General features: G+C 43.3%; 2 protein-coding genes across 7 annotated transcripts; both read right to left on the reverse strand.

Moving 5' to 3' along the window:
* Nucleotides 1-8,401: 8,401 nt before the first annotated feature.
* AMMECR1L (AMMECR1 like) lies at nucleotides 8,402-25,230 on the reverse strand. 2 transcript variants are annotated; one of them, XM_045030455.1, is made up of 8 exons: nucleotides 24,957-25,230; nucleotides 23,188-23,294; nucleotides 19,680-20,124; nucleotides 15,083-15,193; nucleotides 14,372-14,486; nucleotides 13,516-13,606; nucleotides 12,402-12,498; nucleotides 8,402-10,325 (listed from the first exon to the last, which is right to left on the reverse strand). In XM_045030455.1, exons 3-8 carry the CDS (start codon nucleotides 20,084-20,086, stop codon nucleotides 10,214-10,216), a joined length of 933 nt encoding a protein of 310 aa, XP_044886390.1. In that variant the 5' UTR covers nucleotides 20,087-20,124; nucleotides 23,188-23,294; nucleotides 24,957-25,230; the 3' UTR covers nucleotides 8,402-10,213. The 2 variants fall into 2 exon arrangements, with proteins under 2 accessions (XP_044886390.1, XP_044886391.1); XM_045030456.1 differs by lacking the exon at nucleotides 23,188-23,294.
* A 9,674-nt stretch (nucleotides 25,231-34,904) lies between these two features.
* Nucleotides 34,905-66,082, reverse strand: SAP130 (Sin3A associated protein 130). Of its 5 annotated transcripts, none has more exons than XM_045029730.1 (21): nucleotides 65,933-66,082; nucleotides 64,775-64,892; nucleotides 62,640-62,878; nucleotides 61,480-61,635; nucleotides 59,657-59,768; nucleotides 54,470-54,594; nucleotides 53,223-53,347; nucleotides 52,233-52,383; nucleotides 51,717-51,807; nucleotides 51,338-51,442; nucleotides 49,632-49,773; nucleotides 49,237-49,358; nucleotides 47,408-47,710; nucleotides 46,125-46,299; nucleotides 42,041-42,145; nucleotides 40,134-40,495; nucleotides 39,083-39,331; nucleotides 38,618-38,743; nucleotides 36,949-37,052; nucleotides 36,042-36,155; nucleotides 34,905-35,841 (listed from the first exon to the last, which is right to left on the reverse strand). In XM_045029730.1, exons 2-21 carry the CDS (start codon nucleotides 64,884-64,886, stop codon nucleotides 35,683-35,685), a joined length of 3,177 nt encoding a protein of 1,058 aa, XP_044885665.1. In that variant the 5' UTR covers nucleotides 64,887-64,892; nucleotides 65,933-66,082; the 3' UTR covers nucleotides 34,905-35,682. The 5 variants fall into 5 exon arrangements, with proteins under 5 accessions (XP_044885665.1, XP_044885662.1, XP_044885664.1 ...); XM_045029727.1 differs by having other exon boundaries at nucleotides 46,125-46,302; XM_045029729.1 differs by lacking the exon at nucleotides 65,933-66,082 and adding an exon at nucleotides 65,314-65,447 and having other exon boundaries at nucleotides 46,125-46,302.
* Between the last annotated feature and the right edge of the window lie 3,775 nt (nucleotides 66,083-69,857).

Below are 69,857 nucleotides of genomic sequence, written 5' to 3' on the forward strand. Positions count from 1 at the left end.
TGGGGGGACACACAATTGACTGTATCAAATCGCTTCCTAAAAATCGACTTCTATAAATTCAACCTAATTTTGTAGTGTAGACATACCCTTAGATTTAACCTTCTTCTCCAGCATGGTATTAATTTCTTCATATTTAAACCCATAATCTCATCCAGTGCCATTTCCCTCAATAGCTGCAATGTTCACACTAAGGGATGTGCACTTTTCTTGCTCCAGATGAGCAGCAAGTCACAGCACCAGTATGTTGGGTGGCTTTTGAGACTTTATCCACTCAGTAGCCTCTGAGACCTTATTCACTTGGTTCCCAAAAATTCAGCTCAGCTTCAAACTTGTCCCTGAGGTTTCTTTATTGGAATACAGTTAAACTACACTTAAGTTGATTAGGCTCAAGGGTAGAGGGTGGTATAAGGCAAACCACATATCCAAAGGCATCCCCCCTTTGCCGCACAACAGCCAGACCTGACGTTTGTGACGGACATGTCAGACCTTGGATTGGGTGCTCATCTAGGGGACCTCAGGGCTTGTGGTCAGGAGCAGAGCAGTCGCTCCATATCAATGTGATGGAGCTCAGGGAGGTTCATTTAGCCACTTTGAGTGGTCACAGCATGACAGTTCTGATGGACAACATGACCGCCATATTTTATATAAACAAGCAGGTCGGAGCCCGTTCCTCACCCCTCTGCCATGAGGCTCTCCTCCTCTGGAACTTTTGCATAGCCCACGCCATTCACCTCAAGGCGTCATATCTCCTGGGGGTGCGGAAAGAACTGGCAGACCATCTCAGCAGGTCATACTGCATGCATGAGTGGACTCTCAGAGTGGATGTCATGTTTTCACTCTTCCGCAAGTGGGGGTTTCCCTGGGTAGACCTGTTTGCCACCAGGGGCAACGCCCAATGCCCACAGTTCTGCTCGTTACAGGGCCCCAGCCTGGGCTCAATAGCAGATGCATTTGCAATCCCGTGGGGAGGGGAATTGAAATATGCCTTTCCCCCGCTTCCTCTGGTGCACAAGGTCCTGCTCAAGGTGTGCAGGGACAGGGCGGCGGTCATCCTCATTGCCTCAGCGTGGCCCCGCCAGCACTGGTTCACCATACTCCTGGAGCTGTCCGTGGAAGCCCCAGTAACTCTGCCCCTACACTGGGTCCTCATCACGCAGGATGGAGGGCGACCACCCCAACCTGCAATCACTACTTCTGACAGCATGGAAGTTCTGTGGCTGAATACTTTGGAGGGACGCACTGGGTGGGGTGGGGTTGAGGGGAAGAGGGAAGAACAAGGCCACACTACACTTCAAAACTTATTGAATGCCAGCCTTCTGTTGCTTGGGCAGTCCTCTGGGGTGGAGTGGTTGGGTGCCTGGAGCCCCCACCCCCTTGTTCTTGGGCGTCTGGGTGAGGAGGCTATGGAACTTGGGGAGGAGGGGGGGCAGTTACACAGGGGCAGAAGCGGCAGTCTGTGCTCCTGCTGCCTTTCCTGCAGCTCCACCGGATATGTTTGATCTCCCAGTAGCCTCAGCATTGCATCCTGCCTCCTCTCATCTTGCTACCGCACCTCTCTTCTCATTTGTCCCTCCTGTCCTCATGTTCATTTTCTGCTTTCCTGGACTCTGACATCGTTTGCCTCCACGCATTCTGCTGAGCTCTTTCAGTGTGGAAGGACTGCATGAGCTCAGAGAACATTTAATTGCAAGTGCATTTTTTTCACCTTCTTATCTGCGCTAGCCTCTGGGACAGAGATGATAGGGGGAGAGTTGAAACATTTGCAGCTGTGGGAGGGAAAAAAAAGGAGGCCTGGTCTACATTAAGGGGGGGAAATCGATCTAAGATACGCAACTTCAGCTATGAGAATAGCATAGCTGAAGTCGATGCATCTTAGATCGACTTAGAATCACTTACTTTGTGTTCTCATGGCGTGGGATCAACGGCTGCCACTCCCCCGTCAACTTTGCTTCCGCCTCTCACCGAGCTGGAGTTCAGCAGTCGATGGGAGAGCAATCAGGGTTTGATTTATCAAGTCTACACAACACGTGATAAATTGATCCCCAATAGATCGATCGCTACCTGCCGATCCAGCAGATAGTGTAGATGTACCCGGAGAGTAGTATTTAAAAAGACACATTTTAGAGAACAATGGGTAGACTCTTTCACAGTGAACCAAGCTGTTAACATTACATAGGACATGTGCTTTCGGTACAAGGTCACATTTGACGCTTATATTGAAGGCCTGCCAGTTTGGTGTGAGAGATCACACACGCAAGGCTGGGCAACAGAATTCGGCTTGCAGGCAGCCATGGTAAGCCAGTCTTTCAACTTCTTCAACCTTCATAACATGTGGGAATGGTTTCAAACAGGAGCACCCTCCTTTCCCATACCAAGCACCCATTGGGTTGGCCATTTAAAAGGAGGGGCTATACTGGCTGCGAATGCATCCCAAGTCTTCAGGGCAAATTAATCATTAAACACTCTTGCTTTTAAACCACGCATTATATTTACAAAGGTACACTCACCAGAGGTGCCTTCTGGGGCTTCATGGTCTGTGAGCCTGTCTTAGGAGGGTATTGGCTCCAGGGTGACAAACAGTTCCTGGCTGTCGGGGAGAATGGTTTCTCCGCTTGCGTGCTGTGCGCTATCCTCATCCATCTCCATGTCCTCATCCCCAAAATCCTCATCCCTGTTGCATGAGACTCCCCCCTTGCAGGTGTCCACAGACAGGGGTGCGGTAGTGGTAGGGCCCTTCCCTAGAATTGCATGCAGCTCATCATAGAAGCAGCATGTCTGGGGCTCTGATCTGGAGCTGCCGTTTGCCTCTTTGTTTTTTTGGTAGTCTTGCCTGACCTCCTTAATTTTCACATGGCATTGCTGCGGGTCCCTGTTGTAGCCTCTATCCATCATGCCCTTGGAGATTTTTTTCAAATATTTTGGCATTTCGTCTTTTGGAACGGAGTTCTGATAGCACAGAGTTCTGATAGCACGGATTCGTCTCCCCAAACAGCGATCAGATCCAGTACCTCCCGTTCGGTCCATGCTGGAGCTCTTTTGCAATTCTGGGACTGCATGGTCACTGTGCTGATGAGCTCGCCATGTTGGCCAAACAGGAAATGAAATTCAAAAGTTCCCGGGGCTTTTGCTGTGTACCTAGCTAGTGCATCTGAGTTGAAAGTGCTGTCCAGAGCGATCACAATGGAGCACTTTGGGATAGCTCCTGGAGGCTAATACCATCGAATTGTGTCCACACTACCCCAAATTTGACCCGGTGATGTCAATTTCAGTGCTAATTACCTCGTCGGGGAGGAGTACATAAATCAATTTTAAGAGCCCTTTAAGTCGACAAAAATGGCTTTGTGTGGACGGGTGCAGGGTTAAATCGATCTAACGCTGCTAAATTCGACCTAAACTCGTAGTGTAGACCAGGGCTAAGAGTGGAGAGAAGTATTCGGGGGAGACTGGGATCGGATGAAAAAGGAACTCCAGAGAGTGGGACTAGACAGGCAAAAAAGAATGCTTGGCAGAGCACAGCAGAGGGCTATTGAATGCTTCTGACATTTAAAAAAAAAAATGTAGGACCCATTGACAGCCATGAAAAAAAATAGTATCTATGTTTTTTTACCCTATGCAAAGAAAGCTCAAATCAAGGCACTAGATTCACAAGAATTATTTCTGGTGGCTAAAACTTTACAAACAAAATGTGCCACCTTAATAAAAGTAAAAATCATAAAAAGCAGATAAAAGTTGTAGAAAAAAGCTAAATGAAAAAAAAATTCCTAAAAGGTCAGAAAGAAAACAATGTCTGTTATCTATTTGCATAAATCCAAAGGAAAAAGCAACCATCCTTCATGGACTGTATTTAATGTAGGACGGCTTTTCAGGTAAAGTGTACTGAGTTAAAAAGTAAGTGCAAAAACCATAAATAAGCTTAATGCCACCAAAAGGATTTGCCTAAGAAATGTGTCACTTTAAAACAAAAAGTTAAAAAAAGCATTTGCACAAATGAACACTGCAGAGTTTGGAGGTAAACAGTTGGGGGTTGTGGAAATGTTAAAGTTAAAGCGTTCAAGAAGAGAAGAGGAATGCGTGGTTTAATAATGGAACCCACTTATGGCAGTATAATAATAAAACCCATCATAAAACAAATTATGCAAAGGGAAGGTCTGGTGGTGACAAATTCCACCACTATGTGCTTCATCCCCCAAGAAGCCATTAGACCTTTTGAGAAAAATGGCCTTTCCTGAGAAATGTGTCTGTAAATAATCGATTGTGCTCTAAATACAAAACACACAATTCCAATTTATAATATTATATAGTTAATATAACAAATTAAAAGTTAAATTGTAAAAAGTGTGCATTCCTATGGAACATGCAGTATGTACAGTTTAAAAAGGTAACAAAAAGGTAAATAAAACATGATACTTAATTAAAATTCAATAGACTACAAAGAAAAACCACGATAAGTTCTTTTTCAAATAGCTGTGTGCTTTAAAAGCAAAAACCAACCCAGCACAAATAAATCAATCAGTAAATATAAAAAGTAAAGCTATTAATCCTTTTAAAAATCATATTAAAAATGCCATCCAAATTCTGTTTTAACCAGTTATTAATTGTGAATAATAAAGCTACTTTAAATGGTTCAGTGGCCATTCAAAAAAAATCTGACAAAACTGCTAATCATTAAAATCCTATCCAAAAGTTGTTTAATTGTAGTGTAAAATAAATAATTGTTTTGTTTTCTTAGTAACAGTAAAATTTTGTAAATAAAAAAATTAAAATGTCCTAAACTAAAAACAAGTCCAAATAATTTAGGGTTAAAATGTATTAAAAACATTGTACACAAATGTTCAATTGATTGTGTCAGTATTAGGAAATTTTACCAGTCTGCAGTTACTTTAAAAATTGTGTCCACTAAAATTTGGTAAAATATAGTCAAAAACTGCTTTTAAAAAGAAAAAAAACTTTCTAAACAAAAATGCTACTTTAAAATGCACAAAACTGCCAAGGTGAGGGGCAACTACATTGAAAAAAGTGTATAGAATTAGCACAAAAAAATGGAACAGTTTAAAATTAGTATGTTACTCTAAAACCAAGCTGATATAAAAATGCTGTTAAAACATACCCAAGCATTTCAGTAAAAAATAGGAGCAAAAGTACAGCATCCATTAAATTAAGTAAAACCAAAACATAATTAATAAAACTTTAACTGTATATAATATACATAGTTGTAATTGCTTTTTAAAGGTACTGTATAGCATTAAGTCAGTGTGGTCTAATAATATCATGTATCATTTACATATGATACATGCCGTACAATGTAAAAGCAGCCTTAAGTGATATGAAGCAAGAAAACGTGCCCTCTTATCACCACAGAAAAGATCGCATCTGGAGATGACAGGTTTATTTCACAATATCCAGCAGCAATGAAGGAAAATGGAGAGAAATGCTTCATGCATGCCACTTATCACACTTAGGTGAAAAGCTGGAGAAAGTGATTCTTGCATCAACTTGATACTTGACATGGAACAAAGGATCCAATAAGGATGCATAGCACATAAAATACAAGATGAATAAGTCAACCTATTCCAACTCCTTTGTAAACAGGAAGGATATTGAGCTCATCTTAATGTATTCTTAGCTTATTTTTTCTTTATACTATTTAAGTTTGCCTCAGAAGGTGACTTTTCACAAACACACATAATAATATAACAAAAGCCTCATGAATGCCATAATTTTATAGCGACAGAATTTATCCTTAGAGGCAGCTGAAAATTTTGGCCACAGAAATTTCACCCCCTGGAAATTCACCCTCTAACTTTTCTGTCTTTAGCACTTAGTAAGAACATTTTGCTAAAACAATATTTTCCCTGGTTGCATTTTCCTCCTCCACAAGGAGGAGTCCAGTTTTCAGTGTACGTGCTCCTGTCAAGTGCCAACCTTGAGTCTTGAAGAGCAGGAGCTTCTTGGACAGTTTTCTTTGATTAGGACAAAACAGCTTGGAGGTCCTTCTTCTTCCCTCAAAGGAGGAAATCACTAACCATTCAATAACCATTCCCACCTAGACCTCTCCCCTTTCACCTACTCTCACTCTTCTTACACTTCTTCTCACTGCTGCCCCCAGCACATAGAAAATAGAAAAACATAATTAATACCATTATATAGTCACTGGATCCTGTCTTAAGCAACCACTTGAGTGGCTATTTAACAGAAAAGGTCTAATAAAGGTAGAGAATAATTATTTTCAGTCTCAATGGGGATTTTTTAGGGTCATTTGAAGACAGGAAGTTGCAAAATAGAAGTAGTCTCTAGTTTAACTAATTCCATTTTTAAAACACTTGCAGTAGTTTGAGATGCATACAGATTTAGAATTTCCATCATGCCAAAAAATTCAGCTCGTGTACTGCAGAAGTCATGAGGCCTTTGCACAGAATACACAGGGATTTAAGAATAAACCTTTGTACTCTAAGAGATATCTACTTAAATATAATTCCATAAATTATTTTTGCTGCCAATGACAGGAGTATGGCCTTTTCTCTGCAATTTAGTTATATGTCATTCTTAATGTGATAAACATTCATGTGATTTTTTTAAAAACTTCCTCACACATCTCATGTTGCTTTCTTCCTTCACAGCTGGCTGTTTGATAATCTGTCTCCTCTCAGACAGCTTATTACCCTCCTCCAAAAACCAGACTGGAAATTCAAGTTCATTAGCAGACCTTGTATTCATACAACATGTTCAGCTTTCAAGGTGAGATATCATCTTATTCTACCTCAAGATTCAGAGAGAGAGAGAGAGAGAGAGAGAGAGATATGAGACAGAACAAAAGCATCTTTATCCATTATGATTTATTCTCTACAATACTTCATTAGAGGATAGAGTTCAATGATTTACACTCAGAAGTTATATAGCTAGGAGGCAACCAAGTGTAATACAAATAATTGGTCTGACATCTCTGCATCGAATGTCAAAAGAAGTCTCCTTGCTTTAAGGAAATAAAATTAAATTAACCAAAAAAATGAAACATGTAGGTTCCAGAATACAAACAGAAAACAGCACTAAGTCTGTGAAGATTGCAGATGTTAACGTATTACGAAAAACAGGTAATCCTGTCCCAAAGTTAAAATGAACTTCCAGGATTTCTTAGACTTTTTTGTTCTTATAAACTGTAGCTATATGTGATATTTTGACCATAAAACTTTTCAGACTGAAATGGCCTCTAGAGAGATTGGATGTTTAACATTATGAAAAAGAAAAGTTTAGGAACCTCACAGTGGAAACATTCCAACACTGACATCTCCAGTGATCAAAGACATTCTCCTGTAGTTACTGTAAAACAAGACAATGCATAATTGCTGCACGGTAACTTCCCAGCGATGGTTATCATGAGAATAAACCCTTCTGGACCAAAAGGCATTTAGCTAAGGATGAGCAAAATCCAAACCAGCTGACTATTGCTGGGACCCTTCAAAGAGCAGATTTTACCTGCTATCCAGCTGAGTGCTACAGCAACTGACCCCTGCAGAGACAATCTTTAATCCTAGTGGTCAACATTTATTTTGGTTGCCCACTTCTTGTTAGGCAACTGAAAGGCCGTATATTTCATTTCAGACTTGTCTCATCCTTATGCATACCTGCCATCTAAAGATCCAGAAATGGGTTTATTTCCTGAGAACCACTGTCCCTGCCAGAGATTTTTCTGAGATGATGCGATTACTGGCATGCTTTTCAATTGATTTCTAACTGGACCCAACTTGGGACTGATTCTGAGGGTGCCCAGTTCTCAGACAGCAGACTGGTATTTCTTGAGTCTGCTTGCTCTTCCACTCAAAGCACCAAGACAAGAACACAGTCCATCTTTAACAGAGGCATTTTAATTTATAGACTGGGTGGGGGGGATGGAAGTGCGAGGGGTAAGGCTTCCCCACTCCCGAGCCATTCAGACCACTTCCATCTAATGCAACTAGGTCACTCAGTCCTAAAGTTCTGATCTTAAAATGTCAGCTAACCCACTCCCTCCTCTATTAAAATTCAATCCAATCCAGAGAACACAATACACTTGTTAAAGACACAGATCAGGGCAAACATTTTAAAAAGAAACTATAGAGTCGTGTAGCCTGGCACTATACGCCTGCATGACCTGTCTCGCTAGTGTGCCCAAGGTTGAACAGCCTGGCACTATATACGTGCATGATCAGTCTCACTGAGCATGCTCAAGGGTGAAGTTTTAGCACCAATTGTTTTGCTTTTTTAAATCTTTAAAAATCAAATTCTAACATAAACCACTTGAATAATGAGTGTAGCCCTATGTATCAGTACTGATTGATGGTGGAGGTGAATTGTATGTCCAGACCGGACCCTGCCCCCTCCCCCATCAGTTCACGGCACCTAGGAGAGTAATTACAAATCACTCTAGTTTGTAACAAGACTGATTTATTCTCAGCAGCAGGAAATCGTGAAACAATCCCTTCATCTTCAAACTTGTTTCATCTACATCACAAGGGAAATGTGGCAGTTCATAAGAATGACCCAGTACAGAAGCAAGGCTGGGACAATATTGCACAGATATCCAAAATAGGATCCCCTCCTTTTCCTCACATCTACATTTCCCCAACAGCAGCACAACATGACACTGACAAGCAAAACTGCAGGGTTTTGTTCACTTCTTCAGAGGAATTAGAAGGAACAGCATGCACAGTTTTGAGGTTTCTTACAGACCCACTTCCCACATAAGGAGAGAACTTGTGTAAATTTCAGTCTGATATTCCCAGCCAGTTTAAAAAGCCAGCATTACCACACATATTTTAGAGGATATATGCAATCAAATATCCATTAGTCCATTATGCTCTTAATCTGCATTTTCTTTGACCATCCTTGCCTATTACCAAGATATTTGTAAGAAGCTTGTATAATCGTTTTACAGTCCCTGATGATTAATTTAGAGGTGCCATAATCCAGTATTCAGGACATCATTCAGTGACTTGGGTAGGAGGAGTATGCATACTGGAAAAGAAGATGCTTCCATTTAATGGCAAATATCTTGTGTAATCAGCAGTGATGGGTGAGGAAATATAAAATGCACAGGAATTTAATAGGGTTTGGGTAAAACTGATATTTAAAAAAAATTGCTTGGTGTGGCAATGACTAAATTGTGTTAGACAATGACTTACAAGCTAACCTACATAGCTTTACTCTGTAGACCTGCCTTGAACTGGAACATCAACAACTCCCATATCAGATCAATAGTCACCCTAGAGAAAGTGGCCGTCCTGTTGAAAGGAATGTCTCCGAGAGTGCTTGCTTGACTTAAACAACTTTCAGGCACTAGATTAATTTGTATAACTGCAATCAATGCCCTGCAAGAGCCCCCTCCATTCCCCAATCCATCGTAGGTTCTACCACCAGTGTCTAAGGCAGTAAGTAAGCCTAGTTGTAACTGAGAAGAGATCTTCCAGGCAGACTCAAGAACCTCACCATTTCTGTTCAATAGCAGGCTACATCATAAAACACTGTTTAAACCAGAAAACTGAATATTAACCAGAAGAAGAGGGCTGGAGAATTCAACTGACAGTGGAATCTGAGAATTAAAGCCTTCTGGGGTTTGTTTAAGCAATGCTTTCATTTGTAATACCATCCAAAGGGTGTTCACATCTTTAAATGGTTTCCATCCAGGAGGAAGGGGTGCTATCCAGATGTTCAACCCTCCCCTTAACATGATGTCCACCTGTGATGTTTGGGGACTGTAATCAGCTCTTGATACACAACGAATACCAGAGATTAAAAAAAGAATTTAAAATAACCTAAAAATGTTTTGTTGGACTCCGTTGCCCAGACTGCCAGAGGAACGCTCCTACTTGATCTGGGGGGCTTTCATAATTAACAATTCAAGTTTCCAGAACGTAGGACATACAAGGACAGAGCAATCTGAAGTGGCACTTTCACTCCCAGAGGTCTTCTGCACCTCACTGCAATTCCTAGTCATGGAGCCCCAATCCAACTAAACCCCCATTTTGAGGGAAGGCTGAGATAAGGCTTGGGCCCCTGAAGTTCTGTCACACTCACATCATTCCCCCCAGGTCAGCTGGAAGGCAGACTTGGCAACGGAAGCTAGCATCATAAAATGGTGCAGTAATAGAAGTAACTGGACCAAGAAGAGGAGGCATCTGCCCCAATGATGTCGTAGCCATTGGTGGCAACTGGGGGGCGGGACTGGTCATGCAGCCGTGTGTCAGGAGTAATGATTGTAGAGAGGTGGGGCATGAAGAGTGCCATTCTGGAAACAATGCTGACGGGAAGCCATATATTCTGCATAACTGATTGTCACCTTTTCACTGCGGTACCTGGGAGGAAACAGGAAATAACAGAAAGTAACTACAGTACAATATTCATCAGCAAAAATATCAAGTGTGTACTTATTATCTTAATTTATGTAGCATCACAACGGTTGAGCAACCTCACACAGAGCAAGGTGGGCTCCGTGCCTGAAAAAATGTAAGTTGTGAAATTAGCGTGAAAGACTGAAGAAGTGCTTTGTGTCTCTATCCATCCATCCTATAAGCAATGCCTAACATTTTTCAAAGTTGAGTGCCTAAAATCAGGTTTCTAAACAAATATTTAGACATATGATCAACATGACCAGATTTCCAACAGTGAGACCTCTCAGATGTCAATGAGTACTCAGCACCTTTGAGAATCAGGCTACTTTGATGCAGGTGCCTAAATATGAATTTAGGTACCTAACTTAAGGCATCCAAGCGTGTAAGTTTTGGCTCATGATTCAAGAGAGGACACAAGTGACCTGTGCTAGGTTAGCACCAATGACTGACAAAAGATATTTGTTGCCTATAAACAGAATACTGTTTATATCAGACCATGCAAGTCCTTCTAGATAGCTCACTTTTCCACACACATTAGGTGTTTTAGCATCACATATTTCAACATCAGAGCCTGACTTGAGACAATTGTAGTTACAGCATTTCAGGAAGTGGTAGTCTGACATTGGCAACAAGCTGCCAGTTTGCATTCGTTATGCATGTCCGCTTTGAGAAAAGCCATAAGCAGAGGAGTTAAACTTTTAGGGAAACAGTAGAATGTTATTCACCCCCGGTGTGAATTTAATTTTTAATATACTTGAAACATTTATGAAATGACTAATAAAGCTTCAAAGTAAAGGAGGGTTTCCTGAAGAGTGTACATCGCTACTTTATGTTCCACCATCAGAATCCAAAAAATCTGAGGGTCCATTTTGGGAAACTTGTGAATTTCTACAACAGATAAGGGTTTGCTTCCATGCACAGCATTTTACATATGTACACAACAGCTGAAGGCAAGTCCATATTATCCCTGGTTTTAATTAATCTTCATTCCATCCTTTCCTCTGTTACTATCCCACATTTCCACTTCCTTGCTCTAGGGATGAGGGCTGACAAGAAGCAGAATGTCCCCATTTTTACCCAAAACACCCATATCCTGCAGACACTGCTTCCTCCTAGCAGACACAAAGGGAATAGAACCAACAGTGCAGCTGGGAGCATGGACAGGTGGGAAAGTCTGAAAACAAGCCTACTTTAAGGCTGCTTCCACTTTAAAAGAGCTTTACCTTCCTTACAGATATACCACCCTATTGAGTAATATATGGACAAAAAAACCTTCAAAACCAGACTCCAATGAGAAACTGCTGAATTGGAATTAATTTGAAAACTAGACACGATTAAATTAGGCTTGAATAAAGACTGGGAGTGAATGGGTCATTACACAAAGTAGAACTATTCCCCCCTGTTACTCAAACCTTCTTGTCAATTGTTGGAAATGGGCCATCCTGTTTATCACTACAAAAGTTTTTTTCCCTCCTGCTGACAATAGCCCACCTTAACTGATTACTCTCGTTATAGTTGGTATGGCAACACCCATTTTTTCATGTTCTGTGTGCGCGCATATATATATATATATATATAATCTTCCTACTGTATTTTCCACTGCATGCATCCAATGAAGTGGGTTTTAGCCCACAAACGCTTATGCTTAAATACATTTGTTAGTCTCTAAAGTGCCACAAGTATTCCTCATTCTTTTTGCATCTACCTTATGTTAGCTTAGTGAGTTCTACTTCTTTTAATCTTTCAGCTTGATAAATGTCAAGTAAATTTAGAGGCGGTAAAATTTCATTTGGAATTTGCTCACTTGGAGGTGCCCAGCTTCATTACTTCTGCATGAACTGAACATGTTATATACTGTGTTGCAATATAAGCTCTCTACCTCATGTATAACATTTACAATGCTGGCCTTCAACCTACACCTCTCATCTGAATGTGATGTGTCAATATTGGTATCAAAGGCAAGCAGAAAATGGATTAAGTGTTTTTGAAACCAATAATATACTATCTGATTAAGTTAAAACTACAAAGCTGTCAGCTTACCTGGTGAGTTTAATTGTTTTCCTAAAGTCATTGGTAATAGGAGCCTTAAATCCACCTTTCCTGAGCAAGGAGTCTATGGTCTGGATCTGATCCCAGTCTGTTGAGAAGCACAGCAAGGGGGATTATTATTTTAGTAAACAGCCACATTGTAAAGAAAAGGGAGACACAAACAGGGCAGTAGAAAACCAGAAAAAACAGTGCTGACAAAAAACGGAACATACAGCAGGTTACAGACTGAGCCTTATAAACACACTGAGTGAGTTGGACATGCATGGTCTCATCCTTGCACACTTATCTACACACACTCCAACCCTTCTAAAATCCTAGGGGAACTGTAACTCCTGTAATATAGCAGCTTAGTGTTCTTCTGGGAAGGTCTCCGCCCTGCTACTGCTGCATGGACCGCTGACCCATTTCTCCATGTACCACTCAAGTTTAGTTGTCTAAATCTTAAAATAATACCTAGCTCTTATAGAGTTGAATTTGGATCAGCCTGATGGTCTAGTGACAACACAGTGCACTGCTGTGTGAGAGATCAGAATTAATATTGCTACCTTGGTCTTTTGCCCCAGGGCCAGCAGGATGTGACAACTCAACTCTGCAATGTGGAGGAAAGGAGGCGATATTTTGTGCAGTTACAATGGTGGCCATTGCTAGTTGAGTGGGAATTGTGCTCAAAGGGTGCCTGGCTCCTGCCCTCATCTAGAGAAAGCTACATTAGCAAGAATGAAGAGAAAAGTGTCTCTCCTGTTGGAGTGCTGGTGCTGCGTGGCCTGCAGGTATCCTTGGTGGTAGGAGAAACATGAAAGAGGAAACATGCAACGCTGAAAAAAGCTGAAAGGTCCAAACTTCAAGATCCTCCACTGCTTAAGTCCGGGATCCTTTTCACCCTAAAGGACTCAATTGTATGTACACATGGGAGGGGAAGAAGGGCCAGATGAAAGCCAGATAGCAGTTGTGTAGAGTGTCTGTTAGCCAAATGATGTTTGGTGTTTGTGGCTCTAGTGGAAGGCCTTTCACAGCTATTGCAATCTAGACCCACAATCCTTAACTTTAAATATGCCAGTTCTGTGACAAGATGAACTGCCATATATGGCAGCCATCTGAAACCCACCTTGTTCCTTAGCAACCTCAGGTAAGTACGTGGCTGTACGTTTGACACCTTTCTCATTGATGAACTCTATTCTGATCCCATGGATCCCAACCTACAAATGGAAATGAAAAGCCAAGTCAGAGGTATTTGCTGGGATTGAATCCCTGACTGACTCATCTTCATCAAAGCACAATGCATCACTGCACCAGTCTGGCCACATTCCTGCCATGGTAAAGGACCTTCTCTCTCTCCCAGGCCAGCCTAACCAAAGGCTTCCCCAGATGGGAAAATGGCCCCCTGCCTCTTCTTCCAGGCCAACACAACCAGTCTTCCTGCCTCCTCTCCTGGGCCAAACTAGGCCACAGACTTCTAACAGGGCAAAGAGCTTCCCATCTCCTCTCCTGGGCCAGCCAGGCCATGAGTTCCTGTAGAGGAAGAGTCACACCAGCAGACTACACCCACAAGCCATAAACTTTGGCAAGCCCCTCTTATTTCGCCTTATAAAATGAATGCATTTCCATGTACTGTCTCCCTAGCATTCTGACGCCGATTGGCTCCTTAGGACCTAAACTATATCCTCCTCTAATCCCTAATGTCCTCACATTCCACCAAATTGTCTCTAGATTCCCAAAAAAACAGCCACATCCTCACCTCCCTTAACCCCCCAATCAGAACCCTTCCCAACCACAACAGGACTATTCATCCATCACTTAACTGGCCTCTTTCCTGTCTCCTCTTGTTTTCCATCCCCAGTTCCTCTGAGCCCAGTTATAACATCCATACACCCTTGTAATGAAGGAGACACATTACCATGTACTAACCCGAACCCGAATGGAACGAGAGAGTGATGCAGAGTTCCAAATGCACCTGTTCTCACCTCCCAGTCCAGGTAGTCACTGGCATCCTCAAAGTTAGTGAGGAGGGAGACAGAGCAGAAAAGTTTAGGCAGCTCCTCACGGGTCAGGGGGGGAAATCGGCTGTCCTTAAGTGCACTACAGAGGGACAGAAACACATGGCCTAAAACCAGACACTGCATCAACATTTCAGACACACACAGAGTCATTACATTTAAAACCTGCCTTAGATTACAGAAAACAGTTTCTCCAGTCACAAGAGGTGGAAGACATTGTAAGTAATCCTACCCTGTTATCGTCATATTATGTATCCAGAGACCTCAACATAGTTCACTAGAAGAAACAACAGAGCCTCTCTGGATTTGTAAAGAAATTGTCGCTTTGGCAAGAGAAGTGAAACTGAATTATCCACCAAAACGTGCAGGCTGCGGGCACATTCAGCATGTAAATAAGTTTGAAATTACCTTTAAAAAAATTAAGAGGTCAAGCAAAATCCAGATGTCACAGATAACAGAAGACTCAGCTGTTGCAGAGATGGTCCATAAGGTCCCTGGTATGTCACGTTTTTTCAACTATCGTGCAGTTCTGAACGTTTCTTTTATTATGAAATGTATAAAATTATACAGATTTATAAATCTAATAAAATTTCTCTGATGCGTTGAGTCCTCTTTAAAAACAGAGGTCTTTAGCACATTAGGTTGGTCTCAGAATTACTTCATTTTCAGTGTCATTACCTGGTTAATGTGTATTCCCTGAGTCCTGAATGAAGATTCATGGCTGAGAAGGTTCCAATGCAGCCACGAAGCCGCTTGTCTCGCCCCGTCTTCCACGTCACAAAAAGCGGACTGAAAAGGCAAAACAAACACACACTATCCTCAAAGAATCCCAGCCTTGGGGGAGACCAGCAAAGTGTGAAAAAGCAAGTGAGTGCTTACGCTGATAAGCACCAGTGTGCCATCAGTTACCCAGTAATTTTTTATTAAAGGCATTTCCTCCCTCTTTTCTCATGACAGATCAGTATCTGTCACCTTTTCCCATGAGCAGCAGAGTTGCTTAACTCCACAGGCTGCCTTTCTGTGCAAGTCTCTGAATTGTTGGTATTGTCCACTAGTTTAGACACAAATCCACAACAAATTAACATAGGTGAAACAAACACCTATACATTTATAACTTTAAAACTGAAGGATGCCAAAGCGCTGCACAAAAAGCACACACTTAGGGTTGTGAAAAAAGCTTTTCTTCAGGAAAAAAACAAACCTAGATTTTTCTGGGTTATGTCCAAGTTCTGACGTCTGGGTCAATTTCCCAGGGCTAGGAAAGTTTTTATTCATTATTCCTTTTGCCTTTGTTTCATTTGATTTATATTTATGGAGATTCTCTACTGCTGAACAGACATTCCTGACTAAACAAAAACAAAATACTACATCATCCCACCCTCTTACACAGTTTTATTGCAATTTTTCACACCTTTCTCCCCCAAGAATTTACATTAACATATTTGCAGTTTTTTTGTTGTTTTTTTTGGAGGGGGGGTTGATATGAGAAACAGTAGGCTCTAATTTCAATCTGTGAATTAAATTAACTCCTAACTTTTTTAGAACAGGAAAGTGATGGGATTGTCAAGGTTTTCATTATACCTTTCTTGTTTCTCAGTAGGCCCAGATGGGAAGCCTGCAGGGGGGAGAGGAACAGGAATGGGTGGAGTCATTGGTGGCTGGAGAGGAGGTTGTGATTAGTGGGTGGAATAGTCTCATTAGCTGTTGGGAGAAGGGAGAGAGTTTTGTGAAGGGCTGAGAGGAGGTATAAGGTCATGAACTGTTAGGAGGTTTGCTAGAATCTATAAACTTCTGATGTACAGGTGTTTAGAACACTATTTAAAATCCAATGAGGAAAGTGACACCCAATAACATCCCTGAGCAACAATGGAATTGCCATATTGGATCAAAGTCAGTCACCATTAGTTCAGTACCCTACCACTGACAGTGGCCAGTACCAGACAGTTCCAGAGGAAGGAGCAAGAAAGACTCAAGTGGCAATTGTGGAATAATCTGCCCAAACAGGAAGTTGGAAAATTCTTCCACAACCATTAGCAACCTGCTGGTTGGTTGAATGCAAAGAAACACAGGATTGATGGTTTGAGCAATGCTTGGTGGAACTCTCAGGAGAATGCATCTCTACATTTTCATCCAGCTACTGCATACTGAAACTGGCAATGAGCATGTGGAAAAACATAATACACATTTCACATAACAGACTCTATAGAGAGGTACTAAACTTGCAAAAAGAGATTTCCAAGGAATTTAACAGACTATAGGATGATGACCTTACTGCCAGAGATTCAGTGGAAATTTGGCTTGATCTAGAAAATACTAGAACCACACAAGGACAATTAAAAAAAATAAAATCAGTAACGCTCTGGAACCCTTCCTTTACTTAGCTAACATGACACTGATCCCAAAGAGAAAGGTCACAGGTTGAGTCCAGAAAAAGAGGGAGAGGCTGATACATGGTTGATGGAACATAATCCTGAGTTAGTTCCATCTTTTCTAGGATTGAAATTGAAGATGCATATTTCTACCCAAAATCTGTGTTTTCAATGAACTACGTTGCCACTTTTTTGCATCAATATGATGGAAATATAATCTCAGAGGGCAGGATAGTTGAATTCAGAATGGTGTCAATTTTTAGAAGACCAGCATACTTGATGCTGTACAGCCAGCATCAATTGTGCATGTTTTTAGCACATTCACATTGCTTTGTCCAAAACTTCTTAAAATAATGTTGATGCTGAAAAAGGATATAATTTGGTAAAAGTATCCTGGTACCAGAGGACAGACAAAATATAGTTAGGCTTCACTAATTAGCAAACTAGGAACTTGATTATGATATTCTTGTTGGTTTTCCTACTTCTAGAATTATGAGCTTTTTCTTTTTATAACAAGGGCATCTACTTTACCATTTGTCTAGCATACCTGTCTGTCCACATGATCTGGTCACTATTAGTGCATACCTTTGTCTCTTGTCTATACCTCTTAATTATAAGTTAACAGAGTGAAAAGGACACCATTGCAAATTACTTCTGTGTTTTTAGTCTAATTGCTTTGAGCACTTGGTTTTATATAGTCTATTACACTTCTGTCTCATGCCCCAGCATGGCAACATCATCCCATAGAGGGAACCTATACTCATGCTCTTCCTAAGGGCGTGAGAGAGAGTGTTTGCTAGTAGCAGCAAAGCTAAAGAAGGAACCAAGGCTTTGGAACTGTGCTCTGGCTCCGAAGCAGGCTCCAGGCAAAAACCTTCAACTCTACTGCTCCGGAGCTGCTTCGCGCTCCAGCTCCAAGCTCCGCTCCAAAGCCCTGGAAGAAACAGAAAGCACTTGCACTGAGTAAGGGGAAGGAGGAGATAGGCCCACAGATGTGATGTTCTGCTCTTTTTAGGAACTTTATAAGTATCACCTTAGGAACAGAAAACCCCTTATTAAAAAAGAGCAATTTTAAGAACTCGAGATGTACTATCAAAAACTTGAATTATTTAAAATTAGTCAGCTGAACAGTGCCTTTTAACTCTAAAGTGTTCTGTAACAGAGTTTGTATGAAAGAGGTTATACAAAATAAAGTTGCATTATTGACTTGGGAATAGACAAAACAATACAGCTCATCTTCCTGTTCCAAGCAGCAAGCAACAAACAATGAGCAGATTAATATATATTTTTCCAAAAGAAACCCTGTCGTCCCAGGGAATGACAAGGAAATATTTAGATTTGGATATTACCAGCAACTATTTTATAGTCTAGCCTAGACCATTTCTCTGCTCAAATGTATTTATAGTGCATTAGTGTACAGTATGCAGACAGAATCCTCATGTGATGACAATTGCACAGATACACAACCTATGTCATGTGGATGCCACATATTGATAACTGAATGGGGGTGGAGGCATCCAGTCTATTTAATAAGTCTATAACAAGCTTAGCTATTGACAAAGGTGGATGGGTACTTTTACATAAATTTTACATTAATGTAAATTAACATTAAAAATTAAAGCAATTTATTTTTATCCACTTTTGGTGGTGGCTCATCTGTGCCACAACCCCTCTTTAAGGAGTCCCACAGAGGTCAATTCTCAGCCCACTGTTCTTTTCTATCTGCTTCTTTGTCAGATTTGACACCTGTAATGTCTTGTCATCCACGCTCTCTGCTTGCCTTGACTAAGTAAACTTGGGGCTTCTTCAACTTCCTCAGCTAAACCTCACAGATGGAAATGCTTGAGGAGTATCCTCACAGAACTAATCCATCTCCTGTCTTTCTCCTAGACACCTTCTTTGTTCATAGCCTTGATGTCATCCCTGATTCGGGACTCTCCATCTCTTCTATAGCTGCCTAACACCATCTCCACAACACTGCCCATCTACACCATTGCTTTGATTCCTCCAAATCGTCATTATCTCACTGACTATTGCAATTATCTTGCTCATCCTCTCACACATGCAAAGAATCACCATTGTCTCACCCACATCCTCAACCAACTTCAACTGGCTCATCCTTTATTTCAGGATGGATCTCTTGTTTTCAATAACCTTCCACTGACTTGCTTCAACCTACCTCTGACACATCTATTCTCCTACCGCTCACCAAACAGCAGCCTCATCTCTTCACAAAATCAGTACAATAGGCATGAAGGTTGGTTTCACAGCATTACCTGCCACATGATGTTGGCTCCCTACCCCACTCTCAAACTTACCATCTTATTTTAAATGTTTTCTGAAAAGCTCCATACCACTTCTGTTTCTCTTACTCTATTTTAACCCTTTTGTACAGTTTGCATGAAAGGCATTATACAAGTTAAAGCTGCATTGTGCTATAATAAGGGTGATATTACTGTATAATTAAGTTCTTTCAGTGAGGAATCAAATCACAGTAGAGGGAAGTTGGGATGCTTTATCGTAAACTGAGATTGTACATCTTGGTAAGGGATATATTGCATTATCTAGCCCATTAGATAGGGAGCTGAAGCTTCTGGGTAAGCCTATTGCTCTTCCCACAGAGTTTCCAAGCTTAAAATTTGCCTTCTATTAGTATGACAAATGGAAATGTCATTTCCTAAATGCCTACTTAAGTCCAAAACAAATCAGATGCGAGTTTTACTCCTTACTTATGGTCAATCTTTTTGGTTTTGATTTTAGAACATCCTACAAGCAGCACAATACCTGCCTTGTATTCCTGAACACTAGTTTGCCTGTTTTCCAAAGATCCCTTCTCCCTCCCCACCAAGTCAGAGCCCTGGGTGCTGGATTGTCAGGTTTCTTCCTGCACATATGGGTTTACTCACTAGGGATCATTGGTAAATCGAGGAAGTCGTGGCTGAGGGAAACCATAGAGATGACAGTAGAGTACGTCAAAGCAGTAGCAGCACATCTCCGCTGTCACTACAAGGTTCTTGGTACTGTTGGCAGTTCCGTTAGATCGAGAAAGGGGACTCAGAGCTCCTGAAGTGGGATTCATTCGAGTAATTGGGGAATTTGCAGGGCCCAAAGTTAAGTCAGATATGTTCTCCCTTCCATTGCTCCCATCTGCATGCTGGTGGTTCTGAAGAGGACCCGAACTTGAGCCTGGCACAGTTGTAGCCTGATTCCCGTGACTGTGTGTTCCACTCCCAGACAATTTGGGTTTCTTTACCCCACAACAGCCTGCTGCCAACTTGGGCTCAAGTGGAGGAACACAGCGTCTTTTTCCCATCCTGATTCAGCACTTGCTGCCTGGAGCACTGCAGAACCCTGGCAAAAAAAAGCAATATAAAAGATTGTTACACTAGGTAAAAAAAAGCGAGAGTGTCTTCCTCTCCCCTATTAAGATATTAGACAGGTTCATTTTGGGGGGAAATGACAGAGCAACACACTTACAGATACAAAACAACACCCAAATCATTGTACAGAGAGTAGGTGTTTCAGTGCAGAGTGACAGTGTACATAAGCCAGTATCTCCACCTGATCACACGAATAATTTGACTGGTGAGGCTTACTGTATATTTTAAAAATAAAAGTAGGAAAATCAATACAAGAAAAATCATTTGGCCTCCAAGCAGGAAGTGAAATAGAAAAAAAGTGCTAGGACTCTAGTCACATCCCACTTGGCACCCTTCACTCCCTTGGGGCTCATTCTTTCACCTACTGGCTACTGCCTCTCCCTTAATGGCTGTTGGAACCCACCACATGAAGGGCTCCCTTCCCCACTCTCCTAAAGGATGTGGTCCACAGATCTTTTCTCGCAAGTCTCTTGAGAACCAGGCTGTTGGCTTTCCTCCCCTTGATTCAACTCAGGCCTGATCAATAGGTCTCAAGAAGAAAAGGAAACTGCCACCATAAACTGCTGTTTTATAAAAAGAAGTCATTATTACTGCAGACCCCAGCATAGCCAAGCCAGGACTAGAACCACCAGCTGAAGGAAGCTGATGATGTTTGCACACATCAAGTGCCAGCAATACAGACTCAAACCAGGGCTCATGGATAGGAAAGACTGTAGGTGGATGTGTACCAGGGTAGGGAGTAGCTTTAAATACAATGTATACCCAGCATAAGAGAAGGAAATGGAGTACCAGCCACGGAGGAGGGGGTAGAATTTACCATGGTCAGAGGAGGTGGTGGGGGTGCAGAAGAAAACACTTGTACACTCACAAGATGTAGGGAGGAAAAACTGAGTGCAGGCTCATGCATCCCGGGAGGAAGCAGATTGAATGTAGGCACAGAGACTGGGCACCTGTGCAAGAGGGTCAGCAAATGACTGAGGGTCAGCATGCACAAGGGTGTGTGTGGGGGTAAGAATCTATGTAGATAAGTACATGGTCCCATCACCATAATATCCAAGCATATCAAATTTTAATGTTTTTATCCTCACAACAACCCTATGAGGTAGGGAAGTATCAGCCCCAGTTTTCATAATGGGGAACTAAGGCACGGAAAGTCTAAGTGATTTACCCAAAGTCACAAAGGAAGCGTAGCAGAGTCAGAATCAAAACCAGCTCTCTGTTTGACAGGCCAATGCTTTGACCATTGGACCATTCTTCCAACTTCCAAATATTCAAGTAGTGGGTGAAAGGAGTGCACACACACAGACTGGGAGGAAAAAAACAATTTGGTACATAGCTGATTAAACTGTTTCTGCAGGGGAATTCCCTTTCCCTCTCCTACAACCAAGAGCAATTTAAGCTCTAAAGAGTTACTTTAGCTGCTACAGGACAGTTATGCTATCCCAAAATGGAACATGATTGGTTCGGGATGTTGACAAGTTGTTCTCTCCCTCTGTGGACTACTTCCACGTAAAGTGTTTAGGAACATCAGGACATTTAAAAAAGGGATAGAGAACGGGAAACTACAGCATAAGGAATAATTCTTCAGTGGCTTCAGGGGATAGATAGATGACTTAATTCTTTCCTCTCTCGTCCTTCATGCCCAAATACAAAAGAAAAATATTAGATGGAAATTTGACAAAATGATCTGTGAAATAATTAAGTGTTTAAGTTTCACATACTTAGACTTCAGTGTTAAGAACTGTTGAGGTGAACCCCTCTGCAATACTGCTGAATTGCCTTCATGAAAACAGTGCATTTATTCACTGTTTTTGCAAACAACTTTTTTTTTTTAAATAAAAGTTTAAGATCTGAGCATGTATCATTACACAGGGAGAGAAATGGCATGGAAGGGAGGTCTTCCTGTTCTGATCTCTTCAGAGGCTCTGTATCAGGTAGAACCATCCTGCTAGCAACAGAGAGCTGCACACATCAATGACTGACTCCTGCATCAGCCAAAAGGCATCACTTATGAGCTACTACTTCCACTCATCCTATACCCCAGCCTTCACAACAGCCAACCTTCAGTTCAATCAAGGCGTTACACTACAAAGATCAAACTTCAGCTCTTCATTTTTGTTACTATAGGACTATAATTCGCTATATGGCAACAGAAACAAGGGCTCCAATCAGTAAAGATAGTCATTTTTGTAGTAACATTCTTGGGTTTTATGAACAAGTGCTGTGATTTATTTTCTATTTTGATATGGATAGGGCAAGAGATACGGTTCTACATGCTTTAAACAAAGTAAAGTGAATGAGTTTAATGCTCATGAAACTAAAGGACTAAATCGCACAGGTATGTGATGTGCTATCTTTCCCATACAACTATGCCCATACACCTCCATCCTGACCTGCAACAGCCCAATATCGCAGTTCGAGTTTGGTTTTGAGCAGTGACCACTCATCCTCCCCAACTGCTTTGTGAACAAATGAAGACTAGAGTGATACCAAGATTATTTTCACTTGTGACCTAATCTAGAATTTGACTGAGCAGAGATAAAGGCATTAGCTTTCTTCAAAGCAGAAGTTGGTTTTTAATGTGTTTGTAAGGCACCAAGGAGCCTCAATCTGCACACGAGTGTAACACAAATGAACCAAGTCACACCACATAGCTCTCGCTTTATCACTCTTACATTCACCACATATATTCCCTGCTCTATTTACATATTAGACTACATCTTTTGAAAGCAGCAGCAAGACTAACAGTGCATGCTCAAGAAACACTTGTTTCAGAGATTGGGCACTAGAATCTTGGGGTTTCCAGCCATTTAAACAACATATCCCTTAAAAGCACAACATTTGGTCATCCTGCCACAACGTTAGTTTATGATGCAGAGTTGACAAAACATGAAAGCACTTTCAGTTTATCCAAGAAGGCAACTTTAGCACCCTGGGGTGTTGGCAGATTGTTTCTCTCTGTGCTATGAATATAGGTTAGTGCAAAGAAATAGGAGCTTACTATCTTGCTGTATTAGCATGAGGTCATACTTACTGAAAGCAGAAAACTTGTATTGCCAAGAGAGCAGCAGCGTGTGGGGGAAGCTACTTAATATCAGGAATGAATTCTCTTTTCTCAGGTCCCATTCCTATTCCCCAAATCTGAAAGGGAGGATTTCAGGGATTATGTGTTACAGATGAGGCTGAAGTTATAAAATGGTCATTACATGAAGACAAGAATTGTACAAAAGGATTCATGGAAGCTAGCAACTGGAGAGGAGTCCACCCCTAACTACCAGGCCTAGTCGATATACAGGAAGAGGTGGATCAGGTGAAGCCGCTAACAAAGGCTGGATATCTATCAATCACCACATTCCCTGGACTTCTTGCATATGCTGCTGTCTGGATATAATATAAACTCATGCAGAAGTAAGCATGCAATGAACAGATGTTTTAGTGGAGACACTGTTTTTGATACAATATCAGACAGCATTTCACCTTAGTTAAACTCTACCCTGGACCAGGAACTGCCTTCCCACCCCTCAGGAAAGGGCAAGACAGACATAGAGCAACCAGGTGCTTTCAATAAACTCCAATTACTCTAAATACCCCAAGACATAAAACATGGGGAACCTGCAAGGACTAGCAGGGGTGGGGTGGAGATGAGATGAGGCAAAGCATGTGATGGTGCATGTGCTGTAAGACAGGCAGGAGGAACTGGCAGAGGAGAAGTTGGCCTGAGAGGCAATATAGCACATATGGGAGAGGGAAAGAGTTGACTGGGCAAGTGGGGAGGAAGCAGGAGGTGTGGGGGTTTAGGTGGCTGGAGATGACCAGGCAGGGGATGATGGGGCAGCAGGTGATCAGTTAGGAGGCAAGAAGTGGCTAGTGGGGCCTAAGGGAAGGAAGGTGACTGGGAAGGTGATAGGGCAAGAGATGACTAGATGGGGAAGAGAGTAAGAGGTGACCGGGCAGGGGCAGGAGATGTAAGGTCAGGGGAAAAGAAGGTGACAGGGCAGGGGGAAAGGAGGAGACAGAGCAAGAGGTAACTGGGCAGGGGCAGGAGATGTAAGGCCAGGGGAAAAGGAAGTGATAGGGCAGCAAGTGACTGGGGGGTGGGGGGAAGGAGGAGACAGGGCAGGGGCTGGTGAGGCAGCAGAAGGTGACCAGTTGGGAGGACAGGAAGTGGCCAGTGAAGGCTGGGGGAAGGTAATGGGGCAGCAAATGTAAGGGTGGGGGAAAAAGAGGTGAGTGGGGAGGGAGCAGGGGGGAAAAAGAGGTGAGTGGGGAAAAGGTGAGTGGGGAGGGAAAGGAGGTGAGTGGGGAGGGGGTGATGGGGCAGAAGCAGCACGTGACCAGCTGGGAGGTCAGGAAGTGGCCAGCGAGGGCTGGTGGCAGGTGATGGGGCAGCAGATGTCAGGGTGGGGGGAAGGAGGTGAGTGGGCAGAAGGTGACCAGAGAGGGAGCAGGGAAAAGGTGAGCGGGAAGGGAGGTGACAGGGCAGGGGCTGACGGGGCAGCAGCAGGTGACCAACTGGGAGGGCAGGAAGTGGCCAGCGGGGGCTGGGAGAGGAAGGTGACTGGCCAGGTGATGGGGCAGGAGATGACCGGGACGGGGGCAGCGAGGCTGCTTCTCACCAACAGGCGGCGTGCGAGGCCGCTAAACTTTCCGGGACGGGGGCGCGCGGGGCTGCACAGAGACACCCCCCGCGTCCCGGCTCAGGGCGGGGATTTAACCTCCACAGCCCCGCGCGCCGAGAGGGGGCCCGGCTCCCCCAAGCGCACAGGCCGCGGTGGGTGGGGGCCTCGCCGGGGACTTTCCCACCTTCTCCTCCGGCCCCGGCGCCGGACGCGGCTTCTCTGCCGTCTCAGCCCAGCCGCCGCCGCTGCCTCCCCTCCGCCGCCTCCTCCCGCTTCATGGAGCCATGGGCTAGGCAGGGGCTCCCCGGAGAAGCGGGCCCGGCGGGGCGGGGGGGGCCACACAGCGAAGCCGGGGCGAAGAATCCCCCAAGCCGCCGTGCAGAGGGGCTGGAGGACTGGAAGGGAGCGAGGCAGCACCCAGGTCCTCCCCTATCCCAGAAGCCTCCTCCCTGACAGTGAGGTAATAGGGGAAGAATGTGTACAGTCCGCCAGCCTCCCATCGGCCTCGGCCCGACCATAGAGAAGAAAGGATCGTCTCCCACAAAGAAACCATAGATGCCAAATAGTTCCGCTTCACATCATGTGACCTCACCAGAGGCACGTGACTTTTAATACGAATGAGTTAAAATGGCTCTTCCTCCCCCCCGCACTGAGATCGAACCGCTGGCTTGGGCCATTGGCTGACGGAAGGGCCTGACTCACGCGGTGTGAATTCTGCTCTCTTATTGGATAATGGACACGGTCGTAGGCGCGCGCGCGTCTGGGGGCGGAGAAGGGCATGCGCACTAGAACTCGGGGGGGGGCGCGGATCAGATTCCGCTGTGAAGGCAGCGGTTGGGTCAAGCTCCGCGCGACAGCCCCGACTCTAGTGTAGACGCGGCTGTGCCGCAAAGCGGCGACCTCAGCTAGGTGGGTCAGGTCTCTGGAGGGGGCCGGGACTCGTCTACAGTGACCGCTTCTGACTGGCTGAGCTGAGGTCAGCGCGCCAGAGCGGGCATCTCGGAGCGAGCTGTGCCCACACGGGAAGCGGGGGGGTGTTGGTGCCTGCTCAGTGGCAGCTGGCAGAGGCACAGCAGCGACTGGTGACTGTGCAGCCCTTTGGGGGCTCCCTTATTCCAGCTGGTCTTACCACTTGGGCATGCCCATTGGCTACACTACACAATTATGTTGGCCTCTATTACACCTGTGAAGTGCTGCCTCAGTAATTAAATTGCTTTTGTGCCTGCACCCTATGTTCATAAGAACGGCCATACTGAGTTAAACTAAAGGTCCATCTAGCCCAGTATCCTGTTTTCCAATGGTGGGAATGAACAGAACAGTTAATCACCAAGGGTATGTCTACGGCATTACTCTAATTTTACAGAATTCGATTTTTGGCAACAGATTGTGTAAAGTCTAGTACATGCGTCCATAGTAACCACATTAGTTTGGTAGTGTGCATCCATAGTGCCAAGGCTAGCATTGACTTCGGGAGTGTTGCACTGTGGGTAGCTATCCCATAGTTCCTGCAGTCTCCCCCGCCCATTGGAATTCTGGGTTGAGATCCCAATGCCTGATGGGGCAAAAAAAACATTGTCATGGGTGGTCCTGGGTACATGTAATCAGGCTCCCCTCTCTCTCTCTCTCCCTCCGTGAAAGCAACGGCAGACAATCGTTTTGTGCCTTTTTTCCTGGATTACCTGTGCATACGCCATACCACGGCAAGCATGGAGCCCTCACAGCTGACCGTCACCATATGTCACCTGGGTGCTGGCAGATGTGGGACTGCATTGCTACACAGCAGCAGCTCATTGCCTTTTGGCAACAGATGGTGCATTCTGACTGGTAGCTGTTGTTGTACTCCTGGGTGCTGCTTTAGCCGACCTCGGTGAGGTCAGTCGGGGCACCTGGGCAGATATGGGAGTGACTCAGCCAGGTCATTCCCATCTGCTGAGCATCCAGGAGATGATGATGGCTAACAGTTATACTGCACCATCTCCAGGCAAGCACCCAAGAGATGACGATGGCTAGCAGTCATAATGCAGCATCTTCTGCCGAGAACCCAGGAGATGATGATGGCTAGCAATCGTACTGCACTGTCTGCTGCCAGCCTAAGATGTAAAAGATAGATGGAGTGGATCAAAACAAGAAATAGACCCAGTTTGTTCTGTATTCATTTGCTGTCTCTGTCCCTCCGTGAAATCAATGGCCTGCTAAACCCAGGGTTTGAGTTCAATCCTTGAGGGGGCCATTCTGTGTGACAGTTGTTTGTGTTTCTCCTTGATGCAAAGCCACCCCCTTTGTTGATTTGAATTCCCTGTAAGCCATGTTGTCAGTCACCCCTCCCCAGGGCAATAGCAGACAATCGTTTCGCGCCTTTTTTCAATGCAGACGCCATACCACGGCAAGCATGGAGCCCGCTCATCTCAATGCAGCAGTAATGAACATTGTAAACACCTTGCACATTATCATGCAGTTTATGCAGAACCAGAACCTGAAAAACCAGGTGAGGTGGCGGCGATGGCAGCACGGTGAAGAGTGATGAGGACATGGACACAGAATTCTCTCAAAGTGTGGCCCCCGGCACTTTGGAGATCATGGTATTAATGGGGCAAGTTCATGCTGTGGAATGCCGATTCTGGGCCTGGGAAACAAGCACAGAGTGGTGGGACTGCATAGTGTTGCAGGTGTGGGACAATTCCCAGTGGCTGCAAAACTTTCGCATGTGTAAGAGCACTTTTATGGAACTTTGTGACTTGCTTTCCCCTGCCCTGAAGTGCCAGAATACCAAGATGAGAGCAACCCTCACAGTTGAGAAGCGAGTGGCGATAGCCCGGTGGAAGCTTGCAACACCAGACAGCTACTGGTCAGTCGGGAATCAATTTGGAGTGGGCAAATCTACTGTGGGGGCTGCTGTGATCCAAGTAGCCAAAGCAATCACGGGTCTGCTGCTACCAAAGGTAGTGACTCTGGGAAATGTGCAGGTCGTATATGGCTTTGCTGCAATGGGATTCCCTAATGGTGGTGGGGCAATAGATGGAACCCATATCCCTATCTTGAAACTGGACCACCAGGGCAGCCAGTACATAAACTGCAAGGGGTACTTTTCAATGGTGCTGCAAGCACTGGTGGATCACAAGGGACGTTTCAAAAACATCAACGAGGGATGGCCAGGAAGGGTTCGTGATGCTCGTGTCTTCAGGAACACTAGTCTGTTTAAATGGCTGCAGCAAGGGATTTACTTCCCAGACCAGAAAATCACTGTTGGGTATGTTGACATGCCTATTGTTATCCTTAGGGACCCAGCCTACCCCTTAATGCCATGGCTCATGAAGCCATACACAGGCAGCCTGGACAGTAGTCAGGAGCTGTTCAACTATAGGCTGAGCAAGTGCAGAATGGTGGTAGAATGTGCATTTGGATGTTTAAAGGGTCACTGGCACACTTTACTGACTCGCTCAGACCTCAGCGAAACCAATATTCCCATTGTTATTGCTTCTTGCTGTGGTCCACAATCTTTGTGAGAGTAAGGGGGAGACGTTTATGGCAGGGTAGGAGGTTGAGGCAAATCTCCTGGCCACTGATTACGCGCAACCAGACACCAGGGTGATTAGAAGAGCACACCAGGAAGCGTTGCGCATCAGAGAAGCATTGAAAACCAGTTTCATGACTGGCCAGGCTATGGTGTGACAGTTCTGTTTTTCTCCTTGATGAAAACCTGCCCCCTTGGTTGACTCATTCCGTGTAAGCCACCCACCCTCCCCCCTTTGATCACAGCTTGCTTGCAAAGGAAATAAAGAATACATGGTTTTTAAACGATAATGACTTTATTAATTGATTATAAAAATAGGGAGATAACTGACAAGGCAGCCTGGGTGGGGTATGGGAGGAGGGAAGGAAAAGGCCACTTCAAAACTTGTTGAATCCCAGCCTTCTGTTGCTTGGGCTGTCCACTGGGGTGGAGTGGTTGGGTCCCCGGAGACTCCTCCTCTCACCCCCCACGTTCTTGGGCGTCTGGATGAGGAGGTTATGGAACTTGGGGAGAGGGGAGGGCGGTTAAACAGAGGCTGCAGTGGCACTCTGTGATCCTGCTGCCGTTCCTGAAGCTCCACCAGATGCCGGAGCATGTCCGTTTGATCCTGCAGTAGCCCCAGCATTGCATCCTGCCTCCTCTGATCTTCCTGCCGCCACCTCTCATCTCGATCTTCCCTCCTGTCCTCACGTTCATTGGCCGTTTTCCTGTACTGTGATACTGTGTCCTTCCACTCATTTAGATGAGCTCTTTCATTGCAGATCGACTGCATGATCTCAGAGAACATTTCATCACGCGTGTGTTTTTTCCGCCGCCTTATCTGAGATAGCGTTTGGGACGGAGGCTTGAAAAATTTGCAGCTGCGGGAGGGAAAAAAAGGAAGACACGTATTTAAAAAGATACATTTTACATTTAGATTCACATTACATAGCACATGTGATTTCGGTACAAGGTCGCATTTTGCATCTTTTATATTGAATGCCTACGGTTTTGGTGTTAGAGATCACAGATGCAGGTCGGGGCAACAGAATTTGTCTTGCAGGTAGCCATGGTAAGCCATAGTCTTTCAGCTTCTGCAACCTTCATAAAAGCAGCACCCTCCTTTTCCATACAAACAAGCAAAGCCCATAGAGTGCTGTGGTTTTCGTGTTAACGTGCAGCAGCAGAAAACAAAGTAACCCCCCCCCCCCGCATTCTGAGATGATTGCTTTACTCCTCCCCAGAAACCTTCTGCAAAGGCTTTTAGAGTACCTCCAGGAGAGCTTCATGGAGATGTCCCTGGAGGATTTCTGCTCCATCCCCAGACACGTTAACAGACTTTTCCAGTAGCTATACTGGCCGCAAATGCATCACAAGTCCTCAGGGCAAATTAATCATTAAAAAATGCTTGCTTTTAAACCATGTATAATATATACAAAGATACACGCACCAGAGGTCCCTTCTATGGCTTCATGGTCCGGGGGACTGCCTTGGGGGGGTATTTCAGTCAGGGTGAGAAAAAGATCCTGGATGTTGGGGAGAACGGTGTGCTGTGTGCTCTCAAGGTCATCCTCCTCCTCCTCCTCATCTTCCCCATCCACAAAATCCTCAGGCATGGCTGGGAGTACCACCTCCTCATAATCCACAGTTGGGGTGGGGTAGTGGTGGCGTCCTCCCCCCCCCCCACCCAGAATTACCTGCAGCTCAGCATAGAAGCAGCATGTCTGCGGCTCTGCCCTGGAGCATCCGTTTAATTCTTTGGTTTTTTGGTATGCTCGTCTGAGCTCCTTAACTTTCAAGCGGCACTGTATTGAGTCCTTGTTATGGCCTCTCTCCATCATGCCCTTGGAGATTTTTTCAAATGTTTTGGCATTTCATCTTTTGTAATGTAGTTCTGATAGCACGGAATCATCTCCCCATACAGTGATCAGATCCAGTACCTCCCATATGGTCCATGCTGGAGCTTTTTCAATTCTTGGACTGCATGGTTACCTGTGCTGAAGAGCTCGACTGGCCAAACAGGAAATGAGATTCAAAAGTTTGCAGGGCTTTTCCTGTACACCTGGCCAGTGCATCTGAGTTGAAAGTGCTGTCCAGAGCAATCACAATGGTGCACTGTGGGATAGCTCCCAGAGGCCAATACCATTGAATTGCGTCCACACTAACTCTAATTCGAACCGGCGATATTGATTTCAGCACTAATCCCCTCATCGGGGAGGAGTACAGCAATTGATTTTAAGAGCCCTTTATGTCAAAGTAAATGGCTTCATTGTGTGGATGGGTGCAGGGTTAATTCAATTTAATGCTGCTAAATTCGACAAACTCGTAGTGCAGACCAGGCCCAAGTGATCCATCCCGTTGCCCATTCCTAACTTCTGGCAAACAGAGGCTAGGGATACCATCCCTGGCCATCCTGGCTAATAGCCACTGACGGACCTATCCTCCATGAATTTATCTAGTGCTTTTTTGAACCCTGTTATAGTCTTGGCCTTCACAACATCCTCTAGCAAGGAGTTCCATAGGTTGAGTGTGTGTTGTGTGGAAAAAAAAACTTCTTTTGTTTTAAACCTGCTGCCTATTAATTTCATTTGGTGATCCCTAGTTCGTGTGTTATGAAAAGGAGTAAATAACACTTCCTTATTTACTTTCTCAACACCAGTCATGATTTTATAGACCTCTATCATATCCCCTAGTCATTTCTTTTCCAAGCTGAAAAGTCCGTCTTATTAATCACTCCTCATACGGAAGCCATTCCATACCCTTTATCATTTTTGTTGCCCTTTTCTGAACCTCTTCCAATTCCACTTAGCTGTTTCATTAAGAAAACTCAAAAGTAGGGCTGTCAATTAATTGCAGTTAACTCAAAAAATCGTGATTACAAAAATTAATCATGATTAATCACACTGTTAAACAACAGAATACCAATTGAAATTTATTAAATATTTTTGGGTGTTTTTCTACATTTTCAAATGAATCTATTTCAATTACAGCACTGAATACAAAGTGTACAGTGCTCACTTTATATTATTTTTTATTACAAGCTATTTAGATGCCAGATGTGCTAAAGATTCATATGTCCCTTAATGCTTCAACCACCGTTCCAGAGGATACGTGTCCATGCTGATGATGGGTTCTGCTTGTTAACGATCCAACGCAGAGCAGACCAATGCATGTTCATTTTCATCATCTGAGTCAGATGCCACCAGCAGACAGTTGGTTTTCTTTTTTGGTAGCTTGGATTCTGTAGTTTCTGCATCAGAGTGTTGTTCTTTTAAAGACGTCTGAAAGCATGCTCCACACCTCGTCCTGATCAGATTTTGGAAGGCACTTCAGATTCTTAAACCTTGGGTTGAGTGCTCTAGCTGTCAATAGAAATTTCACATTGCTGCCTTCTTTGCATTTTGTCAAATTTGAAGTGAAAGTGTTCTTAAAACGAACACCATGTGCTGGGTCATCATCTGAGACTGCTATAATATGAAATATATGCAGAATGCGGATAAAACAGAACAGGAGACATACAATTCTCTCCCAAGGAGTTCAGTTACAAATTTAATTAATGCATTTTTTTTTTAACAAGCATCATCAGCATGGAAGCATGTCCTCTGGAACGATGGCCAAAGCATGAAGAGGCATATGAATCTTTTAACGCATCTGGCAAAATGTAAATATCTTGCAATGCCAACAACAACAGTGCCATGCAAATGCCTGTTCTCACTTTCTGGTGACATTGTAAACAAGAAGTAGGCAGCATTATCTCCTGTAAATGTAAACAAAAATTGTTTCTCTTAAGCCGAACAAGTAGGACTGATTGGGCTTGTAGGCTCTAAAGTTTTACACTGTTATTTTTGAATGCAGTTTTTTTCTGTACATAATTCTACGTTCGTAAGTTCAACTTTCATGATAAAGAGATTGCACTACAGTACATTAGGTGAACTGAAAAATACTATTTCTTTTGTTTTTTACAGTGCAAATATTTGTAATAAAAATAAATAAAGCAGTGTACACTTTGTATTCTGTGTTGTAATTGAAATCAATATCTGAAAATGTAGAAAACATCAAAAAATATTTAAATAAATGGTAATTATTGTTTAACTGCACGATTAATTGCAATTTTTTTTAATAGCTTGACAGCCCTACTCAAAACATCAATTTATATAGGACTCTGAATAAAAATAGGAGCTTAATAGCACAGTTACACTAATACACTGACTAACCCGCTCACCTTTGAAGACTGGTTAATGTGGGAAGTGTGTGGTTAGATGTTGATAAGTGGGGTGCATCACACTTACAGGTAGAGGCTGTAAGGCATGAAAGCTGGAGTACTTTGAATATAAGGCACTTCCTATGAAGTATAGTGGTGGCAAACCCTAGGTATTGCTACCGGAGAGATGGGAGCATAAAATGGCAAGCCAAAAACTAAATCGTAGTTCTAGTTGGTGGTGATGGGAAAAAATCTTTTAATCTCTGCATTCTTTCACCTCACAGCAATGTTGTGAAGAATCAGTGTAGGGTATAGAAGATTTGGAACGGTATGGTAGAAATAAAGAATGCATGGCTTTGCCCTTTCACCCCAGGGAGTTTGACAATATTCAATCCAGAAGCATTTTGGAATTAAAAAATAGAAACACTGAAACACACCCAAAACCATACTTAATTTAGGAACTCTCCAGCGTTTGAAGGAGAAATGGGGCTGTTGGTTTCACAGTAATTTGTTAGCTGCCTATAAAGAGTTACTAGTATTTCCTCTGAAGGAGAGTGAAGGTCTCAAGCTACAGGAGCTACAAGTCAGGCAAGATGAATTGACAAAGCTGTGTAGAGAAATCTTACAAGAATTACTGGTTCTGCCAGCACTGTATTACACTTTCCAGCACTCCAGACATTGCCCAAAATGTTAAAAATATACTTACATTTCTTCAGGTTACCCTAAGGGGTAATGTATGCAAAGAGGCAGCAAAATGCTGTGAGGACTGCTGCTGTTTCAAGCAACAACAAAAAATGGTCTGAGCCAAGGCTTTATCCCCAGTACAGCATCCCACATGCCCAAATTCGAAGAGCTCAGTTCGATGCATCCTCCAACAAGTGTGCAAATCAGTGGCTGGTGTAAATTGGCATAGCTCTGTTGAAGACAATGGAGTGCCACCATTTTGCAGTAGCTGAATGTCTGGCCCAAGATTGATGCAGAGAAATTAGAGAGAGATTTGTCAAGTTACAGGCAAACAAAATTTCAGAACTCTTTTTAAAAATCATTGAGCACAAATAGCCCTTATCTGCAACTAGTTACTGCCTAAAAACTAGTTTCCTCAGCAGTAAACTGACTCTGAAGTTGCATTTCATTTCAGGAATTTCATTAAGGAATTTCAGCCTTCCATCCAAAAAAATGAAGGTCTTGTATATAAATAGATGTATAGTATCAATCCCAATTATTACAACAACTATTTAGGCTTAGATGAGAATGTCCTAGTTGAAAGGATTACATTAAGAATAGCTTTTTGGAATAAAACAGCAAAGCATCTAAGAGCAAGACCTATAAAGCCATACATAATGTTCAGGTAAAAACCATTTCTGATCATGACAAATGATTTGTTCAGAAAGCCATTTTCTGTTGAAGGCTGGCAGTTATCAGCCTGAAAGGGGAATTTAAGCTTGCTCCTGTGGCAGATAAAATTGAATATTTCTAACCTGTAAAACCTAGGCTCAGCTGAGCAGATTCATTCTTCATGGAGTCTATATTACTTTATGCCAAACAGTGTTTTGACGACATTATGTGCATTTCCCAACATTCAAGATAGCCCTTTCCTGAACCACAAGCAACAAAACTGATAAGTGAAAGTGATTTGATCCCACAGCTTGCCTTCCACATTTTGTAGTATGAAAAATTAGTTCCTTTATTTCTTTGCAGAATTAAATTTTTACAAGCCTGTAAGTACGTATTTTAAAAGTTTTTCAATGGTATTTTACTGACATTTTCACTCTCTCCCCCCCACTCCTCCCAAAAGTTAAGTTCCCACACCACAATTTAAGTTGTTCCATATTAGCTAAAATTACTGCAACATTATCAGAAATGCATTATGGAGATGTATATTTCTTTTTAAATAAAACTAGAGTCAAATCGGAATGAGACTGTTATCTTGGCAGATGGATCTGAAATATGGTGTATATGAAAGAAGCAGCAAGCTCACCTTGTTATGAGTTTTATTCATATTCAGTGCTTCCAATTTCTTTATGCTATCAAATAGCAGCTTTTTTGGATAATTTCAGATGGTCAGAAAAGTACATTGAGTTTCCAGTGACCATTAGCCACCTGAAGATTAGAACTCAAAATGAAAACTAAATTACTTCCTAAAGCAAGGGTGTCATGAAAGTTTGTGTGTACTGTGCATAGTTAATTGGAATTAGTAAGTCTTCATCAGTGGACTAATTTGGCAATCCTTATGGAAACTAAGGATCAAACTGAAAACCACACTTGCACCTAGATAGGCTGAAACCCAATTGAACTCTCTTTCCTGACAGCAGCAGAAGAGGTAGACTTTTTTTTCCAAAATCCAGCTCCTCATTTCTGCAATGGCTTTCAGGGGATGAGTTTCTTTTAGAGCTTATGGGCTGTCTATTTTCTATAGCATAAAAATATACAAACAGCTCAGGTACAAAAGTCTCCAAGGCCTTTATTAAAGTTTTCAGGATGTAAGTGGTACATACAATTAACAGCATCACACCAGCTACAAGTAGTACTGTGTTGGAAGAGAAGTACTTCAAAACAAGTATCTGAGAGCACCAACATGGACACACATAACAGATACTACAAAATCACTTTGAAATGGTTCTTTAAAAAAAAAATGGACAGCTAGGACTTCAGAACCAGGAGATTCTAAATGTGGCAGATCTAGTGCAATGGCACTGGTTTAAGAAGGCTAGACACTGGAAAGTCAGAAAAATGGAATGGGGGAGAGGGAGAAGAATAGGTAACTGGAAGTGGTGTCATTTTCAATGGTTTGAAAAGCTCCTGGCAGTTTGAGCCAATACTTTCAGATCAAAATCTTGAGGTCTCCTGCAGGAATCCATGGACAAACCTGTAAGTTACCTCTAAACTCTAAAATGAAAAGGGGACTGTCCATCACACACTGCATTACGAGTACCAGTTAGTAGGCACTGACACGTCAGGAGGGTTAAACAAATGTGACTTCAAAGAGTTTAAAAGGGATGAACCTGAGAGAAAAATCTTTGTTCATTTTGACAGATCCAGGCCAATCCCTCCAGGTCAATGGGCTCCACACATCCATCTGTGTTCTCTGGAACTCATCCTTTTTAGTCAGATGCTCTACTTCAAAATAAACCCAAAAAAAAAAAAAAAAAAAAAAAAAAAATACTGAACAACTCCATTCTGTACACGTTCTCCATTTCCAGAGTCCTTATTCTTCTGGCTCTAGACCTTCTCCTTTCGCTTTAATTTGGACACTTTCTTGACAGTTCCATTCTTGTTTAAGAGCTTCAGAACACGCTCCTTGTGATCCAAGACTTTCAGCATGGAGTCTCGGGCCTCACTGATCTGATCCATCACAAGTTTACACCTCTGCATATTCCCCTGAAATACACACACACCTGTCATTAAGAGCAGAACTCTCTCTGTCATTTCCAAGTCTGTAAGTCACCTTTGAATAATCACTCTTGAAATACACTAGCATTTTTTCCCCCTTGATAGTTCTTACTAACTGCACCATAGCCAGCAATAGAATGAGTTTGTAATTAAGGGTAAAGTAGATATACTGAGCCATCAACTTTTACCTGTATCAGTTCATTTATTCGATGTAAGTCATCATCAGTTGCTGCCTTTTTCTTGGGGATTATCCCTTCCTGCAGGGAGGTGAGGCGCTCATACACGTCATGCTCCAGGTTAGTCTAGAAGACATGAGACCTTAGTGAGAATGCCCATCACTGGAATGCACAACGTTCCTCTATATTAAGAAAATTATACACAAACAAGTGAGGCTATTCTGCTCCTCCCTCAGCTATTCATGTTGCTTATTCATGAGATGGAGCCTTTGATGTAGTGTTATTCTTCATACTAACATCCTATAAAAGGATTGCTCCACTTCTGAACGAGCATGGATCCTCACGAGTGCTCTCTGACCCTTGCCCCTGAAACAGATGCTTTGAAGAATTCAGAGTATAAATTGCATCCCCACATCTGAATCCAGAGCAGCCCCGATCCTTCTGAAATGCAGAACTGCTTCCCTTCTTTCCTCAATTCTATTCTGGGAATGCAGAGGTTTGGGGGAGTTTGATGCTAGAATGCAGAGCACCTACCTCACCCCCAACCCACAAGAGAAACATCCAAGAACGTGGAGCAGTGCTGCCTCCTCCTATCAGCAGTACCATCCCAAATAGACATCTTCAGACCTGTGCATCAGAGGGAGGGAGTTGCCAGTTTTGAGCATCTGAACAGAATGAATCAGCTTTTATGTCTGGATTCAAACCTCCACCACTCTGCAGTTTCTGAAGCACACGCAACATATTCCTACAACTGGAGAGCATATGGCCAACTCCGTACAGACCAAACAGTCTGAGATACTCCAGTGTCTGATGTGTTTTTCTAATTCATGATGCTTACAAAACAGCTAATGCTCATCTAGGAGTACTCCTACTTTCCCCATGTTGTAGGAAGCTCAACTGGTAAGCCCCATTCACTTACCAACTGCAGTAACTGTGCTGCGCAGAGATGGACTTTCCAACCTTGCGCACGGCAGGATACTCCTTTCTGATTGGCAATCTCCTGCAGCATAGCCTTCTTCTCTTCTAAAACCAAAGAACACAAATCTGATGTGTCTAACATAGGAACAAAGGACAGTTATGATACTGTTAAGATTTTTTTTTCCCCTCCACATGCTCCAGTAAGAACCTAAAACAGGTCAGTTGGTCAGGACAGCAATATCCACTCATGTACCAGATATCTGAAGATTTCACACATATGTGGAAGTAGGGGCAGCAGAACTGGGGTGGGGAGGAGGGGTGACTGGGCAACAATAAGGGTTAGTGCTCCCACTATAGACATAGTGTGGGGGCTGGTCCTGCGGAGGAGAACACAGGGCAACCCAGCCCTGCTCCTCCTCTGGTTCAACTCCCTCAGTGCTGGGGAGAGGGGGCGGCTGAAGGCAGGGGCTGGAGCGGGGAAGGGGCAGAGTCATGTAATTCTGAGGCTGCGGGACGGCTGTTTTCCCTTCAGGGCAGGAGCCAGTTGTGTAAAAGCAGTACTCAGGGCAGGCAGCTGCTCTGGGTACCTGCCCAGACTGCGCTGCTTCCTCAGCCTGCCATCTGGGTGCAGGCATCTCAGTGGGGGATCTGGGCGTGGGGAGATCTACATGCACAGGGGCTTGTTCGGGGGTTCTGGGTGCAACGGTAATAGGACTCTGCAGGAGAGTCCAGGTGAAGGTGGTTGGGGCTCAGCAGCAGGGGGTGTGAATGTGGGGGACTCAATGGGGTGGGGATCCAGGTGCAGCTAGTTGGCGCTTGGTGGGGATCTGGATGCAGGTGGCTCGTCAGGGTGGTCCAGGTGCAGGGGGAGTGGGGCTTGTTGGGGAGATTCTGGGTGCAGGGTGTGTGTGTGTTAGGCTCAGTGGGAGGGTCTGGATGCATGGGGGTTGGGCGGATGGGGGTGCAGCTCCTTGTACAGTGATCCCTCTCCTTTGAGCTGAGGTGCGATGGGTGCAGGAAGCGGGGGGGGAGGAGAGTTTGCAGAGCTTCCTAGAGCCAGGGGAGAAATCTGGGGGTGGGTCTGACAGGGCCCCAGATGCCATGCAAGGAAAGAGGAAGTCCCGTCCTCCGCAGCCCAGCTGGGACTAGCAGCTGAGCCAGGCGCAGGGTAGGAGCCACCAGCTGGGTCTTCCCCAGTCCTTCCCCCTGTCCCATAGTGATTTACCTCTCTGCCAGCTGGGTATGGTCACATGACCGCTCTTGTGGATTCCCTTTGCTTCCCCGTCAGAAAGTCATTTTCTTCCGGGAAGCAAAGAAATCTGTGGGGACATAAATTCTGTGCACGCGCAGTGGTGCAAAACTCCCCCAGAAGTATAATATGCTGGCTACTTTTGGAGTGTATTACTTCCCTCTGGTGGGTGGAAGGTCAGGCCTGTTTAAGTGCGACTGTCTCCCTCTATTGTCAGGAGGTCTAACGAGATAGCATCATTGCTAGCTAGTAGAAGTTTTCCTTTAGCTCACATGATGAACATACCTGAACAGGAAACATGTTCTATTTGCCACACTCCAGTTATTTAACTCCTTTGTCTATATGACTACAACTACTCATAAGGCAACTGTTCCCAGCATTACGTATGGGCAATAGGAAATCCTGTAAAAAATAAACTGACCTTTCACTCTGACATCACTGTATCTCTGAAAGTGGTGATAAGCAGCTTTCCAGGGGTTGCGGTAGTGACGGAGCAGTGTGATAGGGGGTCTTGGACGCACAGGAACATACCTGACACCTTCTTCATCTAAGAGCCAAGAGAAACAAGCAGTTTCAACTAGAAGAGACTGGCATGATCCAGTGATTTAAGCAGAAGACCAGGAAGCAGCTCAGGTGCCAACTCCCTCTCTGGGACTGAATGAGTCACTTAACATTTTACAGATGGTGAAACTGAGATGGAGCTTGTGAGAAACAGATGTTTTGAAAAGCACAATGGAAGGGCTAACTATTAATTCGTAACTCGGGTTTCTCGTTTAACGGAAGTCTCATTATTGTAGAGGCAGGGAACAAAGGACGCTAATTTGGAGGAAAAGAGAAGAGCAGATATTTGAGCAGAGAAAGCAGTTACCATCAGAGATGCCATTACCTATATACTCTTTTGGAGGTGACTTGCGCTTCTCTGCTTTCACCAGCAGACTTTTAGCAGTGGATTTCTCATCATCAGTGCTATTAGTTTCCATCATGTCTCCTTCTTCTGTGGAGATTACATGCTGCTGCTTCCGGGGCTTTTTCCTTGGTGAGGCACCAGGTGGCAAGTCGTTCGGGGGCATGGAAAGGTTGTTGGCCAGCAATGCAAGAGATGGAGACATGGTATTTGTAGTCAACGGAGGAACTGCTAAAATAGAAACAGAAAGAGAAATGTTTAAGAGCCTGACAGCTACGAAGAGAGAGCAACTTTACGTCAGCTAGTGTGAAAGTGAAAAGCTAATACTGTCTAAGTGCTGTCCCAGTGATATCTATCCTGAAAATAATTTCATTTTACTGGGGGAAAGAAGGGGTGATAGAACAGAACGTACTAGCTGTCCAAGGAAAAGGAACTTAAACGTTGTTTGTATGGAGAAGGAGGAAATCTATGCTTAAGGGTTTTTATATCAGTTTTGAATGACTAAAGTAGGATTTTACCGCTCTGCTGTTACCTCAGTCTCGCCTCCTCCCCAGGCATATGGGGTATCCAAACAATTGTACAAGAAAATCCAAAGAACTAGGCTTAATTTTTAAATGGAAAGGGTTCACTGGCCACTCTGCAAACTCTTACATTTAAGATGGACAGTTCATAGTCACTGGCATTATAATGCCCTCCCCTGCTATGACTAAAACTGATCTCAAACCCTTGCTTAGGAATCAACAGGACCCTCATTTTCCATTCCAGTTATCACTGGAACATCAGCCCATCAGAACTTCATGCCCATTCATGTCACTGAAAACAAGATTCAAACAAGTTTGTAGACTCTGGACTTACATTGAAATAAAACAAGAACAAGAGAATCTTTAGAAATTATTTAAAATTACTCTGATAGCAACCCTATGATTGGCATGCTGTACCACTATCCAAGGGAGTTTCAAGTTGGCTTTGGTGAGGCCCTTACCATCACTCCCCAAAGAAAGAGTGACTGCAGTTACTTTAATCAGAAGCCTACCTGAGACTGGTCGCATTATGTCCATAGGTTCCACTTCCTCTTTGATTTTTATCTCTGGTGCTGGGGGTCCCAATACTGTGGAGAAGGCCCCACTCATAGTTGATGGAGGTGGAGGAGCAGCTATAATTGTGGTAGAAGTGGCTGGAGCAGCTGGAACTGCTCCTGGAATGGTTGACAGAGGTGCTGTCGGCTGAGAAGGTGGACTAGCTGCTGCAATAATTGTTGGAATGGCAGATGGAGGCTGCTGAGAGGTAGGTGGGACTGCAATGGTGGGCTGCTCGCTGGTTTGATTGGACACTGCCTCCATAGACACAGTGACTGGAGTAGCCATAGAGACATGGATTTCCGGTTTAGGCTTGGCACTAAAACATAAAAACTAGTGTTAGTTTAATCCACTCAACATCTTAAGTGCTGCTGCCATGACTTTCTACGGCAGACAAAGTCTGTAAAGTTAATGAACTGAGCTTTGGAGGTAGCTCCTTCAGACCCATTTTTTCTGCCCCAGTCCATGATGTACACCTCAGCAACGTGGAACACTTTGTGGAATGTTTACTTCAAAATGTTCATCCCTAACTCAGAATAATGTAGCTGAAGTCGACCTACTTAGATCTACTTACCGCAGTGTCTTCACTGAGGTAAGTCGACTGCTGACGCTCCCCCGTCGACTCCAGTCGACTTTCCTGTCGACTCCAGTACTCCACTGGAGTGAAAGGCCTTTCACTCCAGTGGAGTACTGGAGTCGACAGGAAAGTGCTCAGCAGGCGATTTATCATGTCTTCACTAGACGCGATAAATTGACCCATGCTGGATGGATTGCTCCCGAGGTAAGGGTAGACATGCCCTCAGTGACATCCAGGTCGTTTACACTGATCTCACAAGTGATCAGGAGATTGATTTCTTGTGCTGTTTCACCAAGAGCGCTTTCTTAGAAGATAGGTTTTAGTATCATTCTCCTTCCCATAACATAAGAACATAAGAATGGGTCAGACCAAAAGTCTATATAGCCCAATAGCCTGTCTTCTGACAGTGGCCAAAGCCAGGTCCCAAAGGGAATGAACAGAACAGGTAATCATCAAGTGATCCATCCTGTTACCCATTCCCAGCTTCTGGCAAACAGGCTATGGACACCATCCCCTGCCCATCCTGGCTAATAGCCATTGATACATATATTTAGCAATCTCATGACTAGGTCCAAATTAAAGAAGATAAATCTACGGCAGGGGAGGTGATAGAAAGAGGTAATGACACACGTTCTTCTCGGATCTGGATCATGTAATTGGCAAGGCGGTTCTAGCTGAACTCTATGCAGCATTCATTTCCAAGCGGCGTGAACTACGAGCTCTATGACCTTTGCTTTACTTTTAGACAGAATGCCAGGATTTTTTTCCTTTGTGCATTATCAATGGTGATTGCTGAACCTGTCTTTTATAAGCATAATGATACCAACACTAGTCAACAACCTTCAGCAGGGAGCTAACAGATACTTAATTGGCTAGCCAAATAGAAAACACTTTAATAACTGTGAAGAATGAGTTTTCTATTCATCAAACCCAAACAGAAATATTATGAAGCCCTTCCTTTTAAATAAACATTTGATGAAGCAATCCATGTTAAAATAATTAACTCGCCGTGTTCTAAAAGGGTAAATGCAATAAGATATTGATCTGATAATGAGATATTTTAAGGGATTGGGATCTTGTGCAAGCACCAGAACAATTACATCAGTTAAAAATACAACTCTGGTGTAATACAGTCATTCCTTTACATTTCTATTTTACTTCACAATGAAATTGTGTCATGTTTACACATCTTTTACACACCCTTCTCTCCTTAAACTAAATTCCATTGGCTTTGATCCATTATACAGGAGGTGCTGTCATGCAGAGTTTGCTGTTTGAAATCCTTACCCAGCAGGTCTGGGTGATCCAGATGTGCTTCGCACAGAGCTCTCCACGCGGGTGCTAGCTACTTCAGAAGGCTGAGGGGGAATCAGACTTTTCCGGACTGCCAGTCTGGAAGACATAGATAAGCTTGAAACTGCTGCCGCTCAGGTACGTTGCCCTTAGAAACCTGAACGCCAACGAAGGCGGAAGAAAGACTGTGTCTCTTGCTGCCGCAAGTGGAATAGGTTTTGTCTTCCTGTGCTAGTTGCATTGCACTCCTAAGGTGGTGATGGATTAGTAAACTTATGATCAGATACATGAATAGGATTCGCTTCTAGTATTTCTTCAAACAAGGCTTCATATTTTATTTCCCCAAAAGGGTAAGTCCAAGCTATCAGTCTCCTCTCACCCATTTTGAGGACTTCTCCACAGAGCGCCAAGGATCCTTACCCATTTTACTTTCATCTTGCCCACCCATGGTTGTGCTGAGGCCACCAGCCTCTAACTGTGGAGAATGGGCAATCTACCAGCACTGGGTGGTGCCAGCCATTCGTCCATTACGTCCCAAGGCTCAGCAAACCACCACAACCTAACATGGCTCTCAGCTATGAGCTTACGAAGCAGAATCCTGCAGGCTGAATGTGCGTTTATCACAGGGCAGCATAATGCTATATTGGTCAGCTAGTGAGTCTGGCAAACACAAGAGTCTATCACTATCAAATACTTGAATATTCCCATAAGGTTTAATTGAGACTATCCAATCCCCACAAAAAAAAAAAACAACAACACAACCCAGACCATTCTAGGAAGCAATAGACCTTTAAATGTGACCTACATAAAAAGAGAAAATTGGGCTACTGTCCCCCTTTTTTTGTTTATGATTTATATTTTTAAAAAGTGTGAAGTTTCTCTGTTTTATAAAAAACATAAGAACGGCCATAGTAGGTCAGAGCAATGGTCCACCTAGCCCAGTATCCTGTCTTCCAACAGTGGCCAATGCCAGATGCTTCAGAGGGAATGAACAGAACAGGTAATCATCAAGTGATCCATCCCCTATTGCCGATTCCCAGCTTCTGGCAAACAGAGGCTAGGGACACTTCAAGAGCCTGGTTTTGCATCCCTGCCCATCCTCGCTAATAAACATTGATGGACCTATCCTAAGAGTTACAAACTGACCAGTCAACTACACACCTCATTTGGAACCAGAAATATGCAATAAGGCAGCAGCAGAGCCATCCCCACCACGAAAAAAGCCATTACGGTACAGTACTATGTTAAACGTAAACTACTACAAAATAAAGGGAAAGCACCATTTTTCTTCGTATAGTAAAGTTTCAAAACTGTATTATGTCAATGTTCAGTTGTAAATTTTGGAAAGAACCACCATAATGTTTTCTTCAGTTATGAACATTTCAGAGTTACGAACAACCTCCATTCCCAAGGTGTTTGTAACTTTGAGGTTCTACTGTACTTTTTGTTTGTTTTAAACCTGCTGCCTATTAATTTCATTTGGTGACCCCTAGTTTTTGTGTTATGAGAAGGAGTAAATAACACTTCCTTATTTACTTTCTCCACACCAGTCGTGATTTTATAGACCTCTATCATATCCCCCCTTAGTCGTCTCTTTAACAGTAAACATTGTTTCGTTGTTACATTGCTGATCAATTAGAGAACATACTAATTTAAAGTTGCACAATGCTCCCTTATAACGTTGTTTGGCAGCTGCCTGCTTTGTCCACTGCTTGCAGAAAGAGCAGCCTGTTGGAGCTAGCTGGTGGGGGCTTGGAACCGGGGTCGACTGGCAGCCCCCTATCAGCTCCCCGCTTCCCAAAGTTCCATGTGCAGCAGCCGCCCAGCAGGCTATCAATTGCCAGCAGTCCCTCCCCACACTGCCATGTGCTGCTCCTGCCCTCTGCCTTGGAGCTGCTCCCAGGAGCCTCCTGCTTCTTCTGTGTGTGGTGGTGGTGGAAGGAGGGAGGGAAGGGGGGCTAATATCAGGGTGTGTTGTCCCCCCCCCGACTTATCCCATCTCCACAAAGTGGGGTGGGGGGGAAGGAGGGAAGGACACGACAGGGCTCAGGATGGAGGGAGCTTGCTAGCAGCAGCTTCTGCCTCAACTTGCTGATCTACTTAAAAAGGCAATGTACTTAGAGTGGGGTCAGGATACTTAAAGGGGCAATGCGCATCTCTCTCTCTCTCTCTCTCTCTCTCTCACACACACACACACACACAGGGTGTCTCTTTCTGTCTGCCGTGCTGTCTCTCCTCCCTCGATTTGTGCTGCCTTGTAGAGTATGAGGCTACATTAACAATGTGTTAACCCTTGAGGGCTCAGACAAGTGCTTGTTCATCAATTAGCAGTAAGGCATTCCCTGGGAAATATCCCACCCTCTGACTTCTCCATCTCAACCAAGCTTCACAATCATTGCTGTGTACAGTATTAAACTGTTTAAAACTGATACTGACTGTGTGTGTGTGTGTGTGTGTTTGTGTTTTATATATATTTTACACACACAGACACACACAGTCTTTTGACTGGTGAAAAAAAATTCCCTGGAACCTAACCCCTCCTATTTATATTAATTATTATGGGGAAATTGGATTCGCTTAACATCATTTCGCTTAAAGTCACATTTTTCAGGAACATAACTACAACGTTAAGCAAGGAGTTACTGTGTTAATACTCTCTCCTCATATGGAAGCTGTTCCATATCCTTAATAAATTTTATTGTCCTTTCCTGTACCTATTCCAATTCCAATACATCTTTTTTAAGATGGGGTGACTCCTCAGGCAAGGAAAAGAGGAGACTAAGGGGGGATATGATAGGGATGACTCCTCAGGCAAGGAGTTCCACAGCGCACAGTCAACTTGTGGACTCAATCTGCATGCAGTATTCAAGGTGTGGGCGTACCATGGATTTAAATAGAGATAATATGATATTTTTCTGTCTTATTATCTATCCCTTTCCTAATAATTCCCAACATTCTGTTAGGTTTTTTGACTGCCGCTGCACATTGAGTGGATGTTTTCAGAGAAATATCCACAATGACTCCAAGATCTCTTTCTTGAGGGTTAACAGCTAATCTAAACCCCATCATTTTATATTTATAGTTAGGATTACGTTTTCCAATGTGCATTACTTTGCATTTGACCTTAAATACCAAGTATGTCAAGTCTAGTCTTGGAGGACTCATTGGAAGTCTCAAAAGTTGAAGGCAAACCTTTTTAGCCCTTAAATTGGCAGGAATGAGTTACTGAATCTAAGAGTTCTTCCCCTATTTATTCAAGCATTTGAATTAAGCAGGAGTTTTAAACAGTCTAAGTTAAAGCTATGTTCCTCTCTTTGCTAATCAGGTTCACTTGTCATTTCTGTGTTATAATCTTACTCCTTCGCCAGTCGTCCATAAAGTGTTCCAGGAAAAACAGGGCAGACAAAACCTGATTATTTATTTATTTATTTTAATTAAAAAGACCATGAAGCAAAAAGGAAGTGGCTCAAACTATTTGGTTTCCCCTTGCAGGTCATATTTAAGAACTGGAGTCAAATTCTCCTATACATCCCATTAGTGACAACAGGATATGACTCAATCATCTGCTCTAAAACAGGATGGACAAAAATGCAACCTGGATGAAGTGTGTCTTTCATAGAGATGGGCATCTTACTTGCATCCTGCACTGGTTAAATTTTCCACCCTCACTGAAGCACACATTTCTTCTACTTGGACTAGATGACGACTGGTGCCCAACCTTATTACACAGGAGGGCCCCATCATCCTAAGCACAACGGTGTGCGGGCCAAACAGATTCTACATATTTTAATAAAATTTAAAGTCACCTGTATTGATTTATATTTTAAGTTCAGCTTGTTTCATGTGTGTTTAGATGGGTTGTTTCTATGTACAGGACTGTCTATTTACACACTGTGTAAACTAAAAAGATGTGATCATGACGACAAAATGCTAATGAATCGGGCATTAGTATATTGCATTGAAGCAGGATGCGAGTCTTATGAAATGCTCCTGTGGGCCATGTATGGCCTGTAGGTTGGGCACCCCTGGACTAGCCTGAGCAGAAGAGCAATTAAATGCCAAGTCAAGTCCTACTCACCCATCTGCAGCTGGTTTCTTCCGGAGGATGCTTGGGCGTGGGGATGAGCCCTGGGCTGGTGCACTGGCGCTGGCACTCTGGCTGTGAGTTTGTACCACTGTGGTCGCTGCTGGAGCTGCATTGAATGTGTTGCTAATAGGATTGGCTACAATGGTGGCGCCATCTGCCAAGACCACTGCTGGAAAGGACAAAAGGGACATGAAAGAAAAGGAGAGAGACACAGAACAGAACAAAGAGAAGATGGGAAAAGCAGCAGTTATTAAAAGAAACACTTGATGGGAAAGTAGGTATTCGTATACTTGCTCCCCAAGCTCTCTCCTAGTTTTGAAGTGTAGTGCTGTAAAAAGCAATTTAATAACAACCTTCTCTAGGGGAGATGGAAGGCATCACCTGCCTAACAACTGTTGCTAGGTAAGACTAGCATTCCAAGAGAAATGGAAGGGGCAGAGCTTCCCAGGGAAGAATGTATCAGTATGTGCATAAGAATTGCATGTCTTTGGCAATGCTTATTACTTGTAAATAAGGCACTGTCTCATAGTCCTGTGTCCTAACCTTCTGCCAGGTGTGTTTGGCCATCTCAGCTCACCATTGATTCAGGACATTTAGACAGGTGAGAAGTAGATACTGGACAATATTTGCTTGCCAGCCAGCTCTGGAAGGGGCTAGAGTGGTCTCTGAGATGCTAGATGCCTTTTCCTCAGAAAGTCTTCAGGATAACTGGACTGATGCTTTTCCTCACACGAGGGATTTTCCTGCAGAGGTCCAGCTGGTGAAGGTATTTTGCAGTCACTTTTCAAAGTGTGACTGTAATGGGTTTCATGTCTTGGGCAATTTATAGGCAACATATCCTACCTGTGAGAAGAGCTAGCCATTCTTGAGAAGAATCATCCACATGCAGAGAAGGTTTGTGAAGTTCTTCAGCTGCAGTGGCACTTCCAGGGCTTTAGTCATAACATCATCAGACCAACACTAACTTAAAAAACCAAATCACTAAAATCTACTTGCAACCTGATCATGTAGTTTTAACTCATAAATAATGGAAAAAAAACAAATCTACTGAGAGAGTGCATATTAGTGTATTTAATGTCTGCTATTGTATTACCATTGTAACTTTATAAAGGTTTGTACTATATAAATACTATTTCTCATCAGGGTGTGGCTTCCCAGAGAGTTAGACTAGCTAAGATACTTCAGTTGATCAAGAAGCTGGAGATGAATTCAAGGCTACGTTGTTCCCTTGAACTGAGCCCATATATAGCATGGACCTAGTTGGCTGAAGTTACCTGAAGTCTTTGTTTCTGTTTGTGGCTGCTGAGCATTGATTGGTGCAGGCTGGAGTCCCTGTGTGCCAATTGGTGCAGCTGAATGGAGTCCCTGTGTTCCAATTGGTGCTGGCTGGATCCCCTGTGCACTGATAGGCGCTGGCTGGATCCCCTGTGCACTGATAGGTGCTGGCTGGATCCCCTGGATGTGGCGGGCATGAGATGCATCTACAGTCATCAGCTGCATGGGATTGAGATGCACAGTGGAGGCCACTCCTACACCAGTCTGAGCTGTGATGGCAGAGTTGGGGGCCTGAGCTGAAACTGAGAACAGTAACATGAACATTGATTATTTCCACCCCAATGAACTACTTAATTTTCCTATGGTGCATAAAGAAGGGTTCGAAACACTATTTGGATTTTTATTTAAGATGGAGCAATTTGCTTAACATTTTGCAGTCCCCTTGCTACTGCTGAAGATAACAGAATTTGAATAAGATTTTTCCCATCACAAACTAACTCTCCAGACTGCTGAGAGCCATAACAATTTCAGATGCCTTAATTTTGCATTTACGTCTGTCTGTTGCTACAAGATATTATAACTTAATTGCAAAACCAATTAGAAAGTGGGATACAACAGGAAGAAGGGAACAAAGCCTGTGTTTTTGAAAGAATACTGTCAAGTTGTTCTTTAACTCACAAGTTTAAAAATTAGCCGTTTGAATCCTGCAACTGAAGTCTGTATACTACCCCTGAAAGTTTGGTCTCTACTTTTGACACTGATACATTATTTAAGAGAGTCCTTTGAGTGTCAAGATACAAAATATTTTCAGTTTTTGAAAAAAGGAAAGAGCAGCACTGAAGCATTTATTTTAAAAAGACAGGCTTGTATACTGGTAATAGTTTTGAGCCTACTAATGTGAATTAAAAAAGAAAAATATCTGTGATAGTTTACAAAGGAAAAGAGAGAAGTAGAATCCAAGTGTGGAAAGCTTTTGAAATATGGCTTAGTTTAAATTTTCTCTAATCCTAAATACTTGACACTACAACTGGGTGAACTGGTTTGTTCTTAAGCCCAACCCATTATCCAGCACCCACAATGAAGTGGAATTTAACCGTTATGTAAAATGGTGCTCCAAAATATAAACTTTCTTTTTAAAGACATATATATTTCTAGCCCTCATGATTGCGATGTTAACCATGACGACAAGAACTGACATAGTGTTGTATTTTTTGAATCTGCAGCTGCTTGAATCAATAGTCAGAGATGTGAACTGCCTCATTTTCCTCAATGAAATGTTAACTCTGAAGCCTAAACCCTAATTTATACAGTTAATTTTCACCACTGAACATTTCATGCCAAACACCCTAATTGTCCCTTACCCTGCTGCAAAGGCCTCCAGATTCTTCCATGCACCTCACCTTCCATGATGCATTTATGTATTCAATACATAAATGCAACAGCACATTGAAAACTGAAGTGGGGGACAGTGGACAGCAAATCGAATGTAGTATCACAACAAATAACACAGGGGCTAGTGTACTGAGTTTAGTGGCATCTTAGGCCAGAACAACTCCCAGTTATGGAGACCCACAACTTCATCAGCAAAACTGCGTATGTATGTAAGGTAAACGGAGTGAGAATATTACAAAATTAAATTGGCTTATTAGAACATGGATGATGGGAGACCCATCAAGGAGGTTTGGGTCTGGATAAACACCCAAACTTGTTTAGCAGAATCTCTGTGAACCAGTGCCTTGAACTGCACTGAACACTTCTACCAGTCAGGCCTGGCTCTTATTGCTGCTCCAAGACTGCTCTAAAAGTCACTTGCATGGCAATTACTTACCAGGGTATTGGCGGATGGTGGACACAGAGCTGGTGATGGGGGTGTAAGTGTGTGCAGCCAAAGGGTAGGCAGAAGGCGGGTACGTTGGTAAGAAGTACTGGAATTGGACTGGCACCGACTGCCTACAGATATGAAGATACAGCAAGTGTCAGACAAATCATTACAACTTGCACCCACCTCTTCAATCCCAGTGCTCAGACCGCCCTCTAATCTTTGCAACCTCCCTAAGCAAGAGTATCAACTAGCCCTGACTAGTAGCTGAAAGGGATCTCTAGAATAAATTCAGAAACCTCAAACCCCCTTAAGCGTTAGCTATCATGTTGATTCATGTATATGATAAGCCTTTCGCAGAGAAGCAGCCAGGCGCTCTACTTAAAGAATTCTTTCCCACCTACCTGTTGTCACTTCTTGTTTCCATGGCAACTGGGTTTGGCGATGCTCGGTGTCCAGATATGGGAATGAGATTACTCCTCTCTCCTGTATAATCAGATTGGATCCGAGGAGAAGTGTGTGTGATTTGCTGAGGAACCACCTTAGCTGCATAATGAAAAACAAGTAGCCAATTAACAGCCAAAACAAAGAAGAGAGCAGATGCAGAAAAGGAGAGTTTGAAATCCAGATGATTAAACTTTCTTCTCCTCAGTGAAAATGAACAAGTCTTTATTTCACTAAGAACAGGTCAGAACCAGAGAAGGAATGGAAACACTAATTCATTTGTAATGTGTGACCCTTGGGCTCTAAGTGCACATATAAAATACATAATATCAAATTAAGTGACCTCAATCCCTGAATAATCTTAATTCTCCATGATCAGCCCTTTTTTCTCTTGCCAACAGCTTGAGTGGACAGATCTTCAGAGACCAATCCATATGGTGGAAAAAGAGAGAAGGACAGAAGTTTTAATGAGAGCAAGCAAAACCCAGGAGGACCATGGAACTCTCCAGTTGCAACTGGTGAATGGAGACCATGCTTCCCTTCCAGGCCTCACAGGAAGATTTTAAAGAAAACTACAACCTCCTCCACAGATAAGTGGTTGAAGACAGACACAGTTTGCTGGAATACATTCAAAGGCAAATTCAATGTGGCAAAAGTTTCAACCTTTATTGTTTGTAGAGACTGAAAGTTGGGATGCAGGGTATGGAACAGGCAGGTGAAGATGCAGAAAGTTTGGTACTTGGCCTTTGCTGATAATATTTGTGCTAATCACTGGCTTTGTTTACAAGTTCCAGAGTTTAGGCTTTGGTAAGGTTCACTGACCACAAAGGCAAACAAAACATTTTACATTTGATATTGGAGTTTCTGCTAGTCAGAAGTTGAGTTTATCTCCAGCCATGATAGAGGTTCCCTAGAGACAGAGCATATCTCATTTACCATTCTCCATCTCTGCACAGAAAAACAAGAGGTTGTATTTCAGTAGGGATTTCATGAAAGAACTGGCTAACAGAAATAAAGCCACAGACGTGCCAGTGCTCTTGTTTTACAACAGTTCCTCTATGAAACAAAACACCTAACTCAAGATAGTTTTCTAACCTGAAAGTTGGCAACACTACCTTTAGTCAGCAGCAACAATTTTAAGAGCTTCTGAGCAATGCTGTTGGAAACAGATGTCTCAGCCATGTTTCACATCTAGGTGCTAAGACAGTGAGTGAGGAGATAAACTGGACTAAGCTTCCTACTCGCAAAACACACAGTCAGATGCAACTAGGCTCCAGCTAAAACTTCTAGCAATACTGAAGTAGAACTTACTCCTTCACTAAGGAAGACACATTTATATCCCTTAGTAGACATATCCTCAATACATCATACTACATGGTATGAAGTTCCAGGAGGCTCAAGTTTGTTTGGAATAAAGATGCACTTTAGGAGGCCAATAGTTAACTAGACTAACCAAGTGCTTCCAGAACTCTCCCTGCACCATTAAAAAACATATTAGGGCTTATCAAATCTACTTGTTTGTCTCTCCCAACTTGGATTGATTTTTTTGTTATTTCTCTTGTTTAATGTGCTAGTAATACATAGATGCCCCAGACCATCCTGGATGTATGTGTGAAGAGATGTCAACTGAATTACACCCATTCCATCAGAAGCTGAAATCACTCACCAACTGGGATGTTTGAGGTGGTCACAGCAGTGGCATGGGAAGAGTGGGAGGGCATTGTCATGGTGACAATTGTACTTGTAGGAGCTTGGGTATGAGAGACAGAACCTGAAAGACAGAGAGTGACACTATAGATTTCTATACAGCTACATCACCCTAATATCAATATCCTAAACACACAGAGAACTAAAGAACAAGCACCAGGAATTTTCTATCCATGCATTCCCTGCCCTCTATACTCCCCCAACAAAAACAGTTCACATCCTAACTAGGGACAGGATCTCTGATGACTGTTTGCAGAACGAAGATGTTCTGCCACCCTTTGTCACCTCTCAACATTATGGAGACGTGATGGTCCCACTACGGAGCTGTGAATACTCACCAGCCGTGGTTGCTGAGGCAATAGTATTGGTTGCCAAAATGGGTGCCACTGTTGCTGCCGCCACCGGAGTACCAGTACTAAAAATGGTTTTCTAGAGAAAAGAAAGTTTCATATCAAGAGAAATGTACAGATACATTTTACATTTTATTTGCTTTAAAATCATATTGCAGCTATTCCTAAGAGAACAGGACACCAGGTTTCAAGCCTAACTTTGAACCCTGTTCATCACTTACTCTGGGTCATCAAGATGTTTTGGTTCAAAGTAAGAAAAAAATATGGGATAAGGGTATAAAAAACAATTGTGGGCCACGATTTTCTCCCGACACACACCCTTTCCCCCCACAGCTGACCACCCACACAAACACCTGCCCCTTGCCCATACACCACTTGCACTGACCACACCAAAACCACAAAGGTGAACAACTGTGTCCATAACTTTTGACCCAAAAAAATCATAACTTTCTCACAGCCTGAACTGTGGAAGAAACTACACTGATCTCATCTCATGGGATTTACCTGAGCCATAGTGTGGAGCTGCTGTTTTGGTGTTCCTATGGCTGGGTGAGATGGCAGCGTGATCCGAGTTGCCGTGTCCCGTGGCTGCGCAGGGCGCTGAATACTAATAGCTGCAGAAGGTGGGTACTGCTGGATAGACAGAGTGGGCCGACTGGGAAAAGAAAAAGGATGTTCAGGGAAGTAATCTTTATTTAGTATCCAGACAGTTAAACAAGGATTACTGGCTCTCCCGATACTGGCAAGCAGGGACATCAGACTCCACTTGTCTTCTCTTTGAGGGCTACACTATTATCGAATCCATGTTAACACAGTGACAGAATTTGCAGAGGTGCCTGCTGTATAATTCTTATTCTGCATCTTCCACAGGTGGGAACACACAGATTCCTCAGTATCTAGAGATACCAACATGAGCAAAACAAGCTAATTTCAATTTCTACCCCTCCCCACACCCCGAGATATTCTGAATATTCCAACACTCATATGCTATTTTCTACAGCAACTTCTGCTAGAAGAGGATGGGACTGAATTAGCCAGGTGGTGCCATGGCAGACCAGTAAACCCATTTCCTTGGGAAACAAATTGGTCAAGTTCCTGTTTAGTTCCTGAGTTCCTGTTTAGCTGTTTTTCTCTCTGGGAACGGAAAACAATATTTAGCAGTTACAGTGTTTTTCCTTCACAGAGCTGCAAGCATTTCACACAAATGGGTAAGCATTACTTTCCTTGTCTTACAGATGAACCCACTCAGACAAAGGTTAAGTGATGTGCCTAAAGTCACACAGCAAGTCATTGGCAGAGCAGAGGAAAGAACCCACATCTCCTGACACACTCATGTGCTGTATCAACTGGACCTTAGCAGAGAAATCTCTTTAACTTCTATATAGTATTTCTGACATTCACAGGGATATCAATCTTCTCTATTCCCCGTTAATGCTGTCTATGTGAATGTCAGGAATCTTGGGCCTCCTCAAGACACTTTCCTTATGTGTTTACCTCAGGGTTGATTCCGTAGCATGTGCTGCTGTTGTAGTAATAACTGGAGACTGAGCTCTTGTGGCAGAGACTGTTGCTATTACAGCAGGAGGGATAGTGCTTGATGTCGTCACAGGAGGACGAGACTGTAAAGACAACAGAATAATAAAAGTAAGTCACAATGATGCAATTGAGAAAGTAGCTGGGAAATACTTTGATAAAGCCAAATGTCCTAGATCTCAGTATAACATACTGGCACGTGGAGATGTTCCACGTCTATAAAACTCTTTTGTGAGCTCCTAAGAAGCGCTGGCCTAGTTTTCAGAGCAGAAGCATCAGAGGTATTTGATGATCAAAAGCAGTTAAAAGATCAGATACGTACGGAAACTGTTCCAATGATTCAGAACTTCCATATGCTATTAGAAAATATGTTTTTTTATTTTGTTTTGTTTTTTATTTTACTCTGATGCATTCCATTCATGACTAAGGGGGGAGGGATAGTTCAGTGGTTTGAGCATTGGCCTGCTAAACCCAGGATTGTGAGTTCAATCCTTGAGGGGGCCACTTAGGGATCTGGGGCAAAAATCAGTACTTGGTCCTGCTAGTGAAGGCAGGGGGCTGGACTCGATGACCTTTCAGGGTCCCTTCCAGTTCTAGGAGACAGGATATCTCCATTATTAAAAATAAATTAATTAATTAAAAAACTACCAAACGTAATCTATACTATAGACAGTTATGCAAATATGGTTACATTTGGACATAACTATAAAAATATGCACAACATTATGTGGAATCAGACATCCACATGAGCATGCACCCCCCCACCATCTCATTTTAAATATATATATTTCCTGGTCCAGTATTAGATTTATATCACCCCCATCAAACTGATTTAAAGTTTGAGTATAAAGTAACAGCACAAACTCAAGCCAGGCCTTTTTGGACTTAAATAAAGTTTTCAAGCATATTCAGAATGAGGACTCCTCCAGAGTTCACAGATCTTTAAACTGTCCACAAACTGATTAATCTCCAGCTCATAGTTAGCCTACAAAAAAGGCTGTAAAGCTTTCTGCATAGTTCTGCCAATAACAGCTTCATAAGGCTGGGGTGTATAAGTAACAAAAACAGAAGGGATGGTTGCCAATGCCAACAACCCAGTAAATAAAGGATGTTAATGTTATGTTCTGGGTGGATTCCTCCTAAAAGTCAGGAAGATCTCTGAATGAACAGTAATAGAATGTCTGCGATACAGCATGATTGCCGCTTGCCTGGATTGGTTGATGAATGATGTGCTGAACAGCTGGCTGAGCTGTAGCTGCATTTGGCAACTGTGAAGCTGGCCTCAGAACTGTGGTTACTTTAGAGCTGGACATCACAGCAGCTGCTGCCGCACCTGAAGAACAAATCACGTGTGTTATTGCAAAACGTATCAAAATGATTGACTTACCAATATACAGAGAGGCGTGTAAAATTAAGAAGGTTGTAGAGGAGTTTTTAAACTAAGGGCTGGGAGAAAGACGACAGGGCGGAAGAGCACATGGTTCAAACGGAGACATCCCTTAGTGGGTTTATTAAAGGGGAGTCTCTATATCCTAGTAAAGAGGAGAGGACAGAAGTTGATAAACTACAAATAGGAACTGAAGAGAAACAGTCAAATGAAAAAAAGTCCCATTCATTTACATCACTTGAAGGCAGACAACGAAATATTGACAAATTTTGTAAGTGCTTGTATACAGATGCTAGAAGTTTAAATACTAAGATGCGTGAACTTGAGTGACTGGTATTAAATGAGAATATTGATTTAACAGGCATCACAGAAAATTGGTGAAACAATGATAATCAGTAGAACACAGTAATACCCAGGGTATAAAATATACAGGAAAGACAGAGTAGGTTGTGCTGCTGGGGGAGGGCACTACATGTGAAAGAAAGCTTAGAGTCAAATATAGTAAAAATGTTAAACGAATCACACTGTACCATAGAATCTCTATGGATAGAAACTGCATGCTTGAATAGTAAGAGCATAGCACTAAGAATACACTACTGACCACCTGAACAAGATGATGACAGTGATTGTGAAATGCTCAGGGAGATTAGAAAGGCTACAAAAACAGAAAACTCAAAAATAATGGGGAATTTCAACTATCCCTATACTGACTGGGTACATGTCACCTCACAACAAGATACAAAGATACAATTTCTAGACATCACTGATGACTGCTTCTTGGAAGAGCAAGTTCTGGAACCCACAAGGGGAGAAGCAATTCTTGATCTTGTCCTAAGTGACAAGAAATGATTATAACTGTACCGCTCAGTAATAGCGACCATAATATAAATTTAATTTAATATCCCGGTGGGGGGGGGGGAACACCAAAGAACCTCACCTCAGTAGCATTTAACTTCAAAAAGGGGAACTACACAAATATGAGAAAACTAGTTAAACAGAAATAAAAGGAACAGTCACAAACAAACTTTAAAAACATCACAACAGAGGCTCAAACTATATGTATACCCCAAATGGAAAAAAAAAACCAGTAAGAGGAGAGGGAAAAAAGTCACCACGGCTAAACAGAGTAAAAGAGGCGATTAGAGACAAAACGACATCCTTTAAAAATTTGATGTCAAATTCTACTGAAGAAAACAGAAAGCAGCATAAACTCAGGCAAGCAAAATTAAAATGTCCAGTTAGGCAGGCTGAAAAGGAATTTGAAAAGCAACTAGCAGACTAGAAGACACAGAAACTAACAGCAAATTTTTTTTTTCCAAGTACATCAGAAGCAGGAAACATGCCAAACAATCAGTGGGGCCACTGGCCAACTGAAGTGCTAAAAAAAAAGACAAGGAAGACAAGGCCATTGAGGAGAAGCTAAATGAATTCCTTGCATTGGTTTTCACTGCAGAGGATGCAAGGGAGATTCCCACACCTGAGCCCTTCTTTTTAGGTGATAAATCTGAGAACTGTCTCAGATGGAGGTGTCAATAGAGGAGGTTATGGAATAACCAACTGATACATTAAGAAGTAATAAGTCACCAGGACCAGATAGTATTCACCCAAGAGTTCTGAAGGACTCAGATATGACATTACAGAATTACTAATTGTGGTATGTAACCTACTGATTAAATCAGCCTCTGTACCAGATGACTGGACAATAGCTAATGTAATGCCAATTTTAAAAAAAGGCTCCAGAGGCAATCCTGGCAATTACAGGCTGGTGAGTGAAATTTCAGTACCAGGCAAATTGGTCTTTTGTAAAGGGAAATCATGCCTCACCAATCTATTAGAATTATTTGAGGGGGGGGGGGTCAACAAACATGTGGACAAGAGCGATCCAATGGACAGAATATACTTGGACTTTCAGAAAGCCTTTGACAAGGTTCCTCACCAAAGGTCTTAAGCAAAGTAAGCAGACATGGGATAAGAGTGAAGGTCCTCTCATGGATCAGTAACTGGTTAAAAGACAGGAAACAAAGGATAGGAATAAATGGTCAGTTTTCACAGTGGAGAGAGGTAAAAGGCAGAATTCCCCAAGGATTTGTACTGGGACCTGTGCTGTTCAACATATTCATAAATGATCTGGAAAAAGGGGTAAACAGTGAGGTGGCAAAGTTTGCAGAAGATATAAAATTACGCAAGACAGAGATCAGCTGTGGACTTTACTAAGAGTTACAAAGGGATCTCACAAAACTGGGTGACTGGGCAACAAAATGGCAGATGAAATTCAATGTAGATAAATCCACAATAATGCACACTGGAAAACATAATCCCAACTATACACACAAAACAATGGGGTCTAAATTAGCTGTTAAGACTCAAGAAAGATCTTGGAGTCATTGTGGATAGTTCTCTGAAAACATTTGCTCAATATACAGCCGCAGTCAAAAAAGCTAACAGGATGTTAGGAAACATTAGGAAACAGAGATAATGAGACCGAAAATACCATAATACCACTATATAAATCCATAGTACGCTCACATCTTGAATACTGTATGCAGTTCTGGTCGCCTGATCTCAAAAAAGATAAATTAGAATTGGAAAAAGTATAGAGAAGGGCAACAAAAATGATCAGAGGTATGGAATAGCTTCCATATGAGGAGAGATTAAAAACTCTGGGATTGTTCATTTTAGAAAAGAGACAACTAAGGGGGGATATGATAGGGGTCTATAAAATCATTAATGGTGTGCAGAAGGTAAAAAAGAAAATGCTTTTACTTCTTCATATAAAACACAAGAACCAAGGGTGGCCCAATTAAATTAATAGGCAGCAGGTTTAAAGAAATATAAGCAAGTACTTCTTCACATAATGCACAGCCAATCTGTGGAACTCATTCCTTGGGATGCTGTGAAGGCCAAAACGAAGACTGATTTGAAAAAAGAATTAGATAAATTGATGGAGGATAGGTCCATCAATGGCAATTAGCCAAGATGGTCAGGGATGCAACTCCATGCTCTGGGTGTGTCCAAGCCTCTGACTGCCAGAAGCTGGGTCTAGATGACAGGGAAGGGATCACTTGATAATTGCCCTGTTCTAGAGCATCTGGCACCAGCCACTGTTGGAAAACAGGATACTGGGCTAGATGGACCACTGGTGTGAGCCACTATGGCCATTCCTATGTTCTTATTTTATACTTTTAGTTTTCATTCTAGTGATGCAACTTTGAAATTAGGGCTAAGAATAATGATACTCAAGGGATAGAGAAGTTTTTTTTGGAATTAGCAATAAAGGCCAAAAAAATCCTAATCTGCTTTGTTGGACCTTTTCCAGCTTCTTACATTTAATAATGTTATTTCATAAATCTGATCTTTTTCAATTGCAAACTATTGAAATAAGTGAGTAGGAATAACTGAAATAGCTTGCATATTAGATGAATGTGTAAAAAGTGATCTAGCAATTCTGTTAACCTATCTGCATCTGCTGAAGTACAGAGGAAAGATGGATGCACAATAAATGGAAGCTATTTTTAAAAACACCACAGCAAAATGCATGCTATCAGTTCAGTAATCTGTCTACTGTTTGCTGTGCCAAAATTATCAGACATCTACAGTGTGAAAACTAGAATCAGAAAAACAATTTTATCACCCAAAACATCAAGCATTTCAACAGCAATTTTAGTTCATAAAAAAATCAACTGTTTGTGTTTGCAAGAGGATCACAAACATAATAATTCACTCCAAATAGTATGCAGTCAAATAATTTGAAGGGAAACATACAATTTCTGCAGATTTCACTCAATATTACCTAGAGTGAGTAATTTAACAGGAAGAAAATATGAACAAGATATTGGAAACAGACAGACTGAAAATATGGTATTAAGTGAAAATACAAAGAGCAATTTATGTTAAAGTGGGTTCCCCAAAAGGCTCAAATAGACACAAATTAAATGCTCAAAAAACAATGACAAAAATGGGTACATGCAAATTCTTCCATATGGGCTGTAAAAGACTGCAAATACAGCTACACACTCTTTCCCAAATACTTTGGTGAAGTACAGTTTTGCACACGCAACATATTGCATGCACAAATATACGATCACTGAAAGTGCAGTACGCCCAGAGTTCATGCTCTTTAGAGATTTATACCTATTTGTGAACGAAAATCACTATTAAGAGTATAGAGCAGTATTTTTTTTTAAATATTAGCTTAAAAGTTTTAGATTTCTTTCTTGAGCAACTGCAAAATATTGTGATCTAAACATACCAATGCTCCATGCAAGTACAGAGGATAAGGACATGGAAACAAATTTGGTAGGTGTTTTTTTGTATCAATCTGATTTTACCTAAGTCTGGAAGCCCAATTCATAGACCTTAAAGATAAGCCTGCTATCAGAAGCCTGACAGACTTAAATTATCCCTCAAATAGCAATCATGCTAGCTGACCTGGGTCTCTCCTCTTAAAGTGACTGATATTTTGCTTTACAAGCTACAGAAAGAGAGGCTGAAACCACAACAACCAAAATCATGGGAGAAGAGACAAAAGCCTACACAGCTAGAACAAACAGTTGTCTCAGACACAAGTCTGAATGTGCACCACTCGATACAGTAATACAGCTTACTACAGAATAGGAATGATATTGTGGCGGATGGATAGGAGACAGACTGCAAGGCATAGTAAGCAACCAGGAGCAAGCAGGGAATAAGCCGTGACATTTTGCACAATAGACTTCCCTAAACTAGGTCATGTTTTCTAAAGTACCCCACTGTTTTCCCAGCACAGTGTTCAAATAGAAGATGGTGCTGACACCATCACGTACACCTGCACGAGGCAGTTTTAGAAAACATAACACTTAAAATGCCAGCAGCTACCTGGAGCCCTGTCTACATTAGCATTCTTACTGCTAGAGTGATACCCGCATTAACAATAGTGGGAAACTTTAAGGGAAAAAAGAAACTAGTGTAGATGCAGCCTTCTTGAGCAAGTGAGAAAAAGAGCCATTTTTACAGCTCGCGTTGACTTCACCTCGGGGTAAGTGAGAAGCTCCAATGTGTAAAGGGGGGCCAGGAGCACTGCTTCGGATGATAGACATCTGAACATTTGTTGTCATGATATGCTGCAAGTTACTGGGTGGTCCCTGCAGGAAAAAAAAGAAAAGAAAAGAAAAAAAGAGGATTCCATGAGAAATGTTGCCCAGAGAGAAAAGATCACAGGTAACTGCCCACGTTAAAACGTCAAAGGCAGCAACAAATCACATTTAACAGTTTTGTGGAAATACACCAGTATGCAGAGATATTACAAATGAGAGGGGGGGTGCAGATGAACATTTCTGCAGGATGAAGCTGCAGTCTCCTTCCATTTTCAATGGAAACTCTCAAACACACATCAACTTAGGCAAATATGTGTCAGTTACCAATTTCTCTTTCCCTCCAAGTCACTGTCCCATTTCAATTGGGCAGGTGGCATTTCTGCATCTGGTGATCTCTTTAGACAGTTCATATCAAACCATTCAGCAGAATTAACAGAAATATGGGAGACTGGGAAGAACTGCAACATATTAAATTAACTCCCCATATTTCACTTATAACTGCCTTTCCAGGCATATTTAGGAACGTCACTTAAAAAGCAGTAATTGGTGTGAATCCCTAGTAGGTAGAAACACCTACCCTAAAAATTCATGAACAGTATTTGCTAACTAGTTACAAATAAAGTTTAGTAGGTATCACACTTACGTTACATTATGTTAACCTAATGGTATTTCACTTGCTAGAGCTGAGTATTGTTTCTGGTAAACGAGTTTTGAAATGCAAGAATCAGGAGTGTGCTTTGGTGTTAACTCCTTGACAGGCATTCACACCAAAGCCTTGCCTACGCTCAGAGCTTTCAGAAGTTCTCCACTATTGGTCTGGTGTGGGACAACACTGGTGGGGCTACAAAAAGCAGAACTAGTGTAAACCAGTTGCTTACCAATACATCAACTGGACTTGCTCTGAGTAGAGCTAGACAACAAGGTGATCAAACAAACAAACAGTATCCGTTTACACTAGCATGTCCGTTGGTAGAGCAGCAACAGTGGGAGAGTTTAAGAAAATGCTCATTATTTCAGTCTGCTAGCAGGTCAGTACGTTACCAACTTATATGTTCTGACAAATGGAGTCTCAAAACTAAAATTAGTAGCTTTCTAAGAGAGTAAAATGATAGCTTTACCTTTGCAGAAGAAGGCATTGTGCTTTTTTTCTGAAGAATGAGCCTAAATCAGATTTCTTCAGATTTATCTGGCCCCAGCTTATCAGACGGACCAATGGAGATGCAACCATCATCTGCCTAGGGCAGTGGTGGGCAACCTGTGGCCTATCAGGGTAATCCACTGGCGGGCCGCCAGTTTGTTTACATTTGCACAGCCGCCCGCAGCTCCCAGTGGCTGCAGTTCGCTGTTCCTGGCCAATGGGAGCCGTGGTGTGGGCCACAGGGACATGCTGGCCGCTGCTTCTCGCAGCTCCCATTGGCCAGGAACAGCGAACTACAGCCAACCATGCAAATGTAAACTAACTGGCAGCCTGCTAGTGGATTACCCTGATGGGCCGCAGGTTGCCTACCTCTTGCCTAGGGTTTTAATGGGGTGATGCCCTATGGCCCTTGCTTCATCTCCCTACTCAGCTGCATTTTTCTTATGGGGATGTCTGCTCCCATCTCCACACTCTCTTGGTGGTTACTAATACTTTGGGGAGAAATGATGGACTAGTTCATCCCTCTCTCAAGATCTCCCTGCTCTACTGATCGTTTCTGGACAGAGGAACTTTCAACCAACATCCCACTTTAGTAAATAGCAAGGTAGGGAAAAAGGAAACCTGTTGTCCACTGATTGTTGCCACAGGAATAGCTGAGGCTTGTGAGATACTGTTTTCCATTACATTAACCTGCCCAGGAACCTTGGTAGGAGCTGACATTGTAGAGGGTGGAGCAGGAGCAATGGGCCGGCTAGGCATGGTGGGCTTCATAGGAGGCTGCAAGAAACAAGAAAAATAGTGACAATTCAATACAAGGAAGTAGAGACCTCTCTTCAAAAATCACAGCCTGGTGAGGTTTGCATCAATAGTGCTAACAGGATGTGTGTGTTTTGGCAGGCAGGGAAGAAGCATGGGTCCCTTTCAGCTGAGAGAAACTGGAAGGAAGCAACTCTTTTGGCTAGGGTGGTGTCTCATTGAGGACATTACTTAGCACAACAGAACCCCGATCATATCTCCCAGAGTGTCTAGATACCACAGAACAAACAAACATCACAAATACAGACAAAAAGCCAAACAAGACAGACATTAGTATCCTGATTTACTTTTTTTAAAAACTTTAATCTCCCTTTTCTCTTCCCTTCTTAGCCTTTAGATTTTCTGCACAACTCCTCTTCTGCCAATTAGATCTTAGATCATGTTTAGTTAAGGTTTAGATGGAAAAAAGAGAAAATGGCTGTAATCAACCATTTGCTCAAGTTACAACCACCCCTTACAAAGGTCTCTGTCTTGTGTCTTCTTAACCCCATCCTCTCAAAAAGGATTCTGCCCAGCTACAGGAATTGCCTAGTTTTTGCAGATTCTCCATAACTTCATTTTAATGCTCTATTTATATACACAAGTGAGTATCTCATTGACATTCTTTCCTCCCTCTTTTAGGAATGAATGGGGGGGCGGGTTGTAAAATTGACTTAGATCATTCTTAATCTAAGAAATAAAGTAAGTGGAAAGGCCACAGAATGCTGCCTAAGGGCTGCAAGGTTCCCAATCTGCCATCTGGAGTAGGGGTACCATACCGAAGAGGCACATATTGACAGAAGAAGAGCACGGAAAACAGCTGAATAAATAAATAAAGCAATTTATAGAAAAGAACATTTTAGTCAAGAGGAGGTAAATGAAATACAACTGAAATTAGTCAAGAGCTGTTTGACTGAACTGGGAAAGTATTAACTCCTCTAGTGGCTTATTTTCATTATCAACTCAGTCATGAGCCACCTCATTACCTTCATAAGTCCCTCTGAAAAGGAAAGTGGCACTGCTGGAGTCAGATGGGCCGGCGGAGCTGTCACTGTAACTGCAGCACCAGATTGGACCGTATGGTGCTGTGCCAACATCTGAACCTGTGGGTATGGCCGAACAACCACTGGTTCCTGTTTTTCTTCACGAGATTGTACAGAGCCACCAGGACCCATGTGCTCTCTGGGAGCAATTTCTGACTCTCGATTAGATTCATCACTCACTGCTGAGGAAAGAAAAAAGGAACTATAAAGAAGAGGATAAAAATGGGTAAGAAGTATACACTCTCGTCCACAAGCCCAAAAATGGAATGTCAGACGCACACATACAAAGGCAGTTTGTTTAAAACCTCCAGAACAAGAGACATTCACTGGTATGAAAAACCTGCTCGAAAAACAAACGTCTCCAGAATGTCATCAATCCTCCTGCAAAGCGTGCTCTGCATTCCTCTTAGAGCCCTAAGGATTATCCCCACACATCATGGTCTAACCCAAGTCACTCTCAAGGCACGATCATCCTTCTTAAAATAAACCTCTAACTGTAACTTCTCTTTAAAGTGAATAATTAAATTTAAATGAACAAAATAAGCTGATCAAGACCATCAGGCAAATGACTAAGGCATGGATTCAATGTAATTAATAGGCAGCAGGTTTAAAAAAATAAAAGGAAGTTCTTCTTCATGCAGCGCACAGTTAACTTGTGGAACTCCTTACCTGAGGAGGTTGTGAAGGCTAGGACTATAACAGCGTTTAAAAGAGAACTGGATAAATTCATGGTGGTGAAGTCCATAAATGGCTATTAGCCAGGATGGGTAAGGAATGGTGTCCCTAGTCTCTGTTTGTCAGGGGATGGAGATAGATGGCAGGAGAGAGATCACTTGATCATTGCCTGTTAGGTTCACCCCCTCTGGGGCATCTGGCATTGGCCACTGTCAGTAGACAGATACTGGGCTAGATGGACCTTTGGTCTGATCCGGTACGGTGGTTCTTATGTTCTTATGTAATTTTTTATTAAAGACTTCACTAAACGCAAGATTGTCCAACCACTTCATCTAATTAAAAATAAAGTGTCAAAGTAAAAAACTAAAACAATCAAAGCACAAAAGCTGCCATAATGACAGTGATAATTAGACTAAAATTGGAATTTGTCTTATTTCCATCTCAAAAATTCATAAGAGCACGGGAAGCTCAGTTGTAAACTGTATTTAAACATTAGTTATTATTAGGCAATCAAAACCTAAGTAGAATTTGTTTTATACTTACTGTACAACTCTCAGAATCTCCTACCATAATTATGCATTTGAATACTAAAAACATCCTTCCATCTTACTCTATAAGATCAGATTGACTTACTGCTGGAGGCATCAGTAATGTGGTAACTCTCACTACTCAGGCCCTGATCCTGCAATGAGCTCCAGGTCGGGGCAGGCATCTGGTAGCACAGACCTCATTGCAGAATTGGGACCTAAGACATCAAACACCAGTCAAAAGTTATGGAGATAATGAAACAGTAACAGGTATTTCTAAAGTGGGTTTGAAAACTATCAGACATATAGTCTCATTTAGCAAATAATTAAAGGAACATTGACAAATCAATTGTTTGGTTTTTTTAATCCGCTTTCTGACAGTGTCCCTTTAATACATCAGTTAATCATACAGTTCTATTTATAGGTGATCATGGTCCATGTTTACTTCTGTGTGGTTTGCTCTGAAGCCGCTCCCTATAGTTCCAACCTACCTGTGATTTCTTTGCAGTTCTCCCCTCCCCAACGGAGAGCTCAACTAGTATGTCCTACACCAACTAGAATTTACTTTTTAGATAATTTCTAAACAGGGGCTTGTGGTCAAAATGTTTTTGCTAACATTGTTTTCCTAAGGCAACTTGCACATTCCCAGCCCACACTGATCCAGTATGACACTTGAGGTGTGGAAGAAGAGCTTCTTACAATTCTTCAAATTAATATACCTAATTATATCAAAGTTTGAGTCATGTCTGTCCTTGATGTGTTTAAATATCCACAATCACCTCTATAAAATTCTGCTGAGCATGCAGAAAATTGTCTCAAAATTCCTCAGAATGAAGCTGCATGGTAGGAAGAATGAAACTCCAATAGATGTCTTACCTGTGGTTGTTGGGTTTATCAGCCCTGTAGATCCACTGGTGGAAATTGGGGGTGGAGCTTGTCCTAGTCCTGCAGGAGGGGCTCCAGAACGAGAAAACTGCTGAGAACTCATTTCCACCTGCACAACGTGAAGAATATTTTAAAGCAACATAATTCTAGCAGTATATTCAAGATACAGTGCTAGAGCTGACACTGATGAGATTTGATCCCTCCCATGTCATCCAGGGTCTGAGGTGACAATTTGTAACACGGCCCCATAGAAGAATAACCATGAATTTTAATGAAAAAAAAATCTGGTTTGAAAGCAGACACGTTCCCGCTTAGGAATGGAAGCCAGACAGCGGTGCCCGACACTTCCACAGTCCGATCCCCGGCAGCGCGGAGTTCAGCTGGGATGTGGACGAGAGAGACCAGGTTTGGGAGCGCAGAGGGGTGTTTCTCAGTCACAGGGGCACTCCCCGGGGAACGCGGGCCGCGCTCTATACACAGGACAGCACGTCTGACCCCGCGGCGGCGGCAGCTCGGAACATCTGCTTTACCCAGCCCCGAGAGGGGGAGTCCCCAGGCACCCTCCGGCCTGCAGCGGGGACCAGCCCTGCGCGAAGGGCCGGGGGCCGTCACACCAGGGTCCCCCCATAAACCGGCTACTCGGGCCTCTGCTGATTGGATGGAGTAGAGCAGACGACATCACTAGTCCTGCGCCAATCCAGGGACACGCTGGGCCATGAGCCAATTAAACGCAGATCAAGGCTAGTACCCTCGACCAATCGGGAGCCCGTTCTACTGATGACCTCACGACAGAGCTAGCCAATGGGATAAGAACCTACGGACCAATAGGGAGCAAGTCTCCACGCCAGATTCCGCCCCCTATTGCTGTGAGGGACGCGCAAAGCCCGGATGTTCACAAGCAATAAAGCGCAGCGGCCACTAACAAGCCCTTTGCAGCCGCGGGGCAGCTAAAAACAAACGGGGGTAGCGCCCCGCTAACACCCCGCGAGAAGCAGCTCTTGGTCCCCGAGAAACCGCAGCCGGGTCCCCCTTCAGCCTCCCGCGAGCCTCTCCCGCCGGGTCCGCTCCGGTCGCCCGGAGTCCGGCTCCGAAACCCCTTTCCGGCCGCTCGGCCGAGCCGCGCGCGGAGCTGTCCCTGAGCTGGCCTACCTGCTGCCCCGCGCGCGGTGGGGCCTCGCGCAGCCGCTTGCGGATCCGTTTCTCCCGCTGACACCGATGCTCAGACCCAAGCTCTCCTTCCACCGCCGCAGCCACCCTCCACCTGATTGGCTCCGGTTGGTCCCGCCCACATTGGCGCTATCCCGCCCAGTCTGCGCAGGGATAGGCTGAGACGGAGACGTAGAAGGGGCTTCTGGGAAAAGTAGTTCAAACCGAGAGGGCCGCAGAGACAATCCTGCTAGAATGCGGAAGAAGGCGGGGCCTGCTCTTGCGCAGTGATTGGCCAAGACAGCGGCGACGCGGGGCCGGACGGAAATAGAATTTGGATCCAGGGTGGTAATGAGGCGATCTCGCGAGATGTGCATTTCGTGGCGGCGGAGAGAGCCTAGAGATGGGCTCCCTGTATCGCTGAGACTTCTTGAGCGTTGCAGACCCTGTGCCTGGCACGGGAGCTTTGGCCTGTGCGGTGGTTCGCCCGGGTTCCCCTAGCTGCACGAGACCTCCTTGGTTGGCACAGGGGCTTTAGCCTCGTACATGAAGTGACCTCTTATTTTGCCTGGCAGATACCAAGCTGTAAACGGCTGCTCAAACAGTTATTTTTCATATCCTTATTAACATTTGTAAAAGTTTATATAAACAAAATAGCATTTCAATAAAACAATCACCTCTGCATAATCCCTAATTCTACTATACAAACCCTTTAGAACTCAACAGAGAAATGTGAACTATCTTGCAATAGCGTGTATAGGGGAAGGCCGTAGGAATGGGAGCTTGCTAGGTTGGGTTTGGAGGAGATGGGGATGCAGCTAATACATAATAGGACCTTAGCTCTTTTCATCAGTATACCTCAAAGTAGTCAGTGTCCTTATGCCCATTTTACAGATGAGGAAATTGAGGCATAGGCCTGGTCTACACTACGCGTTTATACCGAATTTAGCAGCGTTAAACCGAATTAACCCTGCACCCATCCACACAACAAAGCCCTTTATTTCGATATAAAGGGCTCTTAATATCGATATCTGTACTCCTCCGCGACGAGGGGAGTAGCGCTCAAATTGGTATTGCCATTTCGGATTAGGGTTAGTGTGGCTGCAATTCAATGGTATTGGCCTCCAGGACCAGGAGCTATCCCACAGTGCACCATTGTGACCGCTCTGGACAGCAATCTGGAGTTGGATGCACTGGCCAGGTAGACAGGAAAAGCCCCGCAAACTTTTGAATTTCATTTCCTGTTTGCCCAGCGTGGAGAGCTGATCAGCATGGACTGTACGGGAGATACTGGATCTGATCACTTTATGGGGAGACAAATCTGTTCTATCAGAGCTCCGTTCCAGAAGACAAAATGCCAAAGCATTTGAAAAAAATCTCCACACAGAGGCCACAGCAGGGACTCAACACAGTGCTGCGTGACAAGCATAACAGAAAGCCAAAGAATCAAATTGATGCTCCGGGAGGGAGGGGGGACTGAGGACTCCAGCTATCCCAGAGTCCCCAAAAAGCATTTGCATTCTTGGCTGAGCTCCCAATGCCTGAAGGGTCAAAAACATTGTCCCGGGTGGTTCAGGGTATATGTCGTCAATTTACCCCCTCACCCCCCCCGTGAAAGAAAAGGGAAAAAATCGTTTCTCGCCTTTTTTCAATGTCACCGTATATCTACTGCATGCTGCTGGTATACGCGGTGCTGCGGCGCTGAACAGCAGCATCCCCTCCCCTTCCTTTCCTGGTGGCAGACAGTACAAAAGGCTTGGAAACCGTCCTCATCATCCCGTGAGTGCTCCTGTCTGGCCTTGGTGAGGTCGGCTGGGAGCACCTGGGCAAAAATGGGAATGACTCCCTGTCATTCCCAGCAGACGGTACAAAAGGATTGAAAACCGTCCTCATCATAGCAACTGGAGGCTGAGCACCTCACCCCCCCCCTTTCATGTCTAATGAAGATTCTGTACTGCCTGGACTATCATAGCAGCGGGAGGCTGCCTCCCCCTCATTTTATCTCACTAAAAAGTCAGTGTTTCTTATTCTTGCATTCTTTATTACTTCATCACACAAATGGGGGGATAACTGCCACGGTAGCCCAGGAGGGGTGTGGGAGGAGGGAAGCAACAGGTGGGGTTGTTGCAGGGGCATCCCCTAGAATGGCATGCAGCTCATCATTTCTGCGGGATATCTGGGGCTCTGACCTGGAGCGGCTGTGCTCGCTGGTTCTCTAGTAGACTTGCGCCATATTCTAGGCAGGACTGACTTTATTTTTAGACAAAACATAAAGAAGAGAATGACCTAGGGAGTCATTCCCATTTTTATCCATGCACCCCCGGCCGACCTCAGCGAGGTCAGCCAGGAGCACCCATGACAGCAGCAGACGGTACAAAAGGATTGATAACCATCATCACCAAGTGCAGATGGTACAAAAGGATTGATAACCGTCATCGCCAATTTCCAATTGCTGATGGTGATATAGGGCTGGTAACTGTCTCTGCTACCTTGCAAAGGCGAATGAATGCTGCTGTGTAGCACTGCAGTACCGCGTCTGTCAGCAGCATCCAGTACACACATGGTGACAGTGACAAAAGGCTAAACGGGCTGCATGGTTGCCATGCTATGGTGTCTGCCAGGGCAATCCAGGGAAAAAGGGCGCGAAATGATTGTCTGCCGTTGCTTTCACGGAGGAAGGATTGAGTGACGACATTTACCCAGAATCACCCGCGACACTGTTTTTGCCCCATCATGCATTGGGATCTCAACCCAGAATTCTAATGGGCGAGGGAGACTGTCGGAACTATGGGATAGCTACCCACAGTGCAACGCTCCGGAAATCGACGCTAGCCTCAGTACATGGACGCACACCGCCGAATTAATGTGCTTAGTGTAGCCACGTGCACTCAACTTTATACAAGTTTTAAAACAACTTTATATGGTTTTAAAAAAACGTTTTCTGTAAAATCAGAATAATCCCATAGTGTAGACATACCCATAGAGATTAAGTGACTTGCCCAAAGTCACTCAGCAGGCCAGTTGCAGAGCCTGGAATAGAACCCAGGTCTCCTGAGTCTCAGCCCAATAATATGGGAATGTTGGAGTAGTGGAGGAGTGTCTAGAAGGTTGAGGGGCACTCTGAAGGGTCTTAAATAGTTTGGTTTTTTAGAGATTGGGATGGGAACCAGGCTGGGGTTTTGAGGGGCAGAGGTGGCTGCTCCTGTGGTGGGAAGGTCTCTGGGGTCCTGCAGAGTGGTGGTTACTTAGAATATATTTTAGTGACAATATAGGCGCTTCTACCACCAATTCTGTGGTGCTACTGGGGATGTTGATGGTTGGGTTTGAGTTTTTCCCCTAAACTGCTGAGCCTCTATCAGGCTGGGTGGATTTTGGGTCCTTGTTATCCACTATTTGCTGGATAGCTACTGAGTCCTCAGCAATAGCAATCTGGACAGTAACATCGGCATTGGTGCCCAATATATCCTGTGTGGCTGCTATTCAAGACTTCTGTTACTCTGGTGTATTTGATCTGAGCGTGGGCAAGTTTGGCTTTAGCCTGTTCTGTTGCAAAGTCTGCTTGGGTGGCTGTTTAGCCTTGCTGCTGTTGGCTTTTACCTGCATACAGTCCAGCTCACTTCCATCTGGGCCTAGATAATATCCTTTCTGGCCTCATGTTTCTGCTAATGCATCTGAAAAAGACTAAAAGGCTCTTAAATTTCTGGGATCTGGCATCTCCCTCCTCTTTGTTTGAAAAATCTTTCCATTTATTATTAATGAAGAAATAGGATTTACAGGAGCACAGTTAATTTGTATTTGATTTTTAAAGGCACAGTTCTGATTTCCTTGGCGTGGTGCAAAACATCCTCCACTCCAAGTACCAATAAGATAATTTTTTCCATTACCTGCAACAGGCAGTTTATAGGAATACATAGTAATGCAGATCTCA

The sequence above is a fragment of the Mauremys mutica genome, chromosome 9 (assembly GCF_020497125.1).
Source record: "Mauremys mutica isolate MM-2020 ecotype Southern chromosome 9, ASM2049712v1, whole genome shotgun sequence".
NCBI classification, from domain to species: domain Eukaryota; kingdom Metazoa; phylum Chordata; order Testudines; family Geoemydidae; genus Mauremys; species Mauremys mutica.

Excerpts from the sequence above, each read along its gene's own strand:
- AMMECR1L (XM_045030456.1), bottom strand. The coding sequence starts at position 20,086 with ATGGGAAAAAGACGCTGTGTTCCTCCACTTGAGCCCAAGTTGGCAGCA. Across the intron at positions 14,487-15,082 it reads AGGGAATACACATTAACCAG|TGCACTTAAGGACAGCCGAT; the intron begins GTAATGACACTG and ends GTCCCTCTGTAG. Across the intron at positions 13,607-14,371 it reads GTGACTACCTGGACTGGGAG|GTTGGGATCCATGGGATCAG; the intron begins GTGAGAACAGGT and ends TTCCATTTGTAG.
- SAP130 (XM_045029727.1), bottom strand. The coding sequence starts at position 64,886 with ATGAGTTCTCAGCAGTTTTCTCGTTCTGGAGCCCCTCCTGCAGGACTA. Across the intron at positions 59,769-61,479 it reads CAACAATCAGTGGACAACAG|GGACCACCCAGTAACTTGCA; the intron begins GTTTCCTTTTTC and ends TTTTTCCTGCAG. Across the intron at positions 46,303-47,407 it reads AACAGAAACAAAGACTTCAG|CAGTGGTCTTGGCAGATGGC; the intron begins GTAACTTCAGCC and ends TGTCCTTTCCAG.